This window comes from Dendropsophus ebraccatus, chromosome 12 (assembly GCF_027789765.1).
Source record: "Dendropsophus ebraccatus isolate aDenEbr1 chromosome 12, aDenEbr1.pat, whole genome shotgun sequence".
In the NCBI taxonomy this organism is placed as follows: domain Eukaryota; kingdom Metazoa; phylum Chordata; class Amphibia; order Anura; family Hylidae; genus Dendropsophus; species Dendropsophus ebraccatus.
Window position 1 is genome coordinate 73,037,131 of NC_091465.1, and position 72,089 is coordinate 73,109,219.

Genomic DNA, 72,089 nt, shown 5'->3' on the forward strand with positions numbered 1-72,089 from the left:
GCCCCTGATTGCTATTTGGAGAGTGAAGGAGCCAACCTAACACAAAGCCAGGTCTCCCAAAGATAGAAGACATTGGTAACCCAGGAGGACAAGTGTAATCCCCTTCCCCCCTAAAGGAGAACAATCTGGCCAGGGTTTTATGTTATATACATTACCAGTTAACCCCCTGGGAGCCAGACTGTTTTCCATATTAATGAAGTTCATCCCAATGAACAAGCAAAAGTTTTGATTCCACTCGATTCGACCAAAAAGTTTGAGTCAAACACAGATTTTTATGGACTGGATTGCTTGTCTCTAGTTAAAACTTTGAAATATGCTAGATATTAAAAACTCTGTCAGAATATGCAAAGTTGCCCAGTCAAATTAATATCAGAATAATCTTACTTTATGTATGGTTTATCCATTGGTATACTATATGGCACCAGTACCGAGCTCCTAAACTTACTATGTGGTTAAGACTTACAGTAGGACACACTACATGTTAGAAACACCAGAGACAAATGTGATTTTATTTATTTATTTATTTTGTGGTCAAATACAATCAAAGCTTATAGGAAGATATTTTGCAGCAATAAATCAAAAGAAAAAAATAGCAGTTTACCATAAAAGTGCCCCAGAGGAAGCACCAGAGACTTATATGTGCATTGATTTATTTTTTTTTTGTGGTCAAATACAATCTTGTCAAAGCTTATAGGAAGATATTTTGCTGAAATAAATCAAAAGAAAAAAAATAGCAGTTTACCATAAAAGTGCCCCAGAGGAAGCCTTTGATTTATAGATATTAAATGTAAGATCAGAAATGTTAAACAACAACAGATCTACATTAAGACTGGAATATTGGGACTATTTGGTCTTTTCCATGTTCAAAAATAATCTCAAAATTTTATATAACACAGTGGGGGAGATTTATCAAACTGGTGTAAAGTCGAATTGTCTTAGTTGCCCCTAGCAACCAATCAGATCCCCTTTATATTCCTCACAGATTTTTAGAAAAAATAAAAAAGTGGAATCGGATTGTAGAAGACAATTGTACTTTACATCAGTTTGTTAAATCTCCTCCCAATGTGCACAGACATTCCATGCAATTCCATAATAGTGGTGCCAATTTACTTTGTGTCAATCTAATAAAGAAAATCCAGCCAGGGAAATTTAGGGAATTATGCAGAAAGGAAATGTATTGGATTTCTGGATGGATACTTTGGGGGAAACTTATCAAGGGCTATTTTTAAGTGAATAATAATTTGAATTTTCACCCATATTTGTTCTAAGTTCTAATTATAAACCAGTATTCGACTGGCAAATATTTTTTATATGTAACTTTTTTTTTATTCTGCCTGTTTTTAGTACTAACCCAAAAAATTGCATAATCCGGGATTTGCGCCCAATTTATCATTTGCAACTTTTTAAAAAGTCGCAAAAAAACGATGTAGGCCTATGTCTGGTTAGTAAGAGGTGCATTTGTTTGTGACGTTATAATTAGAAGCATTTACTATCACGGTGCGACTTTTCCATAAATCACACCCAATATATTGTAACAAAATAAACACATTAGAATAGTCAGACACATTAGACTCCTTAGTATATATCCCCTTTTGTGTCCAAATGGTCTCAAAATCCTAAAACTGGTATCTAAAATTTTTGATTTCAATTATCAGTTTATTTACAAATTTAGACACCATTTTATAATTTTAAGTGTATTTTTATGTATATATTTATGATTATATATTTTGGTATACATTGTATAGGTTTGAGATCCATCAGTACGTTCTGTTAAGGACCGCACTTGGTTTGGTAAGATGTGCGCAGTTCTCTGAGCACTAGTATCTGTTTTTTTTCCAGTTCAATGGAATATAAATCCAGGTGTTGTATCAAGCGAACTCCGCTGATAGATGTCTCTGTGTTGCAAAACATCCCTATCGTGGCTTACTGGTGGAGTGGGTGGTGGAATACACCTCTCCCACTAGCAGCGGGTGAGTTATTTTCAATTTCCTTTAGATATGTGCAACCTGTCTGCTTGTATTACATTTTAATGCTGGAGAATTCTAAAATTAAAATAAAAAGTCAAGGAAAGCCAATTCTGTCAACACATTATAGAAGCCTAAATCAGGAAAGCGTTAGCCAAAAGAAAGATCCTCCATAAGAATGTATTCGAATATGGAGACAATGATAGGTCTGGTAAAGGCTCCTTATGAACCACTTTTTGTATTTTCCATGGAATTAGAACTTGATAAAACGTATATCGACTTCTCCAGTAATTTCAATATAATCTATTTCGTTGAAAGGCAGGCGATGTAAAAACTCCATACATCTTTCTCCATGAACATACACTTCAATAGTACTTCCTACGTTCTTGATTTCCATCTGGTAGTAAATATATAGAAAAGGCAGATATTATTAACTAGTACCAAAAGATTAGCCACCGTGCAGTGAAAAAACAACTAAATCTGTATATTTCAGCTCTGGTTAAAAAAAAAAAAAAAAGGGGGGGGGGGATGGAGTTATGGGCACCCATGTGGCAGACACTATTCTTTTTACATTTACTTGCTATTTAGCTGCAGCTGTCAGACATGTTCACAGATTTAATTTAAAAAAAGAGCAAGTCTACAGTTAAACTTTCACCTATGTCTATGCAGAGCAACACTAATACCTGAACATGCTTGCATGTTACTCCAGTTGAGAATTTTTCAATGCTTTAGTGCTTAACTCGCGTAATGAGCCCCATTGAAATCAATGGGAGACTCAAGCGTTTTAACCAGGTACAACAAAGTGTAGAGTGCCTGGTTAATATATTGCAGTGTTTGTATATTCTGTCCCTTGACAAAATAAATGTTTAACCCCTTCAAGAAAAAGCCCTTTGATGCCCGGGTCAAATTAATGCAATGTTCCTCCTACCCTTCTAAGAGCCATAGCGCTTTTACTTTTCCACCTACAAGGCTGGTTGGGGGGGGGGGGGTCTAATTTTTTTGCAATATGATCTCTATTTTTCATTAATATCATATTGGTGTAGCAGAAAATCTTTGAATGCTTTTTATTAATTTTTTTGTAATATATAATTAAATAAAATCCTTAATCCTGGTGTTTTTTTGTTTTTTTTCGTTTACGCCTTTCACCGTGCGGAAACAATAATGTTATATTATATTAGATCGGACAATTCTGCACGCTAAGATATGTAATATGTTTATTTATTTATTTTTAAAATATTTTTATTTTTATAAAGGGCAAGGGGGTATTTTAAACTTCTATTGGGAGGGGGGTTTATAAGGGGTTCTTATACTTTTAAAAACTTTTTTTATTGCACTTTTTTTTTTTTTTTTACACTTGGTTTCACTGTAAAAGATGCAATCAATAGATTGCATATACTGATCTATGCTATGTCATAGCATAGTTATCAGTGATCAGTGTTATCAGTAATCTACTGTATGTAAAGAGCCTTCCTGAGAGCAGACTCTATACATTAATCGCCAATCCAACAGGACGGAGGTAAGAAGTTTACCCCCGCCTGTCGGCACAAGCGATCGGGACCCCCGTAGCCAAAACTAAGTGACAGATGCTTGATCTGTCGCTGAATACCTTAAACGCTGTGATCGCTATAGATCGCAGCGTTTAAGGGGTTAATGAGACACAGGTACGAGATCGCAGCTGCCTCTCATTACCTCCGGCCCCGGACACACTGATGTTTGCGGGACCACTCTCACTGCAGCGGTCCCACACACATCAGAAGCCCCTGAAGTCAGGAACGTATATATACAGATTGCTGACAGGAAGGGGTTAAACGAAATATACAAAAATTAGAATGAAAAAATGCAACAGATTTCTGGAAGATATATTTGAACTTATACCGCAATTGACTTTATACCGCTTTAGTTCTAATGTGTCTTGCAGAAACCTATTGCATTTTTTTGGTCTAGTTTGCAAATATTTTGTTTAAAGGGGTTATCCAGCACCACACAAATATGGCCACTCTCTTGTCTCCAGATTGGGTGTGGTTTCAAACTTAGTTTCATTGAAGTAAATGGAGCTTAATAGCAAACCACACCTGAACTGGAGGCGAGAGGGGGAAAAGTGGCCATGTTTTTTCTTCACCTGCTAAGAGCCATAGCACTTTTATTTTTCCACCTACAAAGCTGGTTTGGGTGTCATTTTTTGTGCCATGATCTCTAGTTTCTATTGATATCACATTGATGTAAAAAAAAATTTTTGATCATTTTTTATAAATTTTTCCTGATATATAATTAAAAAAAAAAAATAGAAATCCTGGTGTTTTTTGTTTTGTGTTTTTTTTTTTCCCGTTTACACCGTTCATTATGCTGAAATAATATTGTTATATTTTAATAGATCAGACAATTCTGTATTCTACAATATATAATTTCTCTATTCATTTATTTACATATTTTTATAATTGGCAAGGAGGTATTTTAAACTTTTATTGGGGGGGGGTTATAAGTTTTTTTTAAATACTTAAAAAAACCCTTTTTTTTAATTACACTTTTTTTTAAAAAACACTTAGGGGAGGATTTATCAAAGAGTGTAAAATTTAGACTGGTGCAAACTGGCCACAGCAACCAATCACAGCTCAGCTTCCAGCTCTGGGGAAAGGAAAGAGGAGCTGCGATTGGTTGCTTTAGCCAGTTTACACCAGTCTAAATTTTAAACCCTTTAATAACTCTTCCCCTTATATTTTACTGTTAAACATGTAATCATTAGATTGCATATACTGATCTGTGCTATGCCATAGCATAGATCAGTGTTATTGGCGATCTGTGCATAGAGCCTGCCTGAGAGCAGACTCCATACACAGATCCTGCCCATTGGTACGAGTGATCGGGACCCCCCAGTCAGTGACAGGTGCTTACCAGGTGCAGCGATCCCGCACACATCTACAACCCGTTCAGGAAGGTTTATATACACTCCTGCTGCACGAGAAATCGGCAGCAGGAATGTATATAAACATATTGTGGACGTGAAGAGGTTAAAGAAATGCGATAGATTAATAGTTCAGGTCGATTATCCATGCGGCAATACCAAATAGGTTTGTTTCGGGGGGGGGGGGGGGTGATCGGGGCGGCGGGGGTGGCGGTGGGGGTTGCGATGGCGGTGGCGATCGAGCCGGCGCAGGGGACTGTAGGATGCGTGGCCGGGCTGCGGATGAGCGGGGGGCCGGGCTGCGGGCGGGCGGACTTTTCGCGACGAACGTTTACACGTCAGGGCGATAAACAACGATTTAAGAACACGTTCAAAGATCAAAATGAACTATTTCTCGTTCGATCGTTGGCTGCGTTTACACGTACGATTATTGTTCGAATTTGATCGTTATCGTGCAAATTCGCACGATAATCATTTCGGGTAAACGCAGCATTAGGGATCATGTTGAAAGTGGCTACATCTGTACATACTTAGTACACCTTTATGTTGCTAATACAAATAAATAGCAGAGTTCTGGTAGGTGGAGGGAAGCCTTGTGCCCCCTGTCCTGCCTCTTGGCACTTCTGTTCTGTGTAATGCCAGCAGAGCGATTAGCTCCACCTACAATATACAACATCCAGATCTGACCATTAGAGGGACCATTTTTCAGGGTGAGAAAAAATAGAATCTGTTTACGATATGAAAAAAAATGTGGTTTCTAAGAACTTTAATGCTGGCCAAATCAAAAAATTCTGTGCAGACATGAGGTGGGCGACATAAGAAGGAAGCTCTACTTACTCGCCCCTTAGTTTTAAAAGCACAGTCACCAGATCTCTGACAGCCGCCACAAGCTCTCTGAGAGATGGGACGTAACATAGCAGGAGTGAGAGCTGCGGGAGGCTGGCGGCTGCCAGAGAGCTGGTGACACTGGGGGGACATGGAGATGGCTAAGCATAGATTCTTATAGAATTCCAAGAGCCGTCTTTCCCATAGGGCAGGGGCCCATGACTCGTAGAGGGCCCCAATACTCCAGAACTGGCAGCATGCTCTCCTTAGCACAGCCCATGAGGACTGCCCATTCCCCCCTGCTCCTTGAGGGTCCTATGCGTCTGAGAACTCCCGTGTAGAGACGGCACATCCTGGATCCCAGCAGGGGGAGCACTGAACTTCAGGGAGAAAAGTAGCACTCAGGGACTGGGCAGTGCAGTTACTGGCAGCCACCAGCCTTAGTTTTACCAGGCTCGAAGCTGCAAGCTGCTCATTCTGCAGGTCAAAGCACCCTCTGCTTGACTGAGGCTGCCACATCTGCACACAGTGATTGCCATCGCCTGGACGCAAAAGACCCTCCAGAAGCAACAGCCAGACACAGAGGATCCCCCCGGACAGGAGAGACCACGAACGCTTTCATCGGAGACAAGAAAAAGACATACCTCCCAACTTTAACTGAGTGCAGAGGGACATAGACATGACGTAACCAAACAAAAGACCACACCCCTAATCACACCCATGCCCCAAGACACGCCCCCAACCACACAAAACACTTCTCCCACAATCACAGCGTAGTGCAACACTGATTTTCTTATGCCACCGCTGCTACTGAATAAAATCCACTGTGCAGTTATAGTGTTACAGTGCAGTTATATCCAATGACTCACGGGGAAGTCTTCTCTGATGAGAACTTCTCCGAGCCACAAATCCACAGAATCTGACAAACAAACATATTAGGCTCCTCACTCTGGCACCATCCTCATCTCTCTACAAACTGCACATCTGTATTGGCCCCTTTACACCATCTTTTAGCGGGTAGGCTGACTCTATGTGATCCCCTTATAGTATATGTAACCCCTGTGTTATCCGACTTATAGATGCCCCCCCCCGTGTTGTCCATCGCTCCATAGACATGGCGCCCTTATACATGACCCCCTTATACATGGTCCCATTATAGATTACCCCCTTATAGATGCCCCATTGTACATGTCCCCCTTATAGATGCCCCCTTATACTAGTCCCCCTTCTAGATTGCTCCCTAATACATGTCCCCCTCATAGATGCTCCCTAATACATTTCCCCCTTATAGATGCCCCTTGTACATGTCCCCTTATAGATGCCCCTTGTACATATCCCCCTTATAGATGCCCCTTGTACATGCCCCCCTTATAGATGCCCCTTGTACATGTTCCCCTTATAGATGCCCCCTTGTACATGTCCCTTAATACATATCCCCCTTATAGATGCCCCCTTGTACATGTCCCCCTTATAGATTGTCTCCTATATAGAGATGAGCGAACCTCGAGCATGCTCGAGTCGATCCGAACCCGAACTTTCGGCATTTGATTAGCGGCGGCTGCTTGGATAAACTTGGATAAAGCCCTAAGGCTATGTGGAAAACATGGATATAGTCATTTGCTGTATCCATGTTTTCCAAACAACCTTAGAGCTTTATCCAAGTTCAGCAGCCACCACTAATCAAATGCCGAACATTCGGGTTCGGACCGACTCGAACCTGCACCCAGTTCGCTCATCTCTACTCCTAATACATGCCCCCTTATAGATGCCCCCCAATACATGTCCCCTTTATAGATGGCCCCCTAATACATGTCCTCCTTATAGATTTCCTCCTAATACATGTCCCCCTAACACATGCCCCCTTATAGATTGCCCCCTAATACATGTCCCTCTTATATATGGCCCCCCTATGTTGTTCCCCAGACAAAAAGAAAAAAAACACAACTCACCTAACACCTCGCTCCCCCGCTGCGGCTGTCTTCTTTTACCTGTCGGTCTGGCCCCCGGCTGATGCACGCTCTCTGGAGATGTCCCAGGGAGTCCCCAGCAGAGCACCCATCAGTGACCTCAGTGTGCGTCGGGGCTGGAACTTCCAGTACAGGGAGAGTCTCTAACAAAAGCTCCCTTTACCAGAGGTACAGGCTGGTGGCGCACACTGAGGTCACTGGTGGGTGCTCTGCTGGGGAATCCCTGGGACATGCCCAGAGAGCGCACATCGGTTAGGAGCCAGGCTTACACTGCCCCCAGACCGACAGGCGTACTGTGCTATCAAATCTTAGGACAGTACGCCTATGGGGTGGGGGGCAGTGCGATGGGGAGTGGGACACATGGGGGCTGTTCCGGGGCGGCAGGACATTACCCCCAAATCGGGACTGTCCCGACGTATCCGACGGACGGCTGGGAAGTATGTAAAGACCCAGCACGATGCCTCGACTCGCCCCCTTCTGGCCTACCAAGTTTATTAAAACGACTACTTCCAACTACTGCTATGTCTACACTTTCTATAACTACAAATTTTCCCACTATCAATACTACTCTCACATCTACATCAACTACTACTGCTGCTACTACTACAGATATAGCTGCTAATACTACTACTCCTCCCACTTCTACTACCACTATTGATGTTACTTCTAATCCCACTACTATTGCTACTGCTACTCCCTCTACCAATACTCCCCTTATCTCCTACTACGGAGCACGGTGACCCTGCTCTGAACCGTCACAGTCCCGGGTGCTATCTGCCGCCCGGGACCGCGGCTATTAGCGGGCATGGTCCAATTGCCATGCCCGATAATTAGCCTTTTAAATGCAGCTCTCAAAGTTGACAGCTGCATTTAAAGTGCTGCTCTTTCCCCTTCCCCGGTGTCTAGTGGGGGGGACTGCCCCCCACGACGTGGTCATGGAGGAGCGATCCCCGCATCTGTTACTGGCCGTGATAGCCGAAGGCAATATAATATCTCATTGATCTATGCAGTATATATATACTGCATAGGTCCCAATTTTATAAATAAAAATAAATAAATAAACATGTTTGGTATCGTCGCGTGCATAATCGCCCGACCTATTAATTTATTTCATTCCTGATCTCTTATGGTAAATGACGTAAGCGAAAAAAAATTCCAAAGTGCAAAATTGTGCATTTTTGGTCGCATTTGTAAATAAAAGTTACACAAGTTACATATCGTTGTTATCGTAACAACATGAGGAACATGCATAACAAGTCAGTTTTACCCTAGGGCAAAGGGCGTAAACTCAGAACCTTTGCAAATTACAAAAATGCATTTTTTTTTTTCAATTTCATCACACATTTTATTTTTTTCTGGTTTTGCAGCGTACTTTATGCAAAATTAATTAATTAGTGGTGCAAAAAATAAGGGCTCATATGGGTCTATAAGTAAAAAAAATACAAGCTCTATGGCCTTTTAAAGACGTGGAGGAAAAAACGAAAGCACAAAAACGAAAATTAGCCCGGTCCTGAAGGGGTTAAACTACAAAAAAAGAAACAGACAAACGCAGGGCAATTAGCTGGAAAACACTTAGAAACCACATGATAAACTCCCCAAACAATATAACCAGGTATTTTTGTGACTGTCAAGTTATTAAGAATCTTGGGCTTCAGACAACACCTTTTAGTATTCATAATATTTTTTCTCCTTACCGTAAACTCTGTGTTAGCTTTGAATGGAAATTTGCCCGTGGGATAACCGATTACCTCGTTTCCCCAGTAGCCACCTTCACGACTGTTGCCTGCTATTGTTTCATAGTACACAGAACAGTTGAAATTAAAGTGAATATTTCCTGTTTTGCTGTTTATAAGATTTACTGCAAACCTGGAAAAGTGACAGTGACATCAAGTTTAGTGTTGACATAATCCTATGTAAAATATGTGTGTTACAGTAGGTTAAAGGGGTTATCCAGTGCTACAAAAACATGGCCACTTTTTCCCCACTCTTGTCTCCAGATTTGGTATGGCTTGGAACTCAGTTCCATTGAAGGAAATGGAGCTTAATTGCAAACCACACCTGACCTGGAGACCAGAGAGGGGGAAAAGTGGCCATGTTTTTGTAGCGCTGGATAACCCCTTTAAATCTATATTGATCCAAGGTACAGAGCATTTATGACCTATCAAATATCAGATGGGCTTTCCAAAAATAAAATGTTTTTAATATTTGGCTATAACAAGTTTAAAAAAAAAGAAGTGAAACTCTCCTTCCCCAATCCTCCACGGCTGCTCTTTGGCCCCGCAATTTACCCCATCAAAGTCAAACTGACTTCTATCTCAAGTGTCACATATGTCACTTGAGAAAGAAGTCAGTTCGACTTTGAAACATGTTATGTCTAACAAATTTATAAATTTTTTTTACAATACTTTTTCATTATCATTGGACCTGCGCCTGTTGCATCTGTATTGGAGTCGAGACATTTTAGTCTATTGTTTATCCCGGTGAGTATATACGGGAGTGGCTGCAGTTTTACTTTGGTTTACAGCCTTGTGAATGTTGTGCCTCGGGTTTGCACAACTATCCCAAGTGAGAGTTTCCAACTTCTCCACTTGCACAGTCTGGAGCCATACAGTTTTACACTATGGAGTGCTGTTTATCATTTCAGATAGACAGACAGGAAAGGTAGGTAGGTAGATAGATAGATAGATAGATAGATAGATAGATAGATAGATAGATAGATAGATAGGAACGTATATATACATTCCTGCAGTGAAGGGGCTTTTAATCTGTGCATTATTGCTGGGCGGTATGGCCAAAATTTTTGGACGTAGTAGTAGAACAGATATAGATGAGGGGAACTGGGGTAGCTGGGGGGAACTGGGGTAGCTGGGGGGGACTGGGTCAGCTGGGGGAGACTGAGCGGGGACTGGGTCAGCTGGGGGAGACTAAGAGGGGGCTGCGGTAGACTGAGGGGGAACTGGGGCAGCTGGGGTAGACTGAGGGGGGACTGGGGAAGATGGAGGTGACTGAGAGAGGACTAGGGCAGCTGGGGGGGAATGGGGCAGCTGGCGGGGAATGAGGGGGGACTTGGGCAGCTGGCGGTCACTGAGGGGGGGACTGCAGCGAGCAGGCGGTGACAGAGGGGAGGACTGGGGCAGCTGAGGGTGACGGAGGGGTATGGAGGGTGACTGAGAGGGGACTGGGGCAGCTGGGGGGGGACTGAGAGGGGACTGGGGCAGCTAAGGGGGACTGAGCGCTCCCCTTCCTGTGGCACATGGAGGTCCCTGGTTTCTGGAGGAGGCCGCAGGGACTGCAGAATAGGGTGATCGCATTGCTGCAGATCCTGGAGCTGTACAGCAGGAAAAGGGGTCTGCACTGCCCCCCCTCTGATTCTGTTGTACAGCTCCAGGATCTGCATTGATGCTACGTGTAAGGGGCGGGTCAGCGGCGCCTCAGCTAGTACTAGCTGCTGAAGCACTGCATCCCGCCACCACCGTGCACCTCACCGCCCCTTTCCAGACTGCCCGCCATCACGCACCTCTCCGCCCCTCTTTGGACTGCCTGCTGCCATGCACCTCACCCCCCTGATCCGGACTGCCCGCCGCCGTGCACCTCACTGCCCCTCTCCAGACTGCCGGCCGCGCAGCTCACCATCCCTCTCCGGACCGACTGCCGCCGCGCACCTCACCGCCCCTCTCCGGACAAAAAAATCAAATCGATTATAAAATTCTGGGCGAATTAATCGAATTCATTCGATTAATCACCCAGCCCTACTGTGTGGTAATTAAAAAGAAACATATTATATATTTGAGCATGCGATACAAATTATGTCAATTTTTTTTTTTCAAAATTTTTCTTTTACACCAATATGATACCAATAAAAACTATAGATCATGGTGCAAAAATGACACCCCCACCCCAAGGTGGAAAAATAAAAGTGTTTTGGGTCTTGGTGAGGAGGAACATTGCTACAATTTGAACTGGACATCTGTGCCTCAATGTCCTTTGGGTTAAAGGCGTTACAGGAAATCTGTCAGCTCCCGGGCCCTAACTAAGGTGCTGACAGTGTGCTGCAGTTGGCAGTCCCCTAGTGAGCATGGTGACTTTTGGTAATTTTCTGTGCGGTGGATAATGCACAATCTCACGTCTCCTACTGTAATGAATAGTCTAAGAGTAGTTGTTTGTGCCGCGCTCTGGCACACCTCACTTCTCCCCCCCCTTCTCTTTGTGAATAATCAATAATCAATATAAATGATTAATATCAATAATCAATGCTGCTCAGTCTCCTGCTCGCTTAGTTGTCGGCCAGTGTCTGATTGCAGATCAGTTCTGTGTAGGCAGGTTATGTTTGAAAGAAATACTCCAGGTATAGTAGAATCTCTGAAGTATTGGGGGCTGTGGTCTAGGGGAAACTCACCTGTCTAGTGGCCTGCCAGCAGTTTGGTCTCTGGTCTCTGATGGACATGAAGGTCTTTTTTTTTGTTTTTTTGTTTTTTTGGGGGGTGGCAGTATTTCGCAACCAAAACCAGGAGCGGATTGAAAACACAGAAAGGCTATGTTCAAACATTGTTGAAATTGAGTGGATGGCAGCCACTTAATGCCAAATAATTACTGTTATTTTTAAAACAATGTCCGATATTTGTTATTATTTGCCATACTGACCAAAATACTGAGCAAAAATACTGTGTGTGAACATAGCCTTAAAAATGATAGAATAATTAGGAAAAAAAATAAAGACCTCAATATCATTTACATCAGGGGATTTCAACCAGAAAATGAACTGCTGGCAGGTCTCTAGACAGGCAAGTTACCCCTAGACCAGAGCTCCAACACATTTGGGCTGAGAGATTCCACTGTAGCTGAATGTTTCTTTTAGACATTACCTGCATACAGAGGACTGATCTGCAATCAGAGACACTGGCTGAAAGCGTGAGTAAGAAGGAGGCTGGGCAGCATTGATTATACATAAAGTAGAGGGAGGAGGAAGGAGTGGTGAGGTGTCCAGAATGCAGAACAAACAACTCTTCTTTGCCTCTTCATTACAATAGGAGACCTGAGATTGTACATAATCCACTGCATGCAAAATTACCAAAGGTTACCATGCTCACTAGGGCACTGCCAGCTACAGCAAACTGTAAGCACCTTAGGTAGGGCCCAGGAGCTGACAGATTCCCTTTAAATAAGTCTTTCTATGAATAAACAGTTTTTATTGCATTAAGTGTAAGTGTGGACCACAGAATTCAATAACCTTTTCCCGGTGACAGAATTTTTTTTTATTCCTTCCTGCCTTCTAAGGGTTCTTTTACATGGCCAATATGGGGCCATACAAGTACGCAAGCAAGCACCGATTAGCAAGATTGAAGCGCATCTGCAGTGCTTTTAGAAAGTAAGATTAGTCATATGGCCTGGCCACATGAGCTATCAGTTCATGCAACCATTTAAATATATTGCTATCAGCCACACATCTCCTGTTTGCACAGTGAGATGTGCTGCCGATAGCGGGAATTTTTAAAACTGCACAAAAGATGCAATCAGCTGAGGATCAGGGATTTTCCCACTCATCAACTGATCACTGACACTTTTACACTGAATAAGCATTACACCAAATAAGCATTTCTACCAACACTCCTGGCCAATAATTGGCCCATATAAAAGGCCCTTAACCCCTTAAGCACACATACTATTAATATAATAACTACTAATACTATTGTTATATTTTAATAGATCGGACAATTATACTCTGCCTGAGCCGGAGGTCCCCAAAGCTCTCCCGGCAGATGAGCGTCTCATCGGGAGAGCTTCGGGAGAATGGCAGAGGCACCGGAAGTCCCTGAATCCTCCTCATTGTCCCAAAGCTCTACCAGCAGCCAAGCATCTCCAAGCCTCTCTGATGACACGCTCGGCTGCCAGAAGAGCTTCATGGACCTCTGGCGCAGGCAGTGTGCATTGACGGGCATGGGTGACAGGTGAGTTGATTGTTTTTTTTTTTGTTTTATTTATATTAATATTTATTTATTCATTTTTCCAAATTAAAATTTTTCAAAACACAATACACAAAAAAAGGAAATATTACAGTATATTTGCACAAATATAAAAAACATACAAAATTTTACAAAATGTACTACAAAATTCCCTTAAAGCGACTATGTACCCACAATCTGTCCCCCCCAAACCACTTGTACCTTCAGATGGCTGCTTTTAATCCAAGATCTGTCCTGGGGTCCGTTCGGCAGGGGATGGAGTTATTGTCCTAAAAACAACTTTTAATCCTACAGCGCTGTGCCTGACGGCCAGGGCTTACATTTGTATATGCATTAGGCTGGCACCACCTCTCCGTCCTTCCTCCCCACCCTCCTCATCATTAATAATGATCCAGAAACATTTACTGCTGTTTGAGCTTTGCACAGGTGTATGAACGATCCAGCCCATGTTCATTATACACACAGGTGGGGAATAGGAAGCAGTCTGTCTGGAGCATTCCTAATGATGAGGAGGGTGGGGAGGAAGGACAGAGAGGTGGTGCCAGCCTAATGCATATACAAATGTAAGCCCCGGCCATTAGACACAGCGCTGGCAGATTAAAAGTTGTTTTTATGACAATAACTGCATCCCCTGCCGAACGGACGCCAAGAAAACAGTTTCCATATGAATTGGTGGTTAACCACCTCTCACCCATCCCGAGACTGCTGTGCTTTATATTCCAGGCTGATCTGATGGCAGTGTCTCCGGGTGCTGTGGATCTCCTGAGATCAGCACCCGCACACTGTTCGGCAACCTAGCACACAGCGTTGACTGCTAGAGTTTTAGTAGTGAAGAGGCGTTACCGCCTTTCACTATGGGAGTCTTTAACCCTTTGAGGACCAGGCCCAAAATTGCCCAGTGGACCGCGCAAATTTTGATCTTAGTGTTTTCGTTTCTTCCTCCTCCCCTTCTAAGAGCTTTAGCACTTTCAGTTTTCTATCTACAGGGCCATGTAAGTGCTTGTTTTTTACAGGAATAGTTGTACTTTGTAATGGGCTCTTTCATTTTACCATAACATGTATGATGGAACCCCAAAGTTATTATTTATGAAGATATAAATAGATGAAATCGTAAAAAAAAATGCAATATGTCAACATTTGGGGGGTTACTGTGTCTATGTAATGCACTATATGGTAAAAACGACGTGATACCACTATTCTATAGGTCAGTCCGAACACAACCATATGCAGGTTTACACATTCTCTAATGTTATATATTTTTTTAAATGAAATCCTTTTTTTTGGCAATTAGTTATTAATAAAATGGGCCTATTGTGACGCTTATAACTGTTTTATTTTTTCACCTACGGGGCTGTATGGTGTCATTTTTTCCGCCATGATCTCTAGTTTTTATTAATACCATATTTGTGAAGATCCGTCGTTTTGATCACTTTTTATAAATTTGTTTAATATATACGATTTCATCTATTTATATCTTCATAAATAATAACTTTGGGGTTCCATCATACATGTTATGGTAAAATGAAAGACCCCATTACAAAGTACAACTATTCCTGTAAAAAACAAGCACTTACATGGTTTGTAGATAGAAAATTGAAAGTGCCTTCCTCTTAGAAGGGGAGGAGGGAAAAACAAAAACTTTAAGATCAAAATTTGCGCGGTCCACTGGGCAATTTTGGGCCTGGTCCTCAAAGGGTTAAAGACTCCCATAGTGAAAGGTGGTAACGCCTCTCCACTACTACAATGCTAGCAGTCAACGCTGTGTGCTAGGTTGCCGAACAGTGTGCGGGTGCTGATCTCAGGAGATCCACAGCACCCGGAGACACTGCCATCAGATCAGCCTGGAATATAAAGCACAGCAGTCTCGGGATGGGTGAGAGGTGGTTAACCACCAATTCATATGGAAACTGTTTTCCACATAAAAATCGTTTATCACATACTGTAAGTGAATTTAACAATTGCCACAATATTATACATTGAAGAGTACCAGCAGAGACGCTCAAAAACATAGACTACATGATATATATGGAAAAACGCAAGTCAACTTGTGACTTATTCACACTTATCCTAAACGGCACGCAAGGGCCCTGCAGTGCCAAAAACTGAAGCTGTGGAGATAATGTATGGACATATTGTAATACACATTATGATAAAAACTGAATTCATGGACTATGACTATTATGCTTATTAGCTCTAGGTAACACATCTACTGTTGTGATTTTATCATTTGTTAATTTTAATTTTTATTATTAAAATAAATACTTTCAAAATATATATAAGAATTTTTTTTTTAACTCATATAAGAAAAAACATTTTTTATTGAAATTTACAGATTTAAGGAAGTTTCTTGAGAGCCTGCAATTGTTACTCCACTTTATAAATTTACTGGCCTTACAGGTGCAAGCCAGGTAGTGCACTTGTTACCTACTCTGCTATATTCCATATAGAACAAGGTAGAGCACACACATTTACTTTTCACAATTAGGGGATCTTGCTAAACTGTACCTCAAACTTATTAATTGGTAAAATCATATACCTGTCCCCATAACCCTTGCAGTTTCTTACAAGACCATACCATGTGGATGAAATTACCACCCTCCTGCATACATCTCGGACATTTATCATCCTTTCTTTTTTTAATTTTATATAGGAAACTGGGCGTGTAATACATTCTATGGACCAAGTTAAACTGAATGAATTGATGGTCCCCTGAGCGCGAGACATAATGAATATTCTGATAGACTTTGCCTCAACCCCTTATGTCTCCTACCTCCTTTCCCATCCCTGTTGCAAGCTGGTGGAGGCAGAACTTGTGCAGAACTGGCCCCCTAAAGCACCAGGGAGGTGACAGTGGCAAGAATGGGCTAATTTTCTGGTGGACTTCTGAGGGAATGTTGACCCAATGGGCAGTAACAGACATGTACTGCCCTTGCCCATAATTAAAGGACCAGACATCAGCACTGGGGTGCACGGTCTTGGACACCAAGATACCCAATGAGTCGCCAAAATTTTTCTACACAACTGTGCAGTGACGGGACAGCCGATGGGAAAGCTGATGGGACTTTTTTGGACTTTTTTTGTTTCTGGCACAGTGATGGGACTTTTTTTTGTGTTTTTTTTTGTTTCTCAGACAGTGATGGGACTTTTTTTGGACCTCAGACAGTGATTGGACTTTTTTTTTTTAACTTTTTGTTGTTGCGGCTAAACGAGGTTCTTCTATTTTTTGAACCTGATTATAAACATATCAACTGATTTTCCCTTAATAAATTCGATAAGCTTGAACACTGAAGTTGCTTTCATGTGTCTTGGTTAATACTCACAGACAGCTGTCACATTACATTTTTGATTAGGCAGCACCCAGGTATATCTGAGGAGACTAATTTAAGGTCTCACCCTAACAGGGGTGACGTCACACATCTTGATATTCACAGAAAACCAGGATACAAGGGATTATAGGAGTAATAATCCCTTGTATCCTGGTCTATTCTGTGACAAAGGTACAATTTTGAGTTGCCGTTGTTATTTTCACCAGATTTGTAATGAACTTTATCAAAGTTCAGTTCGGCCCCCGAACCGAACTTTTCCCAAAGTTCATAACAAAACTGGTTTGTAACGGTTTGGTTCGCTCATCCCTATACATAACCATATTTCTATTAACCAATGCCAAGTCTATTCTAGACATGGTATTACTTGAGATTGTTGATTGTTACTTGAGGTGAGTTAATTGTTTTTTTTCAATTTCAGTTAATCCCTGCCTGACTACAGTGTATAAGGTGAACCCCAGAAATTCTTCTTAAAAGTCGGGGATCGTCCTGTACGCCCAGTCATCTTATACGCCAGAAAATAAGATATATATTGCTTGTCATCTGGAAACTGGCAGCACACATTTACATTACTGTGCTGTCGGTTTCCCTGTTATCGTTATTTTGCAGCAGGCTCAAAAGACAAGATCAGCCGAGGATTAGGCCTTTTATCATTGTCACTGATTGCTGATTGCCAATTATTTGCCACAGGAGCATTTCTAGCAACACTCCTGTGGTCCATAATCGGCCCGTGGAAAAAGGTGAATTTACAATAGGGAAGCACCGTGTTAGCTAAGAATTTGGCTTGTCAGCTGGCTGTCTTTGAACTCTTCTCTGCTTCAGGTCCCTAGAAAAGCTGGATCCAGTCCTGGAAAACTGGGAGAAGCTTCCCAGGACTGGATCCAGCTTTCCCAGGCACACAGAGCAGAGCGGCACGGAGTTCAAAGGCAGCCGTCGGATAAGCTAACGAGGCGCTTTGCTTTTATTTGCTTTCATTTATATTGTCAATTCGCTAATCTCTACCATTAACCTTAAACATGCTACAGTTGTTATTGATCAAGATCACCATTATCTTTAATTCCTGCCGCTGAAAATTAACATCAACTGCAGATAGCAGCTCCTGAGCCCACTTCATTTACCCTATTTGTTACACAAGTCAATTGTCAAGAAGCCATTAAAACTTTGAAGCCATTAAAACTTTGGGCCCGTATAACTGAGCATACTACATTTTATGAACATGGAGAGAAAGGAGCTGCTGCACCTAATGCCTATGGCTGACACTAATGCCTCTCGGCTGCATTTAAAAACCAATGCCAGGATGTTGGTATATAATTTGATCAAACCATACTGCCTCATGTACCATGTGCAGGTCCTCTGGCCCACATGAGTCCCTATACTAAACCCACACTGTGTCTGTCAGCGACCGTGAACCCTGCAAAGCAAGGGACTGAAGGGGAACAGTTGGTTTGGTCCGGTGACATTGAGGTTGCAGGGCTATTCTAAGCCCCCTTCCCCCGTTGTTGCTTGCTTAGCAGGGTTGGCAGTCGCTGACCGAAACAGTGTTGATTTAGTGTGGGCCAGGGGACCTGCACTTAGTGCATGAGGCAATATGGTTTGATCAAATTATATACCAAGATCCTGGCGTTGGTTTATAAATGCAGCCGAGAGGCATTAGAGCCATAGGTGTGATGTGCAACAGCTCCTTTCTCTCCATGTTTGTATACTACATTTTATGGTCTGTACCATGCATATCCACTATACAAACTTTAACAACTAATAGTAATTCAAAAAGAAACATACTTATCTGCCGTATAAATTTGTCCCATGAGAGTGACAGTTTCATTTTCCTTATCTAAAAAATTTGCCCTAAAAGCAGCTCTAAAGTAACTTTCCTATAAAACAAACAAACAAACAAACAAACAAACGTTAGTATGACAAAATGGAAGAAAGCAGCTTTGGTATAGACCACAAGTAAAATAATGTAAAATCATACCGGTTTATAGAAAGTCATGGCTGCTGGCTGTGGGTGAGAATATAAAGAAAGATATAAAACCCATATCATATAGATACATTATTATTATACAGGTAGACACAAATAAATTCTAAGATTGTTATATGAAGCATATCCACATGTTGAAGAATTTACTCCCCCAGCTATCATTTGTAATAGACGAGCACCAAATCTAAGGAACACGTTGGTATGTGTCCATATTGGAAGAGAGAAGAAGATCGCTAAACAGACATTTTTATCTGCTAAACATAATAGCACTTTTGCATCTCTACATTGTAGCTATTGATCTAATGTTTCGAAGGGTTGAATTATTAAATGCCCATGTGGGCTTCTTTACATTGGAGAAACCCACCAAAAATGCAAGGACAGATTATGTAAACATAAATTCACTGTAAGATGCAAAAAAATATTGTTTCCATTACCTGCACATTTTGCTCTAGCACAGTTGCTTTTTCAAATTATTGAACAGGTTGAACATCCCAGGAGAAGGGATATTATTAAAGGACAACTCCAAGCAGGGCAATTGTTTAGAAAAGTGCCAGGGAGCAGTGATGCCGTAGTGCCCCGCCAGCTTCCTGGTTATAGAGGGGACCTGGGTCGTGACGTGTCAGTGAGCGACCCTGGGTCCCCTTTCTAACTAGGAAGCGGCCGGGGACCTGAGTAACCAGAACGGCGGTATGTGGCATTAGCACTGATGAGAGAACATGCTGGTGAGACCTCATTATTTCTAACAGTCTCCCTAGCACTTAAAAAAAAAAAAAAATCACCCCACCTGGAGTTGACCTTTAAAAACCTTCTATTATGCCAAAAGGCTTATTGGATACACATGTTAGATATCCTGGCCCCTAGAGGCTTGAATCGTGAATATGAGATAATTCAGTTAGCAAACTAATAACAATACACATGGCTTTCTCTTTTTCTTATAAACCCAGCCAATGTGAGATGATAAATATGGGAATATTGAAATACATGTACATCTAGACTAGGAATAAAGGTCTTAGTTTTATCTTTTGTTACATTCCTCCTCCTACAATATATTTATGCGACTAATGGTGCGTTTACACGGAGCGATAATTTGCCCAATCAAAGGATTAACGAGTAATAATGTATTTTTATAACGATCAGTTTAGATGTAACGATATATCATTTGAAAAAATGATGATGGCAGGGGGACACTGAGGGACACAGGGCACTGGAGGGACACTGAGCATCCCTCTGCCATCATCCTCTCCAGCAGCCACAGCCCGCACAGCTCTGAGAGTCGGGTCGTGACATCACCATATTATGCAGGAAGTGACATCACCATTGTGTCCAGGAAGTGAAACCTTGATGCAGTAGGAAGTGCAGGGAAAAAAGCACTTTATAAACATTTCCCGTAATAACTGTATTATGGTAATTTGTACAACTTTTGGGGGGCAACACATTACTGTAATAAAAATTTTCGTTGGACTTCTCCTTTAATAACACTAACCCCTTAGCGACCCATAACGTATCTGATACGTCATGGTGACGCGGGGGGAGTTCAGAGAAGAGTCCTGCCGGGACCCCGCTCTGAATGGCGCCGCTCCTGGCTGATATCTGCAGCCGGGGAGCACCTCTATCAGCCGGCGCGGGTCCTGTTGCCGCAACGGCTAATTAAGCCACTAAATGCAGCTGTCAAACCTGACAGCTGCATTTAGAGGCTTTGCTCCCGGTGTCCCTGGTGTCTAGTAGGACGGATCTCCCCTCCACGATGCGATCGTGAGGGGGGGATCCATGCTTCTGGCTGGGCCGGGACTCAGCATCGCAATGACGCTGATCCCAGCTCGGCAATAGATTGCTGTGGCCTGCAGCAGGCCAAAGTAATGTATAACCAATCTAATGGATCTTTGCTGTGTATATACACAGCATTGATCTCTATGAGAGATCAGTGCTATGTATATACAAGTCCCCCCGGGGGACTTCTAGTTAATGTAAAAAAAATAAAAAATTATTAATAAAAAATCCCCTCCCATAATAAAAGTCCAAATCCCCCCCCCTTTTCCCATTTTATAAATATAAATAAATAAACATTTTTGGTATTGCCGCACGCGTAATCGCCCAAACTATTAAATTATCACATTCCTGATCTTGCACAGTAAACGGCGTTAGCGCCATTAATCCCCGTGGCCCCAGAGCATACATTACCTGCACCACGCTCCTGCTTGCTTTGGGGTCCTCCCGGTGGTCAGCCAATCAGTGCAACGCAGAGAGAAATCCACTGCATATACGTTGTATGTGAAGGCACCCTTGCCCACATTTCTATTCCTCTCCCCAGCATATACATTACTCACATAGGGATGCTTAACCCTTTCCCGCACGAGGATGTAACTGTACGTCCTCGCGTGGGTGCGGGCGTTCAGAGCGGGGCCGCGCGGCGACCCCGCTCTGAACCCGGCGGTCCCGGGTGCCGCTTGTAGCCTGGGACCACCGGTATTAGCGGGCACGGTCCGACCGCCGTGCCCGCTAATACAGTAATCAGATGCAGCTGTCAAACATGACAGCTGCATCCGATTATCGGATACAGCATTTCCCTGGTGTCTAGTGGTGGAGATCGCTCCTCCGGGACGAGTAACGACTTGAGGAACATGCATAACAAGTCAGTTTTACCCCAGGGCGAATGGCGTAAAAACACATTACCCCCAAATAAAAGAAATGCGTTTTTTTTTTTTCAATTTCACCACACTTTGAATTTTTTTCTGGTTTCGTAGTATACTTTATGCAAAAATTCAGCCTGTCATTGCAAAGTACAATTAGTGACGCAAAAAATAAGGGCTCATGTGGGTCTGTAGGTGTAAAAATGCAAGTGCTATTTTGCTTTTTTTTTGGATTAATAGTTTTTATTGAATTTTCTCAAATAAGAACAAAGAGGTAACTACCAGTTACCGTAACAATATACAATAAAATACACAACAGCGTATGGGATGAAGTAAAATAAAATAACAAACAGACAGACTAACAATTCTAAATGGCGTTCAAAATGAGAATATGCGATACAATCGCTCAAAAGTGTTAATTCTGGGAATGGGTGACATTGGAAAACATTGGAAAAGTGGAAGGAGAAAACATTAGAAAGTACAGAACAAATGGTTATCCTCATTATCATCAGACATCTAGTCAGAATCCTGCTACCGAGCCAAATTCTCTCCATTTGGACAATCTATTATACACCACAGGGAGGACGTTCAAGCGAAGCGCCACGGACAGTTCCATCTGGTAGTTGTAGCGCACGACTGATAGAATTTCCTCTACGGTGGGGAGATCAGTGGTTTTCCATCTTTTAGCTATAGCAGTACGGGTACTGAGTAGGATATGTAAAGCTACTGTCGTGTCTGAAGTAGTCCAGTTATCTAGGCCTAAGCTGAGTAAAGCTAGTTCTGGTGACCAATCAATTCTGGTTTGTAAAACATTTTCCAGAAGTGAGTGTATTTGCTGCCACAACGTGGCGAGTTTTGGGCAGGTCCACCAGATGTGCAGTAATGTACCAGTGCTTTCCATACACCTCCAGCAAGTTGGGGACGAACCAGGAAATATTTAAGAGAGGCAGTCAGAGGTCATATACCACCTATAAACTAGTTTCCTAGCTACTTCAAGGTGATTTATACAATGGGATACCTTGGGCACTATCCCAAAGGAATTCTGCCACTGTTCAGGGTTAATGGTTAAGTTAAGGTCCCTTTCCAATTTTTGTAATTGGGGGAAGATTGGGGGGTCAGATTGGAGTGCTCGGTATGCCTGAAAGAGACCCTTAGGTTTCAGGTGGTTGCTCCCAAAGAACCGCTCAAACAAGGGTACTGTAGATTTAGTGGGGGAGGGCAAGCTATTCAAACAATGTCGTGCCTGCAGATATTTGTAGAAATCACTCCGAGGGATGCCGTATCGGGCAGTGATGTCAGAGAATGAGCATAAAGCTCCTTGGTCATGAAGGTCAGCTAGGCTAGACACCCCTGCTCGTTGCCAGAGGGCGTAGTTTGAATCTGGAATAAGGTCGTGTAGTATGTCTAGAGGAAGGGTGAGGTAATTAGTGGGAAGCAGGGAAGACTTTATTTCAGGTTTGTTCCATAAATTAATGGCAGCTAACATGGTCGGTGAGAGATCTTTAGCGATGGTGTGCTGTAATCTGGCGAGGTGAAGGAGAGTTCAGAGATCTTTTGTATTTGCAAGTGACGACTCAATGTCCACCCATAGTTTGGATTTGTCGTTCAGCCACCAGTATCACAGTTAATCTAGTATAGCAGCGTAATAATAACGCTTGATATTGGGGCATCCCAGGCCACCCTCCCCAACTGGCCTACACAGGACTGTGTTAGCAACTCTGTCCGAGCTACACAAATTTAGTAATGAGAGATTGTAGTCGTTTTAGAATGTGCATGGGGATGTTAACGGGAAGGTTCCTAAAAAAATATAATATTTTGGGGAGTAGCATCATTTTGGTGGATGCTATTCTGCCCACCCACGAAATCGGAAGTTTGGAATATCTGGAGGTGTCTTTGGTCAGGTCGGATATTAGGGAGGTGAAATTCGCTTGGACTAGTTTAGATAATGGATAGGTCAGGGTGATACCTAGATACGGCACCGAGCCAGCAGACCATTGTAAGGGGTACTGAGCTTGCAGAATGCTCTTAATATCTGGGGGGATATTTATATCTAAAATCTGGGATTTAGAAGAATTGATCTTATAATAACTGATATCTCCAAATTTTTCTAATAGGTTGCTAACACGGGGTATTGATTTCTCAGGGGAGGATAGGCAAAGCACTATGTCGTCCGCGAAGAGGCCAATTTTATGATCGCGCTCTCCTATGCGGATTCCCGTACGTAATGTCTTGGTCCATCCTTATAACCTGTGCCAGAGGCTCTATAGTTAAAACAAATATGGAAGGGGACAGAGAGCACCCTTGTCTCGTCCCATTTGTTATGTGAAATGAGTTAGACAAGGTGTCGGAAGAGAGCACCTGTGCGGAGGGGCATGTGTACAGTGCCATTATGGCTTGTAAAAAGGGGCTCTGAATTCCAAACTTGGTCAACACCGGTCTTAAGTAGCCCCAATGAACCCTGTCGAACGCCTTCTCTGCATCCAGGGTAAGAAGCAGAGAAGGCGTTCTTCGGGAACTTACTATGCGGATAATGTTGATCATTCTCCTCGTCCCGTCAACTGTTTGACGACCTTTGACAAAGCCGACTTGATTGCTGTGGATCAATAGAGGGATTAACTCAGCTAGTCTGTAAGAGAGAAGTTTGACATATATTTTTATATCTGCATTAAGCAGAGAGATAGGCCAAAAGTTGGAGGGGGAGTCTGGAGATTTGCCCGGTTTGGGCAGAGTTATTATTAGTGCCTTTAGCATTTCAGGAGGGAGCCTGAAGACATAATAGCATTAAAGGTTCTGGTTAAGTACGGGATAAGAACTTTGTGGTGAACTTTATAATACTCATTAGTGAGCCCGTCTGGGCCAGGGGATTTATTGGCTTTTAAAGACCTAATTATTTGAAGTACCTCAGGTTCTCCAAATGGTTGTGGCAAAGATTGTGCCTGTTCCTGTGTAAGGGAGGGAAGAGACAGTTTGTTCAAGAAGGAATTTATGGAGAGTTGGGAGGGCTGGGGTGTAGATGTGTCTCGTGCCAGGTTATATAAGGAGTCATAGTACTCTGCTAAGGTATTAGCTATGCCTTTAGGGTCCATGATTTTTACATTATGCCTATCCAGTAGGTACGTGATCCTAGATTTTGTAGCTTGGTTAGATAATCACTTTGTAAGCAAAGCCGAAGGCTTGTTGCCATGTCAGTAATAATTGAGCTTTAGACGGCGTAATGCAAAATCATGTTTGTATGCTAATAATTCGTGGAGTTGGTTGGTCAAGTTAGATATCTCAGCTGCAACAGTTTGGCTATATTGGGCTTTGTTTTGCCTGTATAGAATGGTCAGATTCTCTTGTATAGATAGGAGTTTTTTCATTTTTTCTTTTCTATCATACGACGCCTGTTTAATGAATTGTCCCCTGATGGCGGCTTTATGGGCACACCTTAGGGTAACATCCATAACGTCTTGGTTATCGTTGATAGAAAAGTAATCTGAGAGAGAAGTAGATAGGTCAGGAAGATAAGAGGGGTGTTTTGGTATATAATTGTTTAATCTCCACACTGAGTCCCTAGGGGATGAGTGGGATTCAGACATTTCCAGCACTATAGGAGCATGGTCAGACCAAAGTATCGTCCCTATTTTGGTGGAAATGACCGAGGAAAGGGAAAGGTGATCTACTAGAAAATAATCGATCCTTGAGTAGGATCTATGAGAGTGGGAAAAGAAGGTGTAGTCGCGTTCGGAGGCGTGTTGGAGCCTCCAAATGTCATATAGTCTATGTTTGTGGAGTGTGGATGCGAAGGGGGAGGGTTCTGGGAGAGGTTTAGGATTAGAGGAGTCCATAGACGGCCATAGTGTTTTGTTCATGTCCCCACCAATAATCAGGGAGCCTTTTCGGACGTTAGTTATAGTAGATAATAAGGAAAGCAGAAATTTGTGTTGCCTCTTATTGGGCGCGTACACCGCTACTAACGTATAAGGGGCATTGTTCAGTAAGCATTGTAATATGACATAACGGCCTTCTTTGTCTACAATAGAGTTCATGATAGATACTGCTACACTATCCCTTATGGCAATGGATACACCACCTTTCTTTCGAGCGGCTGGGGAGGATGCAATTACAGGGAATCTCCTGTGTTTTAGGCGGAAATTATCTGATTCATTGAGGTGGGATTCTTGTATGTAGAGGACATCAGTGTTTTGAGACACTGCCTCCTTCCACAATAAGCTCCTCTTGTAAGGGGAGTTCAATCCCTTTACATTGAGGGAAAGAAGTTTAAGTACAATGGTACCAGATAAAAAAGGGTAAGAAGAGCCGCTGGAAATAATATTGATAATCCAATGTCAGTGAGTGAATTGCCACTGTACAGAGAACGATAGAGCCTATTACGGGTTAGCCTTAACAACTTACAACGTACCACAAAACCTAAATGCAAACAAACGAAACAGCGAGTAACTCTAAATGACCCCTCAAGGGGATAAGCTAAACAGAAACAAATCACAGCAAAAATAACTGCAAAGTTACCCATGTGAGGGGGACCGAGGTGTTCTCGGTGATATACTACATCCCCCGAACAGCCTGGTCAGCTCAGACTTGGTATAACTGTATTGGGAAGAAAACATATTAACTGCACAAAAAAGAATGAAGAAGAGGTTAAAGGCACAAGAGCATCCAACCAGAAACTGTCATGGTGCCAACATCAAGGCACAAACTGTGAGGCACAAAGCCATGAGAGTGTTGCTTCAGGTGAGTTTCTGTTTCAGGGGTGGCATCGTGGACCACTCTGGGGATACACGAGGCGGCGAGGTTCTTTTGCCCCCATTGGAGCGTTGATCCCGAGGTTGGAGGTCCCAAGCATGACAGAGCTTCATAGCGTCATCAGGGGAGTTAGCTATTGCCTTGGTGCCTTTGCGGGATATAATCAGTTTCACTGGAAATCCCCAGCGATACTGAATTTCATTGTCCCTCAGTATTCTAGTACTCTGGGCAAAGGCTCAACGGCGCAGCATGGTAGTAGCGGAAAGGTCCGCAAAGACAAAAATATTCTGGAATCGCTCTGGAAGTGAGGGTTGCCTCCTCATTTTGTCCATTATTTGTTCCTTTACATGAAAGAAGTGGATTCTGAGGATTACATCCCTCGGTATGGTGGCTGGGAGGTTCCTGGGTTTAGGCAGGCGGTGGATCCTATCTATGATAAGATCAGCATTGGAGGCTGAGGGTAGGATAGAAAAAAAGTCAGTTGCAAATTCAAGCAGGTTGTCCTGAAGTATGGTTTCAGGAACCCCTCGGAGGCGTACATTGTTCCTCCTAGAACGATCTTCAATGTCAGCTAGCTTTAACTTTAGGGATTCCACCTCTTCCTCTAGTGCGCTGTTAGATTCCGCTAGATCATTATGAGCTGCAGAGAACTCAGCCATTTTGGTTTCTATATGGTCTGTGCGTTCACCTATGCTAGTGATATCCTTTTGCACAGAATTGCAAATCTGCAGAACGCCTGCACAAATGGAGTCTTTTAATTCCCCCATCAGTACTCTCATCATGCGCATGGTAAGAGGAGCATCCTCATTAGCGATTAGGCCAGATGCGCTAGTTATAGATTGAGGAGAGTCCGCTTTCTTTTGTGAGGAGATACAGGTTTTCCAGGACAGCGGGGTAGGAGGTAGTGATGGCGTATCTAGATCTAGAAGATGCGCTGTCTGTACGCCAGGCAGGTCCTTGTCGCTGCCATGCAGTATGGGGTTGTGGCTTGAAACTGATGAGTCTGAGGGAGAGCTATCGCTGGAATAAGGTAAGGACAATAGGGGTTGTAGTATCTCTGAAGTGTCTCTCACTTTTTCCAGGGGAGCCTCCAGCAGAGCATGTGTCGCAGTCATGGCTGTGCTCTGTGCTGCTGCGCCTCCGGACTGGGCACGCGCTACTGAGAACGGGCAGGCGCCATCTTGTTTTTCTGTGAGGGCCGGAGCAAACTTCAGAGTTTTCGCCGGGTCCTTCTTCTTGCCCTTTCCTCTCATGGTTACCGGAGGGTGCTCTGCGCTCTTAGGTATCAGCTAGGCTGGTTGTTGCCACAAGTCAAGCCGGTTTGTACCGGTTTCGGCTGTTGTAAACGGGAGCTCAGCTAACACGCTGCCTCCTCCATGCACAGCAGGACACGCCCCTCCGTGTGCTGCCATTTTGTGTCAGCCTGTCAGTGTGCAGCCATTTTGTATCAGCCTGTCAGTGTGCAGCCATTTTGTGTCAGCCTGTTAGTGTGCAATCACTGCACTGGGCTGGGGATTCTCTCTCCAGGCTAATAAATCATCCCCCTTCCTCATGGCTAATTTGCATCAGTTGTCCTGTCACTTCTGATTGGCCTGTTAGTCACATGGTGCTTGCTGGCCAATAACCAGGCAGGCTGGGATAGAGACCACATGCTCATTGCTGAACTAAGGAAATCTCTCCTATATGGATCTCAGGGATTTGGACCTTCTCAGCTACAATATACTGTACTGCTGTTTCCTCACACAGGCAGCTCCTCTACTTTCCTATATGGAATTACCATAACAATAACATATATCTGTCTATTACTGACTGTTATTTGTACAACTCTGCTACCAGGGAAAGCTGGGTGCTTGTATGTGTGACTCAGACTGAAGTTTATATGTTATTCCTGCCCAGGCTTTCATGTTATCTCATAGCAATATGTGTGCTGAACGGGTGTAAGGGGAAGATATACAGAGATGAGAGACAGAGAGTGAGATGTTAGTGCACACTGTACATCACCCTGCTTTCCTTGGTGCAGACACATCTTCAAATCATCCTAATTCCTGTGAGTGGCTGTACTTCTGACTACTTTCTAAGCTTGGTTTATCAGCATCTGGGAAAGTTGGGTGGTTGTTATAAAGAAGTGCATTATTATTTCTCTCTCTCTGTATATTTCCATCCCTCTTTCTGTCTATTCTTTCCTTATCCCTTTTTCACCTCACTCTGTCTCTCATTCACACTTCACCCTCCCTCTTCTCTGTCTCTCCATTTCCTGCTATCTCTGTATATCTCGCTCTCTGTCTCCATGTTGTTATAAAAGAACAATTATCCAACTGTGATGAAAGAAAGTGCAGGAATAACTTATACACTTATACTTATATGCAGTGTCCCAGAACATGCAGACTACTACTCCTATTATGGCCATTTCTATTACTGTGTCAATGCCTGTTCTGGTAAGTGTTTGCACTGCAACTGCTGCTGGTTTTCCCCTAGTATTCTCTGGTATTGTACATTTTCATGTGTATTCTCATGTATTCCTGTGTATTATTACATTGTACAGTGGTATGCAAGGCTGTTGATCACGTGACCTGTAACCATGGTTCCTCCAATGGCCGACTAGCTCTGGCCAGGAGCAACCATGTGACCTCCCACTTCCTGCTGACAAGTTAGTTCAGCTCCTGCTTCCAAGCAAGGAGGTTGTGTGGTTCTATCCTCTCCCACAGAAGAGTGACTAAGTCTGCTGCTATATACCAGTCTTCGGCTGTATCTGCCTGCCCAAGTGACCGGAGTCTTCTCTCTCATCTGGGTGTCATTCCGTTATCTCTCATCATCGCTACAAGGATTCACAGCAAGTATTACTCTCAAGCTAATCCACCCAGCAACGCTATTCCTCTCATACTCCTACTCCCATCATCCGGCACGTATTCTCACAGCCTATGCAGCACCACTCCTGCTTTATTTGTCAAAGCCTGCTATATACCCGGTTGCATCCGGACAGAACTGTTGCTACTAGTTACCTCATCTATAATAAAACCGCTGTTACTGAACCCTGGCATTGGTGTCCACTAACTGGTGCCCTGACTAAGTGCAGCGAAGAATCGCATGCCCATAATCACCCGCAGATTCCACAGACCGGCCCTCCAGCTGTGCTGCCCTCAGGCCTATACCGTGACAAGTATAACCCCAGCAGCTGCCCCGGTCATTGCCCGCCCATAACACCAGCACTGCGGAAGTGGCCCCCAGGGGCCAGGGCATCGCATTTTTGGCGTCACGAACAGGATATACCCGCCACGCGGTGTACCAGATCTACAGTTTAATATCGTCTCCAGAGACTGTGCTAAAATTGCCATGGGAGTTCTGATAACTGAGTCGCTGCACGGCTGGGACTGTACACAAAATGGCCGCTTTTTGCTGTTATTTCTACCTGCGCCATCCCCCGGTGACGAGGGGGTTAACTGCCATGCGGCCGAGAAGCGGGAATTGCTTGGCGCCATTGATAATGACTGTGTCTCTCCTGATTGGCCGGCCGCTTCCACTGACGTCACAGTTGCTGGGCAGATTGGAGAGTCGAGCTTTCTGCCCTCTCGCTCCTCCCCTTCCAGCTACAAGATCCGGGCACTGGAAAGCAAGATGGCGGCGAGTACGGAAGACATGTGTACAGCTGCCGCTGCGGTGCTACCGGAATTTCCGTCTTGCTTGCCCGAGCTGGACCCGGCCTGTCTGCTAGTGCCACTACCGTCGGACGACGACAGCTGGAGTTCCGTGATATCGGAGTCTGACCGGTCTGCCTGTTCCGAGCCCGGTCATCCGGCGCCTGGTGCATCCTCCGCCTGCAGCTTGTCACCGGAGCAGGATCGTTCCAGCGGATCCAGTCTAGCATTCTCCACCGGAGGATCGACTTCGCCTGAAGGCGACGAAATAGTGAGTACCGGACCTCCGGACACCCCGTTAACCGGCCCTAGCAAAGGGATCGCCCCGAAGGCCTCCTGTTTCTCCAGCCCCTGGCGACTCCCCGGGCCAGAGACGCCTTTCCTGCCGCTGTGGGTGTTTGGTGATGACCCCATTGTAAAGAAAATAGCGGACGAGATTCAGCAAGCTCTCTCCCGCCTGCCTCCGGTGACCAAGGCCTCCACTTCCACTATGGCTCAGTCACCTACTACCCAGAGGGGCATGCCTGCCAAGTCTGGCCTAGTGCCGGAAGGATCCCCTGCTGTCCCGTATCCCAAGTATGCTCCCCTGTGGGACCATCCATATACTCCATTTGCTGAATCCAACGCTGCTTCCGAGCGACTGTTCATCCGGAAGCTGGAGAGGCCTAAGCCAGGTGAGGCTCCCCTAGAGCGGAGACGGGGGACCGTTACTAAATTTGATAAACAGCGGGGGTATGGCCTCATCATGGATTCCTACACCGGCCTACTGGTACTCGCTAACAGAAGGGCCGTGATGCGCGAGTATCAGCCGGGCTACCTGAATAACCTCAGTCCCGGGGAGGTGGTAGAGTATACCCTGGTGGGTTCCCCGAAAGGCCCCTGGGCAGCCGCTATCACCAGGCCAAAACATGCGGTGCAACGGCCCTTCCTGCCTTCTCCATCAGAGCAATGGGACGAGGACTGGCCTGATTTCAAGCCCCTGGGCTCACTTGTCGCCGCGCCCCCTGCTCCGGGCCCATCTACTTCGGCTGCCAGCACTGCTCCTTCCCCTGCCGTGGCTAAAGCTGCTGTCTCCTCCACTACCACCACCTACCACGTGGCCCCTACTGTCTCTCCTGTGACCACAGTAGCCCCTACTGTCTCTCCTGTGACCACCGTGACCCCTAGCCTCGTGGTCACCACCGCAGCAGATGATGCTCCTGCTCCGGCTTCCTCCCGGTATTATCCCTGGGAGAAAAAGAGGGGTGCCACTTGGGGTCCTCCAGGACATTTCTGTTAAATGTCCTCCCAAGGGCTGAGTTCTATGACTGTTTTTTTTTTGTGTGCTGTTTCACCATTTAGTTCATGCAACGTTCAAGGTTCGTGCCTGGTCCTCCTGACCAAGTTCCCTGTACTAACCAGCCATGAGCTGATGGACACTTACCATAACAAAAGGTTCTCTAGTGCCTGTCCCAGAGCCTTTTACATGGACGATGTCTAATTGCCTAAAAGAGACTCTACCTAACAGAGACACTTAACCCATTCCTTCCTAATGCACTTTCCTGTGATTGTGTGTTCCACACAGGGTATCATTGCACTTATTTCATTATTACACTTTTCCTACCATTGCATTCCAGTGTTATCGAAGTCTTTGTATTTCCTCCTCTGGGTAAGCACAAGGTTACATAGATTGCCTCAGAGTAGAGCGCCTCTTTTGTAAAACAGTATATTTTCCAGTGTCTAAGTCAGATAGCTCCCCCTCTGAGTAAGAGAAGTCAGTTTACATATACCTCAGAGAAAGTCCAGTTTATGTAGGAGTGAATTTTCTCATCCAGTCTCATTATTGTGTATTATTATCATATCTATAGCTGGAAAGATTTAGTTGAGCCAGTTCGTATGCAGATTTTTCTCAGATTTTCATTCAGATTTTTCTCAGATTTTCATTCAGATTTCTCAGATTTTCATTCAGATTCATGTGAACCAGTTCTCCTCAAGACCTAGCAGTATTTGTTGTCTTTTGTGTTTCCCTTCCTTTTGTTTCCAGTATTTGTTCGCCTCTGTCTTGTCCCAACACAGTAGTAATCACACATAGTCATACCTAACCTTCACACTTGTCCATACATATCGCACCTTGGATACCTTTTCGTGTGTTTGGCCTGTGGAGTGCTTGTGTGTGTGATCGAGTGGTATGAAAGGGAGCTCCCCATGTATGTTTGCTTTTATTATTTTGTTCTTTTCTCTTCCAGGTATCCAAGACACTACTCAGACACGCCAAGGTAGTACACAGGTCTTCACGTTCTCCTCCAGTAGGGTAACACATTTAACAGAAAACCTACTGTCTAACTGGCTGGAATATTGAGGGTCCCCCGCCAGCAGTTAAGTTGTCCTGGCTTACACGTCAGATGGTTCACGCACTAGCTACCTGGTCGCCAGAGTACGTTAGGCACCCCTAGGTGAAGTCCTGCCACTAGGGTTTCTCATCCTCTCTCTCTTCTCACCTGTGCCTTGGGCGTGGGAAACACACACCTCATCACACTCACTCTCATCATTCATTCCTGTTGTTTGATTGTCCAGTCTATTCATGTTTGCTGCCTTCTAGATTCGCCGAGGTCGGCTCAAACTTGCTAGGGAGGTATGCAGTGTCCCAGAACATGCAGACTACTACTCCTATTATGGCCATTTCTATTACTGTGTCAATGCCTGTTCTGGTAAGTGTTTGCACTGCAACTGCTGCTGGTTTTCCCCTAGTATTCTCTGGTATTGTACATTTTCATGTGTATTCTCATGTATTCCTGTGTATTATTACATTGTACAGTGGTATGCAAGGCTGTTGATCACGTGACCTGTAACCATGGTTCCTCCAATGGCCGACTAGCTCTGGCCAGGAGCAACCATGTGACCTCCCACTTCCTGCTGACAAGTTAGTTCAGCTCCTGCTTCCAAGCAAGGAGGTTGTGTGGTTCTATCCTCTCCCACAGAAGAGTGACTAAGTCTGCTGCTATATACCAGTCTTCGGCTGTATCTGCCTGCCCAAGTGACCGGAGTCTTCTCTCTCATCTGGGTGTCATTCCGTTATCTCTCATCATCGCTACAAGGATTCACAGCAAGTATTACTCTCAAGCTAATCCACCCAGCAACGCTATTCCTCTCATACTCCTACTCCCATCATCCGGCACGTATTCTCACAGCCTATGCAGCACCACTCCTGCTTTATTTGTCAAAGCCTGCTATATACCCGGTTGCATCCGGACAGAACTGTTGCTACTAGTTACCTCATCTATAATAAAACCGCTGTTACTGAACCCTGGCATTGGTGTCCACTAACTGGTGCCCTGACTAAGTGCAGCGAAGAATCGCATGCCCATAATCACCCGCAGATTCCACAGACCGGCCCTCCAGCTGTGCTGCCCTCAGGCCTATACCGTGACAAGTATAACCCCAGCAGCTGCCCCGGTCATTGCCCGCCCATAACACCAGCACTGCGGAAGTGGCCCCCAGGGGCCAGGGCATCGCATATATATTTTGTTTGATTCACACAGGCAGGCACCCAGCTTTCCCAGATGCTGATAAGTCACTGTGTGATGGTTACATTCCCTCTGCAGGCTGTGGCAGGAGGGGCTGTGGGTGTTTGTTGGGTTGTACAATGTAATATCCTGGGCTGATCGTATTGGCCTCATTGAGTGGGCTGTCATTGCAGCAGTGGGTGTTACTGAGGGACTGGCTTAGCAGCAGTGGGTGTTACTGAGGGACTGGCTTAGCAGCAGTGGGCGTTACCGAGGGGGCTGGCTTGCACACAAGGAATGCTGGCCTCTGTAGTTTTAGACCACAGGAAAACAAAATATGAAACAGGAAGTGAAGAGAACATGGATGGTAGGGAACAGCTGCACAGCAGCCACAAAAAAGATCATATAGCAGCGAATCTTGGCAGGGATATTTAGATAAGCCTTAGACACAACATCAGCATTTTTAAATTATTTTTGCTGATAGTTGAACAACCCCTTTGACTATGCTGAATAAACCTGTGAGACGAAGCAGTTCTGAGTGCCCAGTCTTTCTGCTATTTTAGACTTTTTGTCTTTGTGCATCGGGTCCAGGGTTGAGTGATGATTCTACATTGCAACCTCCCTCTGAAATTACACGCCTCCAGGGATAATCCAAGGCCTTGAAATATGGAATCTCAGAGGGAGACGTAAAAGCATACTCACCAGTTACTGACCACCATTCCCGTCACTGACGGGCCACCTCTCTCATAGCCGATATTGGTGGTTGGGATTCTAGGCAACCACTGTCAACATGACAGTGAGAAGAAGGGATCAAACTTAAAAAGAAAGAAATTTTGCCAAAGCAAAATGCCAATGATTTTTTTTTTTTTTTTTTTAACAAGAGGTGTCTGGGTAATGAGACCCCAATATTCAGTCTAATTACATATAAGCAGACTTTTAAAACGTTTTCAAGTTTTTGGAGTAAAATTTGGGTTTCTCCAAACTCTATTTTAAATGAATCGCAATAAAACAGCTAAACAATTTCAGGTGTTTAGCTGTTTTGGTGTTGTCCAGCAATTTGCTCATCTATACTTACCTGTGTGCATGCTCTCTGTGTCATTGTTCTCTGGTCTACGGTGTGGATTGAGGGACAACCCTATGGTCAGTGATTGGCTGAGTGGACTTTCAGTTTTGAGACACATACCGCACAAAGCAGAGGTCAATATTAAGACTAGAGAGGAGTTTCGCGAGGTACGAAAATTTTGGATCAAATTCGTTATTAGCAAATCAAATCTTAATGAATTTCAATAAAACAGCAAAACTATAGTAATGCGAGCCAGAGTAATATTCAGCCTGTTATTGTGGAATCGATCCCTCAAAGTTCCTGCTCCTCAGCAGTCAGTAGTCAATTCCAGAGCCAGCAATCAAAGGAAGGTTTTGGACTGTTCTAGGTTTCCGAAGTTTTCTAGCTGATGGTCCCCCAAAGATAGATTGTAGTCAAGAAAAAACAAGAAACCCCCAGGATTCTCGGCCACTGTACTCAGAGGATCTTTTTGAGGAATGGGAGGACAGTCAGCATCCAGAAGGGAGTGTTAAAATTCCAGGGGTTGCTAGGCCAGCAAGCAGTCAAGAGAACAAGGGATATCTTTGTACTTCTAACAGTGGCAGGGGATGGAGGAGAGTGGACAGAGCAAGGGACTTCAGCTTATGGGATCACTATGACCTGGGCATTGAAGAATCAATGACCCACGATTGTGAAAGTGTTAAAAGGCCATAGCCCTTGAATTTTTTGTACTTTGCAATGGCAGACCTAATTTTTGCATTAAATATGCTACAAAACTGGGAAAGAATTATTTGAGTGGTGAAATGTTTTTTTTAATTTGGGGGTTTTGTGTTTAAGCCAGTCACCTTTGGTAAAAATTACATGTTATCCATGTTCCTCAAGTCGGTACAATTACAATGATATGCAACTTGCATAACTTTTATTTGACAGCTTTTAAAAAATTTTAACTTTTTTTTTTTTTTTAAAACTATTTTTTGATCTATGTGAGGAGTCAATTTTTGCGCCATGATTTGTCCTTTCTATTGTTACCTTGCTTGTGTATATGCGAGTTTTTGATCACTTTTTATTACAAATTTTCTGGATTTAATGCGAATAATAATGCACAATTTTGCACCTTGGATTTTGTTTTGCATTTAGGGTATAAACCCACACACCGTATACGCAGCGTATTTACTGCTGCGATACGCAGCAAATACGCAGCAGATTAAATCTAAATAACTGAACACAGCATCAAATCTAAACCATCAAATCTGCTGCGTATTTGTTGCGTATCTGCTGCATATACGGTGTGTGGGTTTGTACCCTTATGCCGTTTGCATGATCAGGAATGTGATATTTTAATAGTCCGGGCGAATACACATATGGCGATACCAAATATGTTTATTTATTTATTTTTTATTTATAAAAGGGGAATGGGGGCGGGTGTCACATTTTTTAGAGGATGGGATTTTTTTAATTAAAACTTTATTTTTTTTTTTTACATTTACATTAGTTAGAAGTCCAGCGATGAGGCCTGGCTTCCAATTGTCTCCATGGCAGTCTCGAGGGCTTGCCATGTATATGCTTCTACATAGCCATGCCAGATACATGACTATGTAGATCACCTGTTTGCATAATGATGACATACACTATACACATCTACTACAGTGGTCTTGCAGTGTATTATATCAGTGATCAGCAGACACAACATGTACACTATTAAAACAGTAAAACCAATGTTAAAGTAAAAAAAAAAAAAAAAAAAAGTGGTAAAAGCTGTAATAAAAAATTCCTTGATTCTACCTGCAAATTATAAAATAACATTTTATTCCCTAAAATAAATTGTTAAATAAAACATAACATAACCCCTGCGCAAACTCCCAGCTGGAATATTAACTCCAGTCCGGTCCTTGAGTACAGCTTGCTGCATCACTAGCCGAGAGGAAAATGTCTCCCATTTAGCAACCAACCCCTGACTGTGTCACTATTATATATATATATATATATATATATATATATATATATATATATATATATATATATTATAGGTAGGGTACAAAGGGTTGGCACTATTACATAATCATTTACATAATATGATACAATATTTCTGCTATGCAAGCTCTATATCGTCCTTAGTATGAATACTAACCATTAGGGCTTAAAGGGGTATTCCCCCCAAGAGCTAAAAAAATTTAATGCTCCCAAACCTAGCTGGCCTTACTCACCAAGTCCCCCTGAGTATTTTGAGCCTTATCCCATCTTTCTAGCTGCTGCCGTTCCTAAGTTACAAGTTTTTCTAAAAGCCAATCTATATCCAAGATAGGAAACTACATTTCCCATCATGCAATGCTTATGCCTGATGATAGTGAAGTAGCAGAGCTGAAACAATGAAGGAGATGAAGACAGTGTAGCAGAGCTGAGATGGCGGTGTCGGTGTAGCAAAGCTGAGTTGGAAGTGACGGTGTAGCAGAGCTGAGTTGGGGATGACAGTGTAGCAGAGCTGAGTTGGCGGTGACTGTAGCAGTGCTGAGTTGGCGGTGACGGTGTAGCAGAGCTGAGTTGTGGGGCCGAGTGCGAGTGAGTGCGGAGGAGACTATGCCGCGGGTGGGTGAGTGAGGGATGCCACGGGTGATGGGGGGGCGGTTGGTTGTGGTGCGGGGGGCTGTGTGCTGCCGGTGAGTGCTGGACGGTGCGCCGGGAGGCTCTGGACACAGGGGGTGAGCTCTGGGCTGGGGGTGACCGGGTGGCTGCTGTTAGAGAGGGAGACAGTGACAGCTGCGCTCATCACTGTCTCCCTCTGTAACAGCAGCCACCCCATCAGTGTTCTCAGTCACTTCACTGTGCTGGGACTGAGGACATGTGATGCCGTCTCGGAGGGTGGGGGCCAGGAGCAGGGAGTGGTGTCGGGTTGGACTGAGAGCTGATGATTCTATGCAATCCGTGGGGGTGACTGCAGCTGGATAACAGCAAAACTGTGCAGAATCCATAATAACTTTATATTGGAAAGATGGAAAGCTACGGGTGGGCAGCGTATTAATGCAAAAATAATTTTGGGGGGAATACCCCTTTAATATGTCGCCCATTATGGCTTTTTTCCAATAACTAAATCTCTGTTGAATAGCACACTTTTGGGTGTTATCATGTTTTGGGATTTAACCCCTTCAGGATCGGGTAAATTTTTGATTTTGTTTTGTGGGCCACTAATTTTACTTTTACTTTACTTTACTACAAATTAGCGCAGTGAAATTGAAAATAAAACACATTTTTTTTTTTGGGGGGGGGGGGATTTTATGTTTACACCGTTTGTCCTATAGTACAGGTTATTAGAGATGAGCGAACCGAACCCGAACGTTCAGTATTTGATTAGCTGGGGCTGCTGAACTTGGATAAAGCTCTAAGGTTGTCTGGAAAACATGGATACAACCAATGACTGTATCCATGTTTTCCACATAGCCTTAGGGCTTTATCCAACTTCAGCAGCCACCGCTAATCAAATGCCGAACGTTCGGGTTCGGATCGACTCGAGCATGCTCCAGGTTCGCTCATCAGGCTTTTAAAAAATTAACACCTTTTAAAAAATGTCAATGCTCCTTAAAAGTGCTCTATGACCTTGCTTATAACGCTTTTATCCTTCGGTCTATGGGGCTATGTGAGGTGTCATTTTTTGCGCCATGATCTGTACTTTCTATCGGTACTTTGTTTGCTTATATGCAACTTTTTGATCATTTTTTATTACAATTTGATGTAACAAAAAATTAGCAGGGTTTTTGCGCTTATACTATTTACAGTGCAAGATCAGGAATGATATATTTTATAGTTTAATAGTATTTAATAGTTCGGGCAATTACGCACGCAGCGATACCAAATATGTTTATTTATATATTTTTATTTATAAAATGGGAAAAGGGGGATGGTTTATATTTTTATTACGGGAGGGGATTTTTTTATTAATGAAAAAACATTTTTTTAATACAATAATATGAAGTCCCCTGGGGGACTTCTTTAAAGAGTCACTGCCGTATTTTTTTTTTTTCCCAGAAATCAATAGTCCAGGCGATTTTAAGAAACTTTGTAATTGGGTTTATTAGCCAAATCTGCCATTATCTGCATGTAAAAAGCCTTTTCCCAGGTCCCCCCCTCCTTCCTCTTTTCCATCCACTGCAAAAAATCTGAAAATTGTGACTTGTTGCATGAGTCGTACCCTGTCTGCTCTAGGGAGAGGGGAGGGGGGAGGAGGAAGGAGGGAGTTAGCCGGCAGCAGAAAGCAGATAACAGAGGACTACAGGCACGGAGCTGGGTGACAGCTGTAATCTGAGCTCAGACAGGTCACTGGTGACTGTCCAAGAAGATAACGGGTGAGGGATTTGTAGATTAACTCTTTGTTGTCCTGTTTTGGTCTTTTCTTTAGCTCTCTCCATAGGAGAACAATGAAGACAGGGGAGAGAGCTTCGAACTGTTTTTTTTATGATAAAAATGCATTTTTTGGCTAATAAACCTAATTACAAAGTTTCTTAAAATCGCCTGGACTATTGATTTCTGCAAAAAAAAATTCACGACAGTGACACTTTAAACACAACATTGATCTCCTATTGAAATCAATGCTCCTGTCATCTACATCTCAAAAACATCTCCAGAATCCGTCCATTTCTCACCACTGACACTGCTCAGACTCTGACTGTCGCCTTGATCCATTCCCGTCTTGACTACTGTAAATCCCTACTAATCGGTCTTCCTTTCTCTAAGCTTTCCCCTCTCCAGTCTATCCCGAACGCAGCAGCCAGGCTCATCTTCCTCTCCAGCCGCTATACCGACGTCTCCTTTCTGTGCCAGTCACTGCACTGGTTACCCATTAAATATAGAACACAGTTCAAACTCCTCACCCTCACCCATAAAGCTCTCCACAACTCTGCCCCTCCATACATCTCCTCCCTCATCTCCACCTACCATCCTTCCCGCGCTCTGCGCTCTGCAAATGACCTCACACTAACCTCTTCTTTAATCAGAACTTCTCATTCCCGCCTCCAAGACTTCTCTCGTGCTGCACCAGTTCTCTGGAACTCTTTACCCAAAGACCTCAGACTTATTTCCAACATCCCTAGTTTTAAGCGTGCCCTAAAGACCCATCTCTTCAGGCGTGCTTATAACATTTCGTAATCTCGTCTCCCTTTGCTATCCCTTCTCCATCTTCTCTATAACTTCTTCGGTGCTAGTTACACTGTCCTTGTCATCTGAGCTTAGAAAATAGCTTGTGACTGGCTTGCCCAGTCACCTATAGGCACTTAGAGATTTCATGTACAATGACTGGAACATTGACAAATAAAGCACTTGTTGCCTCTCGTGTTACTCCCAGTCATCCTAGCCTGTAAGCTCTTGAGAGCAGGTCTCTAATTTGTTGTTGTAATTTATTCATTGTATAATTTAATATATAACCTGTAATGTATTTATATATATTTAAATAAGCGCTGCGGAATCTGTTGGCGCTATACAAATAAATATTATTATTATTATTATTATTAATGCTGTGTATATAATAGAGCACTGATCCATTAGATCGGTGCTCTATTGGTCTGGTCTGATCTTCTGCAGACCAGATCAATAGAATACCAAGTCGGGATCAGCGTCACTCCAACGCTGAGGCCCAGCCAGGTAAGTTAAATGGATCGCCCCTCCGTGATTGCATCGAGAAGGGGTGATCCGCATACCAGACACCACGGGGAACAAATAGGTATTTAGATGCAGCTGTCAGCTTTGACAACTGCATCTAAATGGCTCATTAGTGGGCATGGTGATCCCGGGCTATTAATTGCAGCCGGGATCACGGAAGTTCAGAGCGGGGTCGCCGCGCAGCCGCCCTGTGAACTCTCCTCCCTGACCCAGAACGTACAGTTAAATCCTGGGTAATGAAAGGGTTGATCAACTGGGTGCTTCCTGTCAGGCCTTTTCTCCCCTTAGGAGACCTGTAAAGGTGTCATGGGCGGTACATGTACAGTGACATGGACGTGAAGAGGAGCCCTCTATGACTGGCACGACTGATATAGGTAAGAGGGGGGTTAATTGCAGGTGTGCATGTGTAGGGGGGCTAATTGCAGGTGGGGGGAGCGGAGGGGGTTAATTGAAGGTGGTGAGGGGATTAAATGCAGGTGCCGGGAGGAAGAGGAGATTAATTGAAGGCGGAGGGGGTTAATTGCAGGTGTTGAGGGGGTTTAATGCAGGCAGTGGTTGGAGGGGGTCAATGAACTATGAGGGTTTAATATGGGACATTTTTCTATGTGTGGGTGTACAGCAGGGACATTACTATGGAGAACACAGGAGGGGGCATTATTACTATATGGGAGAACAGCAGGGGCATTATTACTGTATGGGGCACAGCAGAGGATATTGTTTCTACATTAAGGTGCATAGTAGAGAGCATTATTACTATATTGAGGGGCACAGCAGAGAACATTATTACTATACTGAGGGGCGCAGCATAGAGCATTATTACTATCCTGGGGTGCACAGCAGGGACATTATTACTATATGGAGGGGCACAGCAGAGAGCATTATTACTATATTGGGGTGCACAGTAGGGGCACTAGTACTATACCAGGGTGCCCAGCAGGAGACATCATTACTATATGGAGACACAGCAGGGGCATTATTGCTATATGGAGGCACAGCAGGGGCATTATTACTATATGGAGGCACAGCAGGGGCATTATTACTATATGGAGGCATAGCAGCTGCATTATTTCTATATAGGGGCACCGCAGGGGCATTACTGCTATATAAGAGGCACAGCAGGGGCATTACTAATATATAAGAGGCACAGCAAAAAACATTATTACTATATGGATGGGCTCAGCGGAGAGCATTATTAATATGTGGGACATAGCAGGGGATCTAACATACAGGAGACAACTCACATACTGACTTTACGTTGTTTTGGAGCCTTTAGGTTGGGAAAAAGGGAAGGAAATAGCTGGGCACCCTTGTATAGTACTAGTGCCCCTACTGCAGGACAGGTACTGGCAACAGATCAAATGAAGCTGCAAGAAATCATCATGGTGATCCGGGCCAGATGGAGAGGAAAAGGAAAAGGAAAAGTGAATGCCTCAGGTCACTTGTGGGTCACTGAATGAGTTTTTTTTTTGGATTCTGTAGCACGTTATCTGGTAACATCTCTGTTCAAGAGAAGAACTGTCCAGAGCATGTGAGGTTTAATATGGGAAATTGCTACTGCTCTGGACAGTTCCTGTCTCGGACAGAGATGTCAGCAGAGCGCACTGTCTCACACTGAAAGAAAATATTTCCTGCAGGACAAAGTATGGAAAAAATGTAGATTTTTAAATACAAGTAGATTACAAATCTATATAACTTTCTGAAACCAGTTGATTTGAAAGAAAAAGATTTTTGCTGGATAACCCCTTTAACCCCTTAAGGATCGGGCCTGAAATGGCCTTAAGGACAGGGCCAATTGTCACTTTTGGTTTTCTTTTTTTCCTCCTCGCTTCTAAGACCCATAACTCTTTCATTTTTCCACCTACAGGGCTATGTGAGGGCTTGTTTTTTTCAGGCGCAGGTGTACTTTATAATGGCATCTTTTAATCTGCCATAAAATGAATGATGGAACCCCCAATATATCATTTATGGGGTGATTTTGGGTCAAAAAATGTGGTAAAACTGGCATTTCTTCTTTATTCTATACGTCAGTCTGAACACAGCGATATGCATGTTTACTTAGGTTTTCTAACGTTTTACTATTTTTATTAGCAGTAAAACATTTTTTTTTACAAAAAGGCATATTTAAAATGGCCCTATTGTAATTCCTATAGCCCATATATTTTTTTACTTACGGGGTCGTAAGGGGTGTAATTTTTTGTGTCATGATCTCTAGTTTTTATTAGTAACTTTTTTCTAGATCAAATGTATTGATAGCTTTTTATTATTTTTTTTTATACATAAAATGTCAATAAAAAAAGCAATCTCTGCGTTTTTTACCGCTTTTTTTCACGCCGTTCACCAGGCGCAATAGTATTTTTTTTTATTTTAATAGATCGGACGATTATGCACGCTACGGTATATAATATGTTAATTAACTTTATTACTTTTTATGTGTTTTATGTATAGCAATTAGTCCATCCAAACCTGAGTGTTCGACATTTGATTAGCGGGGGCTGCTGAAGTTGGATAAAGCTCTAAGGTTGTCTGGAAAACATGGATACAGTCAATGACTGTATCCATGTTTTCCACATAGCCTTAGGGCTTTATCCAAGTTCAGCAGCCACCGCTAATCAAATGCCGAAGCTTGGGTTCGGATGGACTCGAGCATGCCCAAGGTTCGCTCATCTCTAATAGCAATATACATTGGCAATAGCATAGCAGGGATCAGTGTTATCTGCAATCTTCTGATAGAGCCTACCTGTGGCAGACTCTATAAGAAGGGTGAAGACCTGACTGCATGGGGGAAGGTAAGAGACCTCCGGCAGTCAGGCCATGCGATCGTCACCCCCGCAGAAACGCTGCGGAGGTCCTGATCGCTAAGTGCCCGGAGATAATTTTGTATTTTTGATTACAAAATACTGAGCAAAAATACTATGTGGCAACATAGCCTAAATATACTTAGTAAGATGTGCTATATATACAAATAAATGTAAATAATGTATTATACTTACAGATGGATTCTTCTTCAACCTGTTTCTTTTTAAACTTATGTTAGAAAAGCATAGCTATATATAAAAGCCACAAGTAAACCCTCCTTTAGGGGTGGAAATCTTGAGAACTTATGACCCTCTCTTAATTGACTGACTTAAATTAAATGAGTTTCTCACGCCAAGGATTATTTTCTTTTGAGTAAACATGTGGGCCAGATTCATTACAGGTGGCATGACTAGTACATGTGCTTTACCTGCCTGTGAAACTCAAGTTCTCATGGAACCCAAAACTACTAACAAGTCCACATATCCTACCCAATATAAAAGTGACCCTTAAGTACAGTATGTACCCAGTGATATTGAACCCCAGTTCCTAATGTTCAAATTTGCATAAGTGTATGCTATAAATCAAAATTTTCCCCTGTAGAGCTAAAGAAATGGTTGATCATGTTTTGGGCTAGAAAAAGAAGTTGTTCAATTATTTGCATTTAATTTGTGATTATTGTGCCCTTGATTCTACTTAAAAGGGTACTCAAGCGGCATTTTTTTTCTTTCAAATCAACTGGTGCCAGAAAGTGCAAGAGATTTGTAAATTACTTGTATAGCCACATACAGTCGATGGCCTTTAGGAACAGCCCCCATTCAGCCAATGATTCCCATGTGCAGCTGTCATACAGGCCCCCATGTGCAGCCCAGATACAGCAGATGACCCCAACGTGAAACCATCTTATAGCAGATGGCCTCTATGTGCAGCCCTCATAAAGTAGATGCCCCCTATGTGCAGCCCCCATATAGCAGATGGCTGCCATCTGTAAGCACTTATAGTAGATGTCCTTTAGGTGCAGTCCCCATACAGCGAATGATCCCCATGTACAGTCATCATACAGCAGATGGCCGTCAACCAGAGCACAGCTGAGCAGAGAACCAGGGATTAAAAAAGATCCAAAGGGAAGGAATTTACTAGGAAGCGAGGGAAATAGCAGAAAGTTGGACTTTGGGTTCTGGCGCTGCGATCAGAGGAAGCTAACCAGGGAGCTCCTGCTCGCTGCCTCCAAACAACTACTGTTCCCTCTGCCTACCCACAGAGGGCAGTCAAAAACCTCGCCATCACAGGAGATCTCCCAGCTGCCACAAGCCAGTAAATCATGTCGCCCCTACAGAGGTACAGATGATTAATTTTTCCCATATTCAAGCATAAAAATTATCCCTTTCTCAGTCTTTAACCTCTTCTCAACCGATACTTCTATGTCAGGGGAAAACAACTCAGACTACTTTGCCAATAGACTATAAAGCACTGGCAATACAGTTGTCAGAACATCTAGCCCCTGACCTGAAAGAGACACTGGTTATAACTCTATAGGCATCTATGGTAGGAACAGGCTGCATCTCAATGGGGAGGGTGCAGCTGTGCTGGGGGAGAAGATGGCTAAGAGGTTGTAGGACTGTTTAAACTAGGAACGAGGGGGGGGGGGACAACTACAATACAGTAAGTGAAGAGGTGGGAGGGGATAGAACAGTCACTAGTGATAAGAGGAAAAGACATATGGACAAACATATTAAATGTATGTATACAAATGCTAGAAGCCTCACTAATAAAGCATAGGAATTAGAACTCATAATGGTGGAAGAGAAATACAATATATTGGGGATAAGCGAGACATGGCTGAATGAGGGCTATGACTGGGTGGTTAATCTCCAGAGTTATAGCCTGTTTAGAAATTACTGTAAAAATAAGAAAGGGGGCGGGGTCTGCCTGTGTGTTAAATGCTACCTTAAGCCCATTCTGCGAGAGGATATATGTGATGATAATGTGGAGTCTGGCTAGAAATAAGGGGTTATAAATCTCCAAGTATAGTGGAAGAATTTACAACGATATGTAGCATCTATAACTTTTCTTTTATCTGATGGCTTGCAAAAAATTCAAACCATTGTTAACAAATATACACTCACCGGCCACTTTATTAGGTACACCATGCTAGTAACGGGTTGGACCCCCTTTTGCCTTCAGAACTGCCTCAATTCTTCGTGGCATAGATACAACAAGGTGCTGGAAGCATTCCTCAGAGATTTTGGTCGTTATTGACATGATGGCATCACACAGTTGCCGCAGATTTGTCGGCTGCACATCCATGATGCGAATCTCCCGTTCCACCACATTCCAAAGATGCTCTATTGGATTGAGATCTGGTGACTGTGGAGGCCATTTGAGTACAGTGAACTCATTGTCATGTTCAAGAAACCAGTCTGAGATGATTCTAGCTTTATGACATGGCGCATTATCCTGCTGAAAGTAGCCATCAGATGTTGGGTACATTGTGGTCATAAAGGGACGGACATGGTCAGCAACAATACTCAGGTAGGCTGTGGCGTTGCAACGATGCTCAATTGGTACCAAGGGGCCCAAAGAGTGTCAAGAAAATATTCCCCACACCATGACACCACCACCACCAGCCTGAACCGTTGATACAAGGCAGGATGGATCTATGCTTTCATATTGTTGACGCCAAATTCTGACCCTACCATCCGAATGTCGCAGCAGAAATCGAGACTCATCAGACCAGGCAACGTTTTTCCAATCTTCTACTGTCCAATTTCGATGAGCTTGTGCAAATTGTAGCCTCAGTTTCCTGTTCTTAGCTGAAAGGAGTGGCACCCGGTGTGGTCTTCTGCTGCTGTAGCCCATCTGCCTCAAAGTTGGACGTACTGTGCATTTAGAGATGCTCTTCTGCCTACCTTGGTTGTAACGGTTGGCTATTTGAGTCACTGTTGCCTTTCTATCAGCTCGAACCAGTCTGCCCATTCTCCTCTGACCTCTGGCATCAACAAGGCATTTCCGCCCACAGAACTGCCGCTCACTGGATGTTTTTTCTTTTTCGGACCATTCTCTGTAAACCCTAGAGATGGTTGTGCATGAAAATCCCAGTAGATCAGCAGTTTCTGAAATACTCAGACCAGCCCTTCTGGCACCAACAACCATGCCATGTTCAAAGGCACTCAAATCACTCAAATCAGATTGTCTTGACCATGTCTACATGCCTAAATGCACTGAGTTGCCGCCATGTGATTGGCTGATTAGAAATTAAGTGGTAACGTGCAGTTGGACAGGTGTACCTAATAAAGTGGCCGGTAAATGTATGTTACTTAACCCCTTAAGGACAGAGCCAATTTCGATTTTTGCGTTTTAGTTTTTTCCTCCTTGTGCTTAAAAGGCCATAGCACTTGCATTTTTCCACCTAGAAACCCACATGAGCCCTTATTTTTTGCGTCACTAATTGTACTTTGCAATGACAGGCTGAATTTTTGCATAAAGTACACTGCGAAACCAGAAAAAAATTCAAAGTGTGGTGAAATTGAAAAAAAAAAAAGCATTTTGTTTATTTGGGGGAAATGTGTTTTTACGCCATTCGCCCTGGGGTAAAACTGACTTGTTATATATGTTCCTCAAGTCGTTACGATTAAAACAATATGTAACATGTATAACTTATATTGTATCTGATGGCCTGTAAAAAATTTAAACCATTGTCAACAAATATACGTCACTTAAAATCGCTCCATTCCCAGGCTTATAGCGCTTTTATCCTTTGGTCTATGGGGCTGTGTGAGGTGTCATTTTTTGCGCCATGATGTGATCTTTCTATCAGTACCTTAATTGCGCATATATGACTTTTTGATCGCTTTTTATTACAATTTTTCTGGATTTGATGCGACCAAAAATGCACAATTTTGCACTTTGGGATTTTTTTGCGCTGACGCCGTTTACCCTGCGAGATCAGGAATGTGATTAATTAATAGTTTGGGCTATTACGCATGCGGCGATAGCAAACATGTTTGTTTATTTATTTACTTTTATTTATAACCTGGGAAAAGGGGGGTGATTCAGACTTTTATTAGGGGAGGGGGCTTTTTACTATTAACAACACTTTTTTTTTTACTTTAACACTTATACTAGAAGCTTTGATCTCTCATAGAGATCTCTGCAGCATAGATATGCTGCAGAGATCCATGAGATAGGCACTCGTTTACTTCCGGCTGCTGCAGCCGGAAGTAAACGAGTGCCGAGCCGGGGATGGCGCCATCTTGGAGCGGTCCCCGGCCGGCTTCAGAAACGGAGATCGCTCCTCCGGGATAACATCCCGGGGGAGCGATCTCCGCCACTAGACACCAGGGAACGGCTGAATCCGGTAATCGGATGCAGCTGTCATGTTTGACAGCTGCATCTGATTACTGTATTAGCGGGCACGGCGATCGGACCGTACCCGCTAATACCTACGGTCCCGGGCTACAAGCAGCACCCGGGACCGCCGCGGTTTAGAGCGGGGTCGCCGCGCGGCCCCGCTCTGAACGTCCTTACCGACATCAGGGCGTAAATTTACGCCCGATGTCATTAAGGGGTTATAATTGCTCTATTCCCAGGCTTATAATGCTTTTATCCTTTGGTCTATGGAATGTGATTAATTAATAGTTTGATACCAAACAAGTTTATTTATTTTTATTTATAACATTGGAAAAGGGGGGTGATTCACACTTTTATTAGGGGAGTGGGCTTTTTATTATTAATGACACTTTTTTTTCTTTCAAACTTATACTAGAAGCCCACCTGGGGTTAGGGTTATCCCTCCTGGGGTAGGGTTATTCCCCCTGGGGTTAGGGTTATTCCCCCTGGGGGAATTCTAGTATAAGTACACTGATCTCTCATTTAGATCTATGCTGTATAGTAATACAGCATAGATCAATGAGAGGCACTCGATTGCTTCCAGCTACTGCAGCCGGAAGCAACAGAGTGCCGAGCCGGGATCAGCGCCATTACGGCGCAGACCCCTGCCCTAGGCGGATGTGTGCATCCGGAGGAGCGATCCACCCCATTAGACACCAGGTAACGTCTGCATAAGGTAATCGGATGCAGCTACTCATAAACCAAGGTACCACTGTATTGATATTTTTTTTTTTCTGTGTTAAAAAGTAATGTCATGGCTGCAGCATGTCCCAGGCTGCTGCTACTGCCACTCTCCACGCCGGCTATGCATGTCGGGATGCTGGAGCCCACGTGCAGGGATCCGACACCGCCACTAGCATCCGGTGAGTTATTTTTAATTGCCTTTAGATGAGGACAATCTGTCTGCTTGTAATATATTTTAATACAGGAGAATTATATGGGTAAAATAAGAATACAGAGACATTTCCTACACAATGGAGAGAGTATATTAATGGTCAGAGTAGTTTAGAGATAGAAGGGTATATGCTCACAATATGTCTCCAGTCATCATCTTCTGTGTCAGTGACTAGAAATGATCAAAATTTGTTTTGTGAGGTTTGCAAATTTTCGGTTACAGTTGTTAAGATTCAATTTGCAAATTCCATCAAAACAGACAAAACCATAGTAGCTACAGTACTGGGACTATTACAGAAGGGCGACTTTGTTAAAGCGACTCTGTACCGACAATCTGACCCCCCCAAACCACTTGTACCTTCAGATAGCTGCTTTTAATCCAAGATCTATCCTGGGGTCCATTCGGCAGGTAATGCAGTTATTGTCCTAAAAAACACATTTTAAAATTGCAGCCCATGCCAAACGGGAGTATCTGTGCCCTAACTTTAGCATTAGGAATACCACTGGAACATTTTCTAATTCCTAATGATGAGGAAGCTGGGGAGGAGGGACAGAGAGGTTGTGCCAGCCTAATGCATACGCAATGTAAGCCCCGGCCATTGGGCACGGGGCTGCAAGTTTAAAAGTTGTTTTTTAGGACAATATCTGCATCATCTGCCGAACGGACCCCAGGACAGATCTTGGATTAAAAGCAGCTATCTGAGGGTACAAGCAGTTTGGGGGGGGGGGGGGGGTCAGATTGTGGATACAGAGTCACTTTAAAGCTTATTAAAGCCAGTCAGTCATCCAGTTTCCTCCATGGACAGCAGTGGACCTTGGTGGATCAGCGGCGTAATATAAATTTTTTCCCAGGACAGGAGAGTGTCAACACTGATTATGTAAGGTGCACACTCAGTTCAGTAATTAAACCCAATTTGTATAAGACAGTAGGTGTGGAGTGCAAGCACTGATTAAATAAAGCACACACTCAGTTCAGTAATGAAACTCAGCTTGTATAACACAATAGGAGTGGATTGTAAGCACTAATTAAGTGAAGAGCACACTCAGTTCAGTAATGAAAAACACATTTTTATAACACTGTAGGAGTGAAGTGCGAGCACTGATTATGTAAGGCGCACACTCAATTCACTGATCTCAGTAAATTGGTATAACTCATTAGGAGTTTATAGTGCCCAGTAAATGAATAATATAGACTGCGTCTTCACTGGTCACACTGATTTTCTTCACTTACTTGAGAAACTGGATACTCGGTTGACATCAAGAACAATCACCCACAATCAGCCCACCTATCCCTTCCTCTCTGTCCCTATATCGCTCTATTAGTCTCTCTCTGCTCCGCTGTAACTGCCTGCTGCCATCCTGCTCTCTCTCCACACACAGTCGACTGGTCGCCTCCGTAAATAAACTGCCTTACATAGGGGCTGAGGGGGTGGTGCTTACATCACAAAGGGGCCTGCAGCTGATTGGAAGGGTGCTAAGGATTATGGTTAATCCATTTTTGTGGCCGACATTTTATTTTTGGCAAATTTCCTGAACGAATGGGTGGGATTTCACCTTGCAGTACAAAGCAAATTGACAGCCCAATTCTCAGGAAAATTTGATTCCCCAGACTAGCTTCGCTCATCTCTACTAGTCACATCTCCCTCCTACCTTGTGTCCTGTGGATCCACAACTTGAAAAACATCAAAAACATAAAGACATTCGATACTTGGGAAGGACCATAGTCTGCCCTTACTCTATGCCCTGCCTAGCACAAGCTAGCTATCCTTACCCTAACCTCACCCACTACACAAGGTCTAAAAAACAGAGGACATGAGCCTTAACAAAAGAAGATATCAATTATACTGCATTAAATGTGCATTAGTGGACATACAGACTAAAATCAGTAAAATCATTAAATGAGACTCTCTCCTTTAATAGCTTCATTAACTACTGGAAAGATAATGAGCCAAAGACCAATGTGTCAAGAGACCAAGCGCACATCTTAAAGCTATTTATTGTTTATTTTGTTATATCTAAAATCAATGAGACAGCAGTAATATCTCCTAACCAAGCGTCACCTAGATGATTATGTCAATATGGTTGTATGTTGCATCTGTTCATAAAGTTAAGCTATACATATTTAGGCTGGGTTCACACGCTGTAACTGTGCGGCTGTATTTTTTATGCGGCTGTAAATGTGCGGGTGAAACTCCGGCCGTGGGAAAAAATAGACATGCGGCTCAAAACATACGGTCATTTACTTGGAAATCTGGTTCAACTAAAAATAACAAATAAAATGTTAAGAAAGTGATGCAAACACCTCTGGATGCATCTGGGAAAGCAGGGAAACAGTTTACATGAATTGCTATTACCGGGGTTTGCGATCCTCTGCAGTAATGCCGATGTCTCTCATGGTTAATATATTGAATTAATAAAACACATTTTCTGTCTAATAAAGTCCCTTTTATTGTTCAATAATTAAATGTAAACGATTCCATCATTTTGCAATTAAATATACTGTTAAAATAAATATATATATATATATATATAAATAAATGTATATTTATATATTTATTTTTTGACAGTATATTTAATTGCACAATGATGGATTCGTTAGAATTAAATTATTGAACAAAGAAACTGTATTTATTTCAACGAAAATGTGTTTTATTAATTAAATATTAATTAGTACAGGAAGCTCTATAAGCCGTTAATTCATATGCCGGCAATAGAGCATTCTGTACTAATCATCACTTTACTTTAATGAAAACATCAAATGTTTCTTCTAATTATGTTATCACAATAGCATTATTAGAAGAAACATTTAGAATTATATGTGCGCTCAGCTGATTGGCTGTTCGGCTGAGCGCACATATAATGAGCCGGTCCGCAGCACAATGAAGTCACTGTGCTGCGGACCAGCGAAGAGGACACATCGGGACATCGGATGGTGAGTATAGAGCTCTCCCCACCCCCTCCCCGGCACTGCACCCCTCCCAGCAAGGAAGAGGGGTCACTTAACCCCTTCCTTGCTGGGATGGGTGCAGTCTGACATCAGTCTGGCCCCCAGGGGGTTAAGGGGGATGCAATACATCCTCCCTTAACCCCTTGGGGGTCAGACTGTAAGCAGCGATCTGTAAAGATGCTGCATACTGTAAGGAGCACAACACCGCTCACAATGATGGGTGTTGTGCTCCTGTTTGTGTTTTTTTTGTGTGTTTCTCCCTTTTTGTTTTTCAGATATCGGTATCCTGGGGATTACGTCGGATTCCATGGACTACGTCGATGACCAGCGGTTGTTCTTTGAATTTTTTTAATAAAATGGTCAATGAGGGGTGTGGGGGTGTTTTTATTTGAATAAAAAATATTTTAAACTTGTGTCTTGTCTTTATTTCTTTACTTTATAGACTTAGTAGTGGAAGCCGTCTAATAGACGGAATCCATTACTAAGTTGGGGCCTAGTGTTAGCCGGTATAAAATGGCTAACACTAACCCCCTATTATTACCCCAGTACCCAATGCCACCAGGGGTACTGGGAAGAGCCGGGTGCCAGTGGTCCCGGAGCGTCAATATTGGCGCTCCTGGACCGGGCGGCAGCAGGCTGGTAAGATTTAGGCGGGGGAGGGCCTAAACCAATGGCTCTTCCCACCCTGGTGTTACCAGGCTGCTGTCGTTTGGTTTTTAACCCGGCTGGTTATAAAAATAGGGGGGACCCTATGCGTTTTTTTTTTTAATTATTTATTTATTTAAAAAAAAAAACGCATAGGGTCCCCCCTATTTTTATAACCAGCCGGGTTAAAAACCAAACGACAGCAGCCTGGTAACACCAGGGTGGGAAGAGCCATTGGTTTAGGCCCTCCCCAGCCTAAATCTTACCAGCCTGCTGCCGCCCGGTCCAGGAGCGCCAATATTGACGCTCCGGGACCACTGGCACCCGGCTCTTCCCAGTACCCCTGGTGGCATTGGGTACTGGGGTAATAATAGGGGGTTAGTGTTAGCCATTTTATACCGGCTAACACTAGGCCCCAACTTAGTAATGGATTCCGTCTATTAGACGGCTTCCACTACTAAGTCTATAAAGTAAAGAAATAAAGACAAGACACAAGTTTAAAATATTTTTTTATTCAAATAAAAACACCCCCACACCCCTCATTGACCATTTTATTAAAAAAATTCAAAGAACAACCGCTGGTCATCGACGTAGTCCATGGAATCCGACGTAATCCCCAGGATACCGATATCTGAAAAACAAAAAGGGAGAAACACACAAAAAACACACAAACAGGAGCACAACACCCATCATTGTGAGCGGTGTTGTGCTCCTTACAGTATGCAGCATCTTTACAGATCGCTGCTTACAGTCTGACCCCCAAGGGGTTAAGGGAGGATGTATTGCATCCCCCTTAACCCCCTGGGGGCCAGACTGATGTCAGACTGCACCCATCCCAGCAAGGAAGGGGTTAACTGACCCCCCTTCCTTGCTGGGAGGGGTGCAGTGCCGGGGAGGGGGTGGGGAGAGCTCTATACTCACCCCGATGTGTCCTCTTCGCTGGTCTGCAGCACAATGAAGTCACTGTGCTGCGGACCGGCTCATTATATGTGCGCTCAGCCGAACAGCCAATCAGCTGAGCGCACATATAATTCTAAATGTTTCTTCTAATAATGCTATTGTCATAACATAATTAGAAGAAACATTTGATGTTTTAATTAAAGTAAAGTGATGATTAGTACAGAATGCTCTATTGCCGGGAATATGAATTAACGGCTTATAGAGCTTCCTGTACTAATTAATATTTAATGAATAAAACACATTTTCGTGGAAATAAATTCTGTTTCGTTGGTCAATAATTTAATTCTAACGAATCCATCATTGTGCAATTCAATATACTGTCAAAAAATAAATATATAGATAAATATACATTTATTTATATATCTATTTTTTTAACAGTATATTTAATTGCAAAATGATGGAATCGTTAGAAATAAATTATTGACCAACGAAAGTGTCTTGATTACAAAGAAAATGTGTTTTAGTAATTTAATATATTAACTATTAGAGGCATCGGCATTCGGCATCATTGCCGGCTATTTTTGAAGTACTCCGTACGGACCGCCTGTCAATCCTCGGCCGCATGTTCAGCCGCAAACAATGGTCTTGTTCATTTTTTACGGGTCCGTTTACGATAGGGCCGTAGATTCAGACATAGTGTGCACTGTGCAGCCGCATATCCTATACTTCCAAGCATACACACGAACCACCAAATATACCGCCGCACAATTACAGCCGCAAATACAGCCGCACTGTTGCAACGTGTGAACCGAGCCCCCGGCTGCGTTCACACTACGTATATTTCAGTCAGTATTTGTATATTTCAGTCAGTATATTTCAGTTAGTATTGCAACCAAAACCAGGAGTAGATTAAAAACACAGAAAGGATCTGTTCACACAATGTTGAAATTGAGTGGATGGCCGCCATTTAATGGCAAATATTTGCTGTTATTTTAGAACACTCACTTTCAACATTGTACGAACAGAGCCTTTCTGTGTTTTTAATCCACTCCTGGTTTTGGTTGCAATACTGAGAATGAGGTAAGTGTGAGTTCAACTGCTAGTGACTTGCCGAGGTTAACCTATGGAGTGTCTGTACCCTACAGACTAAAGTATAAATAGGAAGTAAAAGAAGGTATAGGTCCTCAAGACAAGTCAGGGAATGATTGAAAATAATGTGGTATGGTAATTGTAATAATAATTGGTAAAAGAAATGGTTCAAGGGGAAAATGAAATAAAGAAACTTTACTTGATAAGTAGAAAATAATGAGTTAAAAATTATGGTACCATAACCGATCAGTTTAGATAATCAAACAATCAAATATAAAATAATATATAAAAACATATATAAAAAACAACAAGTCTAATGCTCCAAAATAAGAATTGACAGATGTTACCAGTATGAAATAACAAGAATAACATTATTTTCAATGATTCCCTGACTTGTCTTGAGGACCTATACCTTCTTTTACTTCCTACTGACTGAAATATACTGACTGAAATATACATAGTGTAAACGCAGCCTAATAATGTGCGTTCCAGCAGGAAGACCTTGAAGACCATGTGACTAACCATAATCCAGGGGGTATAGAACTAGATTGTGTAAGGTACGGGAATGCGTGGGATCCCTTTGCTGGTGGCGATTTATTAAGATTTTAAAAAGAACAGCAATATATCTGATGGTACATTTGCTTTAAAGGGGTACTCCGGGCCGGGGGGTATTCTTGAGGATCGCCAGGGATCGGGTGGAAATTGAAGCTGGAGGTCACTTACCTCCCCCGTTCCAGCGCCGGTGCCCAGATCGCGCCACTCGGTCCTCCTTTCCCGTGGCCGCTTTCTGGTCAGAGCAGCTGCATGAGACGTGACGTCTCAAGGCAGCTCTGCCAATCAGTAGCCGTAGCAGAGTCCCGCCTCGGAACTCTGGAGTACAGCATCGGCCGCTGAATGGCAGAGCTGCCTTGAGACTTCACGTTTCATGCGGAAGCTCTGACCAGAAAACTGCCACGGGATGGGAGTATCGGGCGGCGTGATCCGGGCACCGGTGCTGGAACGGGGGAGGTAAGTGACCTCCGGCTTCAATTTCCACCCCCTCCCCGGCGATCCTCCAAAGTACCCCCTGGCCCGGTGTACCCCTTTAAATAAAATCAGAGCCCTGGCAGTATAGAACCTATTGCACAAGTATTTTTAGGATCCATATATTTTCTGAAAGTCCTTTCTGCATAAAAATAGGACATCTGGTATTTTTTTCCGGATCATAAAAGAAAAAAAAAATGTGAACTACGTATATACATTTTTTTTATCCTAAAAAGCACGTACTATCATGCAAAGGAAGCCTATATGACCTATATAACCTGCGTATTGCAAAAGACAGGGAAACACAGATTTTTTTTCTCAAACAGGTATTCTGACAATTAAAAAAATATATATATTTTGTTACATTTTTTCAACTCAATTTAATTTTACATTTACATTAGATTATAAGCATTAGAATAGATTTTGGTCTTGGGGAAGCAGCCTGTGCCACTAGCACTCCAGCCATGGCACCTTAAGGCCAATAAAAAAAAAATTCAATAAAGCTAAATTACAATGTTAAATTACTTTGATACAATTATATTTCAAAGTTATGTAACTTTATTAAAGAAATGTAAAAAAAAAGTTGTTTTACTCAATAGAATTCCTCTTTAATACTTACTTAATATGAAGTTAATGTATTGTTAGGGCTGTGGTAGTTTTACGGTAGTTTTAGACTTCCCGATTTAGCAGCTTATTATTATGAAGCTTCGCACCTTACTACATGGTTTAGTAAAGGCCCCGGTGACATGCTTCTTATGAGTCTCTGCTCTGGTTTTCCGAAATCGCCATCTTCTCTCCCCCCCCCCCCCCCGGGATATTTCACCCCCCTTACTTCAAGACTTCAAGCCACCCTCTAAGTTCTAAAAACTGTCCATCAAAAGACCTTCTCTTCTCCCTCCCCTATTCCTCCCTCCCTATAAACAAGACAACCAGCCTGATATTGCTTCTTTGTTACCAACAAGTGGATTTCAGTCCCAACATATATTAAATGTTTGGCAAACCTATGTAGCTACTGCAAGTGCTCTCCGATCTGCCAACTGGTTGGAGACGTCACTTTTTCCTTTCCTCCTCAAAAGGTCCATATCTAGAATATACCATTATATTCTTACCACTGCTACTCTGTAACAATCCCCCTATTGTAGCTACTGTAGTTTGCCTAGTTTAATAAAAATTTGTTTGTATGCGATTTGGGAATATTCGTGCAAAAACAAATTTCCGAGTGATTCGCTCATCTCTAAGAACAACATGTCATCAAAAAACAAACTCAGAATTACTAGCATATGTTAATGCATTATGGTGTTATAACCGCATAAAGTGAGACAGGTCAGATTTCGAAAATTGAGCTTGGTCACTAAAGCCCAAACTAACTGCAAGCACTAAGGGGTTAATTGTAGCTGCAAGAAATGATCATGGTGGTCTGTACCAGATAATAAGGAAAAGGGAAAGTGAACAGCTCAGGTCAAAGTTACTTGGTAGGCGTACCCCAAGAACTTTTTTTTTCCAAGGTGTGCGCCAAGATGGAAAAGGTTGTGAAGCACTGCATTATACAGTATATTATACAGTACGCTGGGTAGCAGGAATCAACTCTTCATATAGTATGAGCACACCATCCTTGACTTCATCATTAAAACAAACCCCTCTGGTGCGAGAGAAACCCAAGTGAACCAAGGCCTCCAAAGCAGGCTGAAAGGCCGGGTTACCCATTACCGGAGAGAGAGGGCCATTCACTGCAAAAAGCTGGTGCGTTTTAGACAGATTCTAAAGGGGTTATCCAGTGCTACAAAAACATGGCCACTTTCTTCCAGAGACAGCATGACTCTTGTCTCCAGATCAGGTGTGGTGTGCAATTAAGCTCCATTCACTTTAATGGAAATGAGTTACAAAACCCCACCCAAACGGGAGACAAGAGAGGGGCTGTTTCTGGAAGAAAGTGGCCATTTTTGTGTAGCGCTGGATAACCCCAAAAGGCCTTTATCACAGATTTCAGAACTGGAAGCATATTGCCTACCATGGTGTTTTATTAGTTTCTAGACCTCTGATTATACTGGTTATTATGAAAAACACATCAGAGGGGCTAGGTGCATAATTTTAACATTTATGATGTCTCCCATTGGTATACAGCGGTCCTGATCAGCTACTATAGTGTTAAGTATGAACTCTTCTCATGGGATAATGCCTGTGAGCTATGAGTCTGATGTTACATTGCTTGTGATGGCTGTTACTAAACCACAAGCTGCTACAAAGCAATCACCTAGTGCCCTGAAGCTATTACAGGATCAGCTGTGGTGTGTTAAGTATTACTTTCTACAATATCAGATGCTATAATGATAAATGCTGTGAAAAATAAACAACAAAAGAATATCTATTAGTTATACACAAAAGAAACTGAATATTTAACACTTTTTATATTAAGTCCATGGGAAAACAATTTTTTATGAAAAAGTAAAGAATAAGATTATTTACAAGAGGGGAATGTTAAAGGAGAAGTCTGTACGTTTTTAAAATCTGGCAGCCAGAAGGGGCGGGGATTTGATCAAGAGTATGAACTAACCTCTCCTCGTGCCCACGGTAAGCAGTGGGACCGGTGTAACAGGCCAGAGTATACCCCCAGCCCAGACTATACAAGGGGTTAAAATGGCCTAGGCTAGATTATACCCCGGGTATATTTTGGCCTAGGCTATTTTATACCCCGGGGTATATTTCGGCTTAGGCCAATTCATACCCCCTCAGGCCATTTTATACCCCCATGAAATCAGTAGCATTAAGTAATATACACAAGAAATACTTAAAGAGTCACTGTCGTATTTTTTTTTTTTTTTTGCAGAAATCAATAGTCCAGGCGATTTTAAGAAACTTTGTAATTGGGTTTATTAGCCAAATCTGCCATTATCTGCATGTAAAAAGCCTTTTCCCAGGTCCCCCCCTCCTTCCTCTTTTTCATCCACTCTGAAAAATCTGAAAATTGTGACTTGTTGCAGGAGACGTCCCCTGTCTGTTCTAGGGAGAGGGGAGGGGGGAGGAGGAAGGAGGGAGTTAGCCGGCAGCAGGAAGCAGATAACAGAGGATTACAGGCACGGAGCTGGGTGACACCTGTAATCCGAGCTCAGACAGGTCACTGGTGATGGTCAGTAGAGATATCCCGTGAGGGATTTGTAGATTAACTCTTTGTTGTCCTGTTTTGGTCTTTTCTTTAGCTCTCTCCATAGGAGAACAATGAAGACAGGGGGGAGAGCTTCAGACTGCTTTTTCATGATAAAAATGCATTTTTCGGATAATAAACCCAATTACAAAGTTTCTTAAAATCGCCTGGACTATTGATTTCTGCAAAAAAAAATTTCACGACAGTGACACTTTAATTTTTCAACATTTTATTGGGGATTCGGCTTTGTCTGCTGAGTTTAGTGAGAAGCTGCTGATGGAAATCTGAAAAATCTAAACACATAGGAGGAGATTTATCAAACATGGTGTAAAGTGACACTGGCTCAGTTGCCCCTAGCAACCAATCAGATTCCACCTCTCATTTTCCAAAGAGTCTGTGAGGAAAGAGAGGTGGAATCTGATTGTTGCCTCCCCCATAGGACCCGTTCACACTGAGCAAGAATGTCGGAATTCCGCTTGGAGCGCTCCGCCGCGGAATCCCGCCGTGCTCAGTGTGCGCACGCGTCCGCTTCCTCCCCTCTCGGCTCAAAAAAATGACATGTCATTTCCTTGAGTGGAGAGCGACGGCAGTGGAGGAGAACACGCCCTGTCCTTCACTCCATGCAGCACACTGTGTACGGCGGGACTCCCCAGCGGAGCGCTCCACCGCGGAATTCCGACATTCTTGCTCAGTGTGAATGGGGCCATAGGGGACATTTATCATTATTATTTTTTTTTGGCTAATGAGATTTTGTGCACTTCATAAATACCTGTCCAGACTTATTAAGGGTTTTGCGCTATTTTACATCAGTTTTCAATGCCTGCACCTTTTTCCAATGTATGCAAGGAGGAGGGGGGTTGTTCTATTAACTAGTTTTCATTAGATTTGTCAAGTGCAAATTTTCATTTTTTTGCGCAAAATCCTACCCTAGCATAGCTTTGTAGCCAAGCTGTTTTAGGCTATGTTCACACTACGTAAAAGTACGGCCGTTGTTGCCATCTGCAACAACAACCGTACTTTATGCGCCTGTGAGCGCTGCCTTTACTTTAATGGAATCGCGGCCGGAGCGTGTACACATCGTATATGCTCCGGCCGGGATCCCATGCGGACTCGCAAATAACTGACATGTTAGTTTTCTGCGGCTGCAATTCAGTGAATTGCGGCCGTAGAAACCAATATCAGTTCACGCGATGAAGCGAGCGGCTCCGTACGCTTGCTTCATTGTGTGCAGTGGCAAGTTCTGATGCAGGCACGCGGTGATGCGCCCGCATCAGAACACTACGGCCAGAAAGATCATCCGGCCGGTACTACAGTACCGGCCGGGATGATCTGGGCAGAGACCGGCCGTTCCAAGACCCAGGCGGATCACAGAACCGCCGGTCTCATACATTGTGTGAACATAGCCTTAGACTGGGTTCACACTGTGTTATTGCAGTCCATTTTTTTCCCATTCGTTTTTTGCAAAATGGATGAGAAAAAAGGAAGCGTTTGTGTGCCTCCATTTTAATCAGTTTTTCCTTTCCATAATAAAAAACGTATAAAAATGTATCCTTTTTCTTAGGGTACACAAATACTGTGGTTGACCGTATTTTTGTGCACACTAAAAAAAAGCTGCGTTTTGATCCGTTTTTCAATCCAAGAGGATGAAAAAAATGGACTGCAAAAAAACGCATAAATTGTGCAATAAATTTACGCCACCTACTGTCAGCTCAATGTAAGCACTGTACTGTATATCCCAAAAAGAGGAAGCAGCTGTGTGTCCGAGTATGATAAAAAAAAAAAAAAAAAAATCTGCGCACTTTTCAACAAATTAGAGATAAAGTGAAAAAAACAGTGAAGTGATAACATTATGACCTGGAGGGATATATTCTGGCCAAGGCTATTTTACACCCCCTGGTATAGAATATATCCCCTGGGGTATACTGTAGCCTGGGCTAGAACTGGGAAAACCAGAGACATGATAACTTGGAGGGATATAGTCTGGCGGGGTATATTGTGGCCTGGACTAGACTGTCCTCAGGTTTATAGTATGGCCTAGGCTATATTACACCCGTGGGTATGAAAATATATGCCCTGGTTTATACTGTTGCCTGGGCCAGGGGTGAGAAAACCAGTAAAGTAATAACATTATGGTCCGGAGAGATATAGCATGGGCTAGGCTCTTTTACACCCCGGGGTATAGTTTGGTCTAGGCTATTTTACACACCGGGTAGAGTTTGGCCTAGGCATTTTATACCCCGGGGTATATTCTGGCCTGGAGGGGTATAGTTTGGCCTAGGCTATTTTATACCCCAGGGTATACTCTGGCCTAGGCTATTTTATACCCCGGGGTATACTCTGGCCTAGGCCATTTTATACCCGGGTATAATCTGGACAGGGGTTAATGTGGCCTGCTACACCGGCTTGAGGACCCCCACTAGGATCTCCAGCACTGACAGGTCATGACCTGGCTGATGGGCAGGCTGCTCAACCAGTCAGTGGCTGGTGCAGGATACCATTCCAGTCACTTATAGGCTTAGCGACCAGTCCATCCGCCGCCTGGCTATCTTAGAAGTTTACCTTTTAAAACAAGAAGGGGAAAAACTATGTTGCGAGCATTTTGTGTGACCACGTGCAATGTGCACAACATGCCCCTGCCCTCTCTCACCTCAGAAGATACCTTAAAGAGGTAGTGCGGTGAAAAACATTTCCCCTCATTTCCTCCCCACAAGTTATATAACTTCATTATATACATTGGTAGCCAATTCCAGGTCCTTACCCCACTTTCCCTGGTCCCGCTGGCCACTGGAAGTGGCTTACTTCCGGGTTCGTCAGGACCATCTTACAGCCCCGGGCGCCATCTGGGGGTCGACACGTAGGCTGGCACGTCATGATCTTGGGCGTTCCTTGAGCTCCCAGGCACTCCCTCCCTGCTTGGCACGCCTCTCCTACCTCCCCAAGCTCTGCGATTGGGTCCTGCTTATCTCTGCCTCTCTCTCTGTACAGCTGTCAGTACTATTAAAACTGCAAGTCCCAGCGCACCCAATGGTGATACACATATCAGGCCAGTGTGTATGACCACCAGGTCTGCTGGGACTTGCAGTTCTAACAGTACTGACAGCTGTACAGAGAGCGACAGGGTAAAGCAGGTCATACACATACAGTCCTGTACGACCGTCTCCCAAATCCCCCCTCCCCCGTGTATACAGTCACGTACGACCGCCCCGACTCCCATCCGCCCGGCTTGGGTTATACAGCAATGTGCGATCGCCCACCCAATGTATACAGTCATGTACGCGCCCCCCCTCCCCCTGTATACAATCCTGTTCCCCCTGCAGGCACCGCTAATGGCATCTGTCACCTCCCACCCGGCGGGCAGGTGACACTGGCGTGGAGTCGCCATCTACCTCCTGTGTGCTGTAACCCCACCAGCACCACCACCACCATCGCCACCACCCGACTCTGCGGCAGTGTCACCTGCCCGCCGGGTGGGAGGTGACAGATGTCGTTAGCGGTGCCTGCAGGGGGAACAGGATTGTATACAGTGGGGCGTACATGACTGTATACATGGCGGGGGGTTCATTTGGGAGACGGTCGTACAGGACTGTATGTGTATGACCTGCTTTACCCTGTCGCTCTCTGTACAGCTGTCAGTACTGTTAGAACTGCAAGTCCCAGCAGACCCGATGGTCATACACACTAGACTGACATGTGTATCACCATCGGGTGCGCTGGGACTTGCAGTTCTAATAGTACTGACAGTTGTACAGAGAGAGAGGCAGAGATAAGCAGGACCCAATCGCAGAGCTTGGGGAGAAAGGAGAGGCGTGCCAAGCAGGGAGGGAGTGTCTGGAAGCCCAAGGAACGCCCCAGATCATGACGTGCCGGCCTACGTGTCGACCCCCAGATGGCGCCCGGGTCTGTAAGATGGTCCTGACGAACCCGGAAGTAAGCCACTTCCGGTGGCCAGCGGGACCAGGGGAAGTGAGGTAAGAACCTGGAATTGGCTACCAATTTATATTATGAAGTTACAGTGTATAACTTTGCATGTGGGGAGGGAATGAGGGGAAATGTTTTTCACCACACTACCCCTTTAAAGTGTCACTGTCATTATTATTATTTTTTTTTTTTGCACAAATCAATAGTACAGGCAATTTTAAGAAACTTTGTAATTGGGTTCATTAGCCGAAAAATGAATTTTTATCATGAAAAAGCAGTTTGAATCTCTCCCCCTGTCTTCATTGTTCTCCTATGGAGAGAGGGAAATGAGACACCAAAACAGGACAACAAAGAGTTAATTTACAACTACATGACCCGGCTATCTCCTCTGACAGTCAGCACTGACCTCTGAATACAGCTTCACCCAACTCCGTGCCTTTAATCCTTTGTTCTCCGCTCTCGCTGCCGACTCATGTCCCTCCTCCCCCCTCCCCTCTCTATAGAACAGACAGGGTTGTGTCTGATGCAACAAGTCACAATTTCCTGATATTTTGCAGTGAATGGAAAAGAGTAGGGGGGGGGGGGTTGCTGGGAAAAGTCTTTTAAAATGCAGATAATGGCATATTTGCCTAATAAACCCAATTACAAAGTTTCTTAAAATCGCCTGAACTATTCATTTCTGCAAAAGAAAAAAAAAAGATACGACAGTGACTCTTTAAGAAACAGCCCAAGGCAGAAATGGAGTGCTAGAGTATGGTACAGGTAGGATCTTCTCTCCTTCCCGGATAACCCCTTTAACCCCGTCAGTAATATGTATATATACGTTCCTTCTGCACATACCCCGTGCAATAGGAATGTATATATACTTTCCTGACTTCAGGGGCTTCTGAAGTGTGCAGGACCGCTGCAGTGAGAGTGGTCCCACACACATCAGTGTGTCCGAGGCCGGAGGTAATGAGAGACAGCTGCGATCCCGCAGCTGCATTTCATTAACTCCTTAAACGCAGCGATCTATAGCTTGTTCTGTCACTGAGTGGTTCCGATCGCATGTACAGACGGGTGGGGGTAAGCCTATTACCTACGTCCTGTTGGTTCGGCGATCTGTGCATGAAGTCTGCTCTCAGGCAGGCTTTATGCATAGATCGCCCATAACACTGATCTATACTATGCTATGGCATAGCATAGATCAGTACATGCAATCTAATGATTGCATGTAGGGATGAGCGAACCAAACCGTAACCAAACTTTTAACAATAAAAATAAAAAATAACAATAACAAATAAAATCACAGAATAGACAAGTCCAAGACATCTTTAGAAAGTGATGCAAACACCTCTGGAATGCATCTGGGAAAGCAAGGAAGCAGTATTACAGGAAACGGTATTACCGGGGTTAGTGATCCCCAGCAATAATACCGCACCCTGTAATAGTTAATATTTAATTAATAAAAGAAAATTTTGTTCTAATAAAGCTATTTTCATTGTTCAATATATATATATTTATTTACAATATATTTAATTGAAAAAGCATTGATTGGTTTTAATTATGCTTTTAAAGGTGCTATTAAAGGTGGACTACGGCGATGATTAAAAGGGTGCAGGAAATTTTTTCTATTGCTTACAATTTGGCTTTCTGTCCATGCTAATATAGAGTAAAGAATGTTTCCTTTTTTCTTTTTGAACTTTACATAGAGTTTATATTGTTTTGGAGTGTATAATTGATAGGCTGTGATAGTGGCGTAATGCTGCAACTTTGGTGTGTTAGATGTACCCAGGCATGCTTCTTCTGCTGTCCCAGATGCATTCCAGAGGCGTTTGTATCATTTTTTGAGGTGTCATTGTGGACTTGGTGACTTCTAAGTGTCCAATTTTTCTCCCATTGACTTAGGGTTTGATATTCGATCGAATTGTCGAACATTGCAGTCTAGTCGAATAAAATTCCAATTTTTCTAATATTTCACTACTCACTTATCTTCACATCATACCCTCATGCCACAAAATAATACTACTACTGACTATTATGAAAACTATTTATTGTAATATGGCTAACAGCTAGAGAGTCAAATAAAAAAACAAATCTGAGTTTTGTGCATAATTCAAACATTAAAAAAAAACAAAAAAACTAGAAAATAATCTTGAAACATTTAAACATTCATCCTTTTAGATGTATATGATTCATCTTTACGGGCAATTCCCTATCTACTTCCTATGTAGTTGGAAAATATGTCTATACAATCTTATAATTTTCCAATCTAGAGTCTTTCCTCTTTTTCTTATATCTTATAAAAACATTCTTGATTTTTATTCACATTTGAGCTTTTCCTCTCTTATTGGTATTCTATACTACCTTTTATTATTTAAGGGGTATTCTAATATATATATATATATATATATATATATATATATATACAGTGGTGCCTTGGATTACGAGCATAATTCGTTCCGAGCCGTGCTTGTAATCCAAATCCACTCTTAAACCAAAGCAAGTTTTCCCATAAGAAATCATAGAAATGCAGACAATTGGTTCCACATCCCAAAAATAATGATTTCCTGATCGTCCTTGGCAGCACACAAATGGGTTAATGGATTCCCGTTGACCCGGAACAGAAGGGTTAATCTAGCAATACAAACACAAATAGATTAATTCGCGGCACCTGGTAACCCCCTATAACACAGTAAGGAACACACAGACCCTTGTATTTTTTTCTCTTCTCGGTCCAGAAGGAATGAAGTAAGAAGAAAGAAGTGGTGTCATTTGCCTCTATACCGAAGGTATCCCGGTCCCTGGGGCTGTAAGGGAATCCCAGCTGTATACCATGGTTTATCCTGGTCCCTCGGCTGAAGTCCATGCTCTGGCTATGGCACCTATTTCTTATTTAAGCCATCATGGAAAGAGAGCGGGGTTCCGCTCTCCATGCTTAGCTGAGTCTGTTATTACATACTGATCACCAATATGTCCCTCCTGTAACATCATTACCCTTACTGTATCAGTCTCAGCCTGTCCACACTATGGTGACGGGATCCGGGTCCTGTGGGCATGTCTATGATGATCGCAGCATCGGCAGGTAGCTCCTCCCTCCTCAGGAAGCCGGGCTACAGTGCATGAATGCCAGGATGCAAGATGGCCGACCGGGAGGTGGACGCGGTCTGCGCATGCGCCCCGCGGCATCAGGAAGTACGCACGGCGCATGCGCCGGCGCTCCGGCGTTTGCGGGCTTTTTGGGCTTAAATGGCAGCCAGACCAGACATGGGCTGTGCTCTCCCTAGGCAGCGGATCCCTGATGCCAAAGAGGTAGTAAGGTTCCCCTTGTGCATTTATCTTACACTCTGTCTATATGTGTTTCAGAATGTCTAAATCTGAAGGAAAGAGAAGGAGGAAGGCCAGACATAATATTTGTGTCAAATGCAATCAGCCTACGCCTGATTCCTGGCAGCATTCATCCTGCTCTGCTTGCAAGTCTGCTTCTCAGAATACCTCTCAGCTGCAGCCTAATGAATTCCTAAAGTGGTTCAAAGACCAGCTGACAGATACATTCAAGGAAGTCAAAACTACATTTACTTCCAAATCTACTAAAAAACATAAGGCTCACAAGCGTTCCCATAAGCCATCCTCCTCCTCCTCTGACTCTGACATAGAACTCGTATCTGATGCAGTGCAAACTCTGAAGCCTCTGATACCTCTGACCTTGATGCCAATGAATATATATATATATGTTACAAAAAGATGCTGTTCCTAAACTGCTTTCTGCTGTCAAACAGACACTTCAATCTACAAAGGATGTCACCCATAAGTCTAAAAAAGACCAGCTATATTATTTCCCACCAAATAAAAATAAAGTTTTTCCTTCACATCCTCTCATTGGTTGGCCAGCAAAGCCACCATAGCCCGATGGATAAAGGACTTAATCCGTTATTGTTACGCTTTAGAAGACCTTCAGTCACCTCTATCTGTAAAAGCTCATTCTAGGAGATCAACTGCAACATCTTGGACAGAGAGGTATTATGTACCTCTGGATCAAATCTGCAAAGCGGCTACCTGGTCATCTGCGTCTACCTTTGTCAAGCATTACCGTCTTGATGTCTCGGCATCAGAAGGATCAGCCTTTGGCTTGAGCGTTCTGCAAGGCGCAGTGGTGTCATAGTTCCCACCCTGATAGGCATTGCTTTGAATGTCCCATTTGTGTGCTGCCAAGGACGATCAGGAAGTATAAAATTTACCTCTGAAATTTTTATTTCCTGGAGTCCGTAGGCAGCACAATATACCCCCCCAATAAAAATTATTGCTGCATACAATACAAGTGTCTGTGTGTTCCTTACTGTGTTATAGGGGGTTACCAGGTGCCGCGAATTAATCTATTTGTGTTTGTATTGCTAGATTAACCCTTCTGTTCCGGGTCAACAGGAATCCATTAACCCATTTGTGTGCTGCCTACGGACTCCAGGAAATAAAAATTTCAGAGGTAAATTTTATACTTATTATTCTGAATAACATGTAAAACAGATGAAACAAACATTCAGAAACAGCAGAATATGTGATATTATAAGTTACTGTACAGTAATGGAGAGGATGGGAAACACAAGGGCTGACAGAGACTGCGGGGAGCATGAAGGAATGAGCAGGGCAGATGTGGGCACAGTATAGCAGCACTCTCTGTCCTGGGAGAGAGGGGTTACAGCTATGGAGAGATTACCTCCACAGTCGTGTCCCCTGATGTAAGCCCCAGCCTCAAGTGGATCTGCTATGATTTGGAAGGTGAGGGAGACTTCCTGGGACAGAGTACAGTGCTGTAGATCCCGCTATACAGACCATGCCCCTCCTCCACTCGCGTTCCCACCCAGTCCTGGGAGCTCTTAAACCAAAGCAATGCTCTTAAACCAAGTCACAATTTTGAAAAACTGTGAGCTCTTAAACCAAAACGCTCTTAAACCAAGTTACTCTTAAACCAAGGTACCACTGTGTATATATATACTCTTCTTTGCCTCATTCTTTGTGTGGGCAGCAAGACCCACATGAAATGTGTGGAAGAAGTGAAGTTTACTACTTTTCTTTATCTTGCCAGTTCATGATGGAATCCATTTCTATTTTATTTACCTATAGTTTCTTCAATTTTAATTTAATTGTTGTTTTGTTCGTTTTCTTCCATGCGGTGAGCCAGTCCTTCCCCTTTCAGTCAGGTATGGCTCATGACTACATTACTCCTTTAACATCGTTAACATGAGGAGAATTATAACGTGGAATGTTAAAGGGCTTCTCGTCAGGCATAAAACATCAGAAAAGACATAAGGATTTGAATCTGTATAGTCTGGAGGAAAGAAGAGAAAGCTGGGACATGATCGAAACCTTTAAGTATGTTAACCCTTAGGGGACACAGCCAGTTTTCATTTTTGCGCTTTCGATTTTCCTCCTTGTGTATATAAGGCCATAGCGAGCGCATTTTTCCACCTAGAGACCCAGATAAGCCCTTATTTTTTGCATATATTATTTTTGTCTAAAATATGTAGTGAAACCAGGAAAAAATTATATGTGTGGTGAAATTGGAAAAAAAAAAAATATATATTTTTTTTTATTGGGGGGGTGTTGTTTTTACGCTGTTTGCCCTAGGGTAAAACTGACTTGTTATACATATACCTCAAGTTAGTATGATTAAAATGATATGTAACTTGTATAACTTATTGTATATTTTGTATAACTGTATATTTTATTTGATGGCTTTTAATGAATTAAAACCTTTTTTTTAAAAAATATGTTTCTTAAAATCGCTCTATTACCATGCTTATAGCTTTTTTATCCCTTGGTCTATGGGGCTGTGTGAGGTGTCATTTGCGCCATGATGTGTTCCTTCTATTCGTACCTTATTTGCCTATATGCAACTTTTTTATTTTTTTTAAAATTTGGTGCGACAAAAAAAAATCCACACTTTGGAATTTTTTTTTGCGCTTAGCGTGCGAGATCGGGAATGTGATAAATTAATAGTTCAGGCGATAACACAGGCGGTGATACCAAACATGTTTTTTTTTATTTATTTTTTTATTAATAAAATGGGGAAAGGGGGGTGATTCTGGCTTTTATTAGGGGAGGGGATTTTTTCTTATTAATAAAATAACTTTTTTTTTACACACATACTAGAAGTCCCTGGGGGACTTCTAGTATGACTGCCCTGATCTCTCATTGAGATCTATGCAGTATTAATATACTGCATAGATCCATTAGATCAGTGTTTATTGCTGTCAGCTGCTGCAGCCAAAAGCAATAGAATGCCGGCCCGGACAAGATGCGGGGACAATTGCATCGCGTGGGGGGGATCCCCCCACTAGATCACCAATGAAGGGGGACAGCAAGCATTTAGATGCAGGTGTCAACTCTGACAGCTGCATCTAAATATTTAATTAGCGGGCACGGCGATCGGACCGTGCACTCTTATAGCCGCAGTCCCAGCAGCTCAGGACGTACAGTAATGGTGCAGCTAGGGGTTAAAGCACTTAATAAGGTTCAGGAGGGAAGTGTTTTTAGAAAAAAAAACTAATCTCAAGAATAAGAGGACACAGTGAGAGGTTACTTGGGGGAAAAAATCAGAATCAAGGTGAGAAAATATTACTTTACTGAAAGAGTAGTAGATGATTGGAACAAACTTCCAGCAGATGTGGTTGGTAAATCTACAATAACAGAATTGAAACCTGCCTGGGATAAACATATACCTATCCTAAGATAATAAGAATAGAAATACTAAAAGGGCAGATTAGATGGACCAGGTGGTCTTTTTCTCCAATAATCCTCTATGCTTAATCCTAAAAATATCAATACAATTATAGAAAAGACTATAAGACTATTTACAAAAGAAACTCTAGATATAACTGAAATTTCTTGACCTTTTTAATAACTTCACATGCCTACAATATCTGATTCTGATAAACAATTCTCAAATTATCTTATCTCAAAAATGGAACTAGAGCGAACAATATTACAACTTACAACTTAAAAAAGACAAAGCTCCAGGCCCTGACGTCTTCCCTGGAGAATAAAATAAAGCACTACTACCTGAAATTACTCCCACTTTACTCAAAGTTTTTAACAACATTCTATTTACAAAATCTCTTCCTCATTCTACACTCATCGGCCACTTTATTAGGTACACCATGCTAGTAACGGGTTGGACCCCCTTTTGCCTTCAGAACTGCCTCAATTCTTCGTGGCATAGATTCAACAAGGTGCTGGAAGCTTCCTCAGAGATTTTGGTCCATATTGACATGATGGCATCACACAGTTGCCGCAGATTTGTCGGCTGCACATCCATGATGCGAATCTCCCGTTCCACCACATCCCAAAGATGCTCTATTGGATTGAGATCTGGTGACTGTGGAGGCCATTTGAGTACAGTGACCTCCTTGTCATGTTCAAGAAACCAGTCTGAGATGATTCTAGCTTTATGACATGGCGCATTATCCTGCTGAAAGTAGCCATCAGATGTTGGGTACATTGTGGTCATAAAGGGATGGACATGGTCAGCAACAATACTCAGGTAGGCTGTGGCGTTGCAACGATGCTCAATTGGTACCAAGGGGCCCAAGGAGTGCCAAGAAAATATTCCCCACACCATGACACCACCACCACCAGCCTGAACCGTTGATACAAGGCAGGATGGATCCATGCTTTCATGTTGTTGAGGCCAAATTCTGACTTTACCATCCGAATGTCGCAGCAGAAATCGAGACTCATCAGACCAGGCAACGTTTGTCCAATCTTCTACTGTCCAATTTCGATGAGCTTGTGCAAATTGTAGCCTCAGTTTCCTGTTCTTAGCTGAAAGGAGTGGCACCCGGTGTGGTCTTCTGCTGCTGTAGCCCATCTGCCTTAAAGTTGGAGGTACTGTGCGTTCAGAGATGCTCTTCTGCCTACCTTGGTTGTAACGGTTGGCTATTTGAGTCACTGTTGCCTTTCTATCAGCTCGAACCAGTCTGCCCATTCTCCTCTGACCTCTGGCATCAACAAGGCATTTCCGCCCACAGAACTGCCGCTCACTGGATGTTTTTTCTTTTTCGGACCATTCACTGTAAACCCTAGAGATGGTTGTACGTGAAAATCCCAGTAGATCAGCAGTTTTTGAAATACTCAGACCAGCCCTTCTGGCACCAACAACCATGCCACGTTCAAAGGCACTCAAATCACCTTTCTTCCCCATACTGATGCTCGGTTTGAACTGCAAGAGATTGTCTTGACCATGTCTACATGCCTAAATGCACTGAGTTGCCGCCATGTGATTGGCTGATTAGAAATTAAGTGGTAACGTGCAGTTGGACAGGTGTACCTAATAAAGTGGCCGGTGAGTGTAGTAATATGGCCTACATTAAACTTCTACATATGTCTCCTAAAGGTCCACTCTCCCTACCGACCAATTTCACTTATAGACCAAGATATATAAATTTTATCCAAAATATTAGTGGACAGTTGCCAAAACTCATTGGAGAACACTAGTAAGAAAAGATCGTCTGTAACTAAAGATGAATGAATCAGGCAGAAATTTGTTTTGCAAGCTTCTTGATTTTTCGGTCAAACTAATTAAGATTCGTGAATCGAATATTAACAAATTTCATTAATACAGCTAAATCTATAGTAGCTACAGTACATGGACTATTACAGAAGGGCAAATTTGTTAAAGCATGTTTTTGTAAAAGTGTCAAAACTGCAACTGGAAAAATGGCAAAATTAACCCTTATCACTAACAGGCAAAGCACACTGACTTAAAATGATGTTGTTCCCCAAATTACATATACAGCACTGACCGAGTCGGGAATAGCGTTATTCCGAGGCTGAGGCCCAGATAGGTAAGAAGGAATCCCCCCTGCGCTTTGCGCACCGTGCAGAGAGGGGATCCATCCACTAGACACCAGGGATGGGGCTGTACAGGGCATCTAAATGTAGCTGTCATGTTTGACAGCTGAATTTAACTGTCCTAATTAGCGGGCACAGCGATCAGCCGCACCCACTTATAGCTTTAACCAGGGCCGTCCTTAGGGGTGTATACTTGTGCAACCGTACAGGGCGCATCACCCCATCAGTCAAAAGGGGGCACCTCTGGGTTCTTAATGGGGGCAGACCTCTTTTAGTAATGTCAGGCAGATCCATTGTGGCTGCAGGGCCATTCCAGGAGTCCATTACACCTGTCCCGGATTCCCGGGTGAGCGCCCCATACACGTATGTGTGCGCCAACAGGCGGGATTTCTGGCACATTCAGTGTCTCCGACACAATGTCTGTGCCGGAGGTTAGGAGAAGAGGGATGAGCAGGGGTAGACGCTGCTTCTGTTGTGAAGCCTGCGTTAGGTGAGTTACTAGGAGGAAAGCACATGGGGGGAGCCATACTATGAGGAGGGGGCATTTTTATTCGGAGAGCCTTACTATAGGGAGGGGGCATTACTGTGGGGGGACCCCTTCTATGGCGGGAGCCTTACTATAGGGAGGGAACATTACTGTAAGGGGGATTCTTACTATGGGGAGGGGGTATTACTATGTGGGGAGCCTTACTATGGGGAGGGGGCATTACTTTGGGGGGAGTCTTGCTATAAAGAGGGGGCATTACTAAGAGGGGAGCATTACTATGGGGATACTTACTATAGGGAGGGGGCATTACTATGGGGGAGGCTTACTATGGGGAGGGGCATTACTATGGGGAGACTTACTATAGGGAGGGGGAATTACTGTGGGGAGACTTACTATGAGAAGGGGGCATTACTATGGGGGAGACTTACTATAGGGAGGGGGCATTACTATGGGGGAAGACTTACTATAGGGAGGGGGCATTACTATGGGGAGGACTTCCTTTGGGGAGGGGGTATTACTATGGGGGGAGACTTGCTATGGGGAGGGGGAATTACTATGGGGGAGCCATACTATAGGGAGAGCACAAATGGAGGGGACATTACTATGGGGAAAGCACATGGGGAGGGGCATTACTATAAGGAGAACACATGAGAAGGGGGCAATACTATAGGGAGAGCACATGGGGAGGGGGGCATTACTATAGGGAGAGCACATGGGGGAGGGGGCATTACTATGGGGAGAACACATGGGGGAGGCATAACTATGGGGAGAGCACATGGGGGAGGCATTACTATAAGGGGAACATACAGGGGGCATTACTATAAGGGGAGGACACAGGGGGCATTACTATAAGGAGAGCACACAGGGCCATTACAATAGGGGACTGCGCAGAGGGGGCCCACTAACTATAGGGGCTTGGGGGGGGCGTTACTATAGGGGATGGCACAGAAGGGG

At 43.4% G+C, this 72,089-nt stretch overlaps 1 protein-coding gene across 1 annotated transcript; it reads right to left on the reverse strand.

Annotated features, from left to right (window-relative positions):
• Positions 1–503: 503 nt before the first annotated feature.
• LOC138769175 (32 kDa beta-galactoside-binding lectin-like) lies at positions 504–43,100 on the reverse strand. Its single transcript, XM_069947447.1, has 6 exons — positions 43,076–43,100; positions 24,064–24,169; positions 18,911–18,937; positions 18,718–18,809; positions 9,350–9,521; positions 504–2,361 (listed from the first exon to the last, which is right to left on the reverse strand). Exons 2-6 carry the CDS (start codon positions 24,082–24,084, stop codon positions 2,218–2,220), a joined length of 456 nt encoding a protein of 151 aa, XP_069803548.1. The 5' UTR covers positions 24,085–24,169; positions 43,076–43,100; the 3' UTR covers positions 504–2,217.
• Positions 43,101–72,089: the final 28,989 nt, after the last annotated feature.

Bases quoted from the DNA above. Each gene is read 5' to 3' on its own strand.
- LOC138769175 (XM_069947447.1), bottom strand. From the start codon at position 24,084: ATGATCAACATTATCCGCATA. The intron at 9,522-18,717 runs GTATGTTTCTTT...TCACTTTTCCAG, and splicing joins CAAATTTATACGGCAGATAA to GTTTGCAGTAAATCTTATAA. The intron at 2,362-9,349 runs GTAAGGAGAAAA...ATTTACTACCAG, and splicing joins AAGCTAACACAGAGTTTACG to ATGGAAATCAAGAACGTAGG.